The 72,089-nt window shown below is 46.1% G+C and overlaps 1 protein-coding gene across 1 annotated transcript; it reads left to right on the top strand.

The window, feature by feature from the left end:
• The first annotated feature begins 30,161 nt into the window (after positions 1 to 30,161).
• Positions 30,162 to 66,817, top strand: LOC144163304 (CRISP/Allergen/PR-1-like). Its single transcript, XM_077694228.1, has 5 exons — positions 30,162 to 30,283; positions 33,288 to 33,466; positions 52,573 to 52,685; positions 57,746 to 57,842; positions 66,680 to 66,817. Exons 2-5 carry the CDS (start codon positions 33,362 to 33,364, stop codon positions 66,701 to 66,703), a joined length of 339 nt encoding a protein of 112 aa, XP_077550354.1. The 5' UTR covers positions 30,162 to 30,283; positions 33,288 to 33,361; the 3' UTR covers positions 66,704 to 66,817.
• The last annotated feature ends 5,272 nt before the right edge of the window (positions 66,818 to 72,089 follow it).

The following is a 72,089-nucleotide window of genomic DNA, read 5'->3' as shown; positions in this document are numbered from 1 at the left end:
GAGATATGCGTTGGACGACAGAATAAGGACCATTTTATTGTGAGAGCAGCTTTCTGCTTGAATGAGCAGTCACTGGCACCCACAGTCAAACAAGTGATCCGGGTGAGAATCTAGGACGAGATTTCGTTTCATCATGCTACGTGTACTGACGCTGTTGGTCTACCTTTGTTTGTGATCGTGCCAGTTGACTTGATTCTTCGGCGGATTTGCCGACTTATGAGATTTACCTGCACTCTGAGTCATCAGGGATATAAGAACAATTGTATCCATGGTATAAGATGGCTCGCGCCCATACAAAAGGTAAACTGGAGATAATCCGGCCGGGCTTGCGTGCCGGTGTTATACGCATACGTAACAAATAGAAGGATGGTATCTCCATAATATTTATCTGAGGCGACGTACATCGCGAACATATCGCCCAGGGACCAGTTGAAACGTTCGGTGAGAGCATAGGTGTTTTGGTGGTACGCAGCTGTGGAGCGGTGGACACTATGGCAGGCTGTGAAGAGGGCTTCTAAAACGTCAGGTAGAAAAACCCTTAGGCTGTCACTGAAAAGTTCTCAGGGCTCTCCATGACGTAGAATGAAGTGGTAAAGGAGAAAAGAGGCAACTTCCCGTGCAGTTTCAGCCGGCAGCGCTGCAGTTTCGGCATATTGGATCAGGCGGCCGGCAGCGACAACGACCCACACGTTTGCAGTTGCCGTGCATGGGAGATGCCCACAGATTTAGATGCCGACGCGGTTGAATGGTCTTTCTGTACATCCCTATCGAAAAAAAACAATACTGCTAGTGTAAGACCAGTGGACTGCGCGGCACTAGCGACACTCCTAGTGACGATGGGGACGCTGACACTCATTACTTGCAGCACTCGCAACACTGGGAGCGGTGCTGGATGCACTGCGCGCACTGGTTCCAGTGCTGTCGGTAGCACTAGCAACGCCGTCAAAGCACTGGAGAGTACGCGGTCGTGGCAAAGCTCACACTGCGCCCGCGCAGATATATGCGCCACTATCGGATCAGCTCAATTTACGCAACGCTGCCCTCGCAAATGTTCGTATAATTTCAAAGGCTTTCATGCGTTAGCAGACATAATTTTCAGAACAAAAGGGAACAGTTACTGACAAAATGAGGCTTTGCCATCGCATCGGGTTAATGCGTCCTTAATGTCTCGATTTTCGACCATGGTGGCACTGCGACAATTTGGGTAATTTTTATATTTATATTACACAGAAAGGAACCTTTCCCTACCGAATTAGGCTTTGCGGCTATTAATTGTAGTTAGGTTATTTCAGAGCTGTCATCAAACTGCAAACACAAATAGTACCTAGGCTTGCAGATGGTAAAGAGAAGCGCGTAATATTACGATTGCACCGATCCACGCCAGCTGAAGCTGGAAGATGGATTATGGGCCCAATCAATTGATTAATTGATGCATGGTGTCAACGGTGGATAACAAAGTACATATGTCTAAATCGTGCGTGGTGGAACTATAATTCGCGCACACATGCGTTGCGGCCGGCCCCGACTAGTCTGCCGACGGGTCGTCGCTAATCGATCAAGTAGCGAAAACTGCCCCTACAATATTCCGTGCCGTAATGAATGCGGGTCTATTTTGTTAATTTCTAGAGCGTAATAAACTTAGTAGGACCCATGAAGCCCTATCTCCCCATTAGCGCTAATGCGACGTTTTGGCCGTACTCATCGGCGACTGCGCTTCTTCGGAGCTGCAAGCCGCATATGCGTTAGCGACTGGCACGTTTGTAGAAAATATCAGTTCGGGTAAATGCACAAGAAGACATTTTCAACGTAAAGCGTAAAACCAAAGGACGGGAAGCATTATTCCCGTAGTAAGCGGAGTCTCAGCCGGGCACACATTTGCAATCGCTTTATCTACCCGCTGTGCAGCGCAGTTGTTTCCTGTTCAGGTATTGTGGGTGCTTCAAAGAACCTTACTGCGCAAGCGTTACTCAAGAAATGTTCAGTTTAAAAGCCAGGAATCCTTCATAGCAGTTAGTAATGCGATACAAAAACTGCGCATCCGTATAGTATACAAGTTTTTTGAGAAACCGTTGCCGTTCAACCGTAGCTCAGTGGTTTCGAGCGCTGCCTCCGCCATCACAACGTGTGTTGTTCAAATCTAGGCAGAATGTTTCTTTTTTTTTTGGTAGGGGGTTTTAAAGTGGAATGGTTTGCGCAAACCATTCGCAAATTTATGTCTTGATGTTTAGCGGCCGAAACCATGTTAGAGAAAATGTCCTTCGAAACAGCGAGCCGCACAACCACAGCAGTCCTAAGTTCTCAGACATCCCTAAGATTCACTATCGCACAAATAGGCATTATGTAATTTGTGCGAAATGTTATAGATGCAGAAGGGGACATCACTGAAACAGGACGCTGAGTCGCGGCAGTACATGCTGTAGCAGTACATATGTGTTCTGCTATATTTGTTCTGTAAAGCACCACACACAAATTAACCAATTGAAGCTGCTCACAAGTGTATCACGCTGCACCCATCATGGATTATATGCAGCATAGAATGTATATCGTACTGAATTTTGCACGTTACATGATGTCAGAAAAAGCAACCTACCATCCCTTTCGAAAGGAAGTAGAGAGCGGCGCGAAAGCGGCGCTTTTTTACGACGTACGTAAGTAAGCGCATCTACGAACGATCTGTAAATGTATACAAATACGCGATTTATGAGATGTAGAGTATACTATTGTAATCCTTTTTCATGATCGATGGGAGAATTTCTTATATAAAACCGTCTCTTTATCGCGATTTTCAACGTTCCAATTTAACACATGTAGATCCTTCTTGGCGAGTAATTGTTTCTTTTGGGATACTTTTTTATAGCACTAGAGTTAGCGCCGTTTTCTGTAATCAAACTCCCTCCTCTCAAGGCCATGCCTCACTGCAGAACAGGCAAAAATGGGGAAAGCCAGCTTACAAAGACCAAGCTAGCCTCCAAGGGTACACCCAAAAATTCGGCTTCACCTCTAAACACAAATGCATTGCTGGAAAGCCGTATTTCCAAGCAGCAACTTCATCCGTCTTGTATCAAAATATAATGTCCCTATGACTATTTTTTTATTTTTTATGAAAGCTTTTCGGTCGACCAACAAGTCTATGGGGAAATGCATTAATTTTTGACAGCACTCCATCTATCCAACTAAGACAGCTTTCGCTTTACAAATAAACAGAACGTCGAGCAGTACAAGTATACGGTAATGATTTTGCACTTGGAAATGGCAGACTACTGGATTTAGGCTTTCCACAAGTAAACGTTACATATTACTTACTGTTAAAAGGCCTGCCTACACAACATAATTACTCATAATGAATGTTTTGACATCTATAAAACCACGCACACTTACAAAGTGAAGATCACTTTATTATCGACCTTCATTATTGTCAACATATTCAAGATACGTACATCTATAAAACCACGCACACGTACAAAGTGAAGATCACTTTATTATCGACCTTCATGTCATTAATTATTGTCAACATATTCAAGATACGTACAAGGCAGAATAAATAATTATAGCAAAGATTTTGTTTAATGAAGATAATATTAAAGGTACCCAGCTATTGAACTTGTTGCTTTTAATTTTAGCCTATAACACAGGTGTGTGTATGCAGTTGTGACACTCATCTCTTTTCTGGCACCCACCTTCTGCTCCTTAGAAGGTGGTACAAGCTGTTTATGCACCTATGTTGTGGATGCCTACTGTAGGAGAAGTTAACATAACCGTAATTCTAAAGTTTTTCTAGCTGCAATGCAGTACAAAATCTGATACTTTCTGCTTCAATTTGTTCAAACAAAATACAAAATTTTGCTTAGCCGGATATTCTTTCACTGTACCTAAAGGCCAGATTCATTTAGGTAATTCATACATTTTATATTGTCCACACCCCAAAATATCTACTGCTTCACTACCATCAGCTAAGAATTTGTGCCCATATGTTGCTGTACAGTAAAATATTTCAATATAAGCCCTGCACCCCCTCCCAAACAAGCCCCTCATTTCTTAGGCCACTGGTCACCTTTTTGCTCAATAAAGATTTATACATACATAAAGCACGTCAAGGCTTAAAGTAGAACTCTGATAGTCAACGAATGTTCGAAAAAAAGTAAATGTTTACTGTAGACTAACTTTCTTAATTAATTGGTATTCAGATTGGACCATATTCAGAGTTTGGTCATTTTCAAAACACTCATTCTTGACGTGACCGGATTGTTTGAAAATGACCAATCTTGCTATACGGGATGATATCTGTATTTTAAGTAGTTGACACCACTAAGAGGCCAATAAACTAGTTGGGGTCTTTGTATCTCTGCTTCCTGTTTGTTTCTTCTAGTTGAGGTAGAAAATTGTTGAAAAGTTTTATACAAATTCATGCCCAATCATAGTGTGCACTGTTATCTTGTCAAGAGTCATATATATGAGAAATTTTGATGATTCCAACAAACTCTCGAGGTCACTACAAGTTTAAAATAATGACAATACACTCTATGTGCAAAGCACAGTCAACAAGTACACAACGTTCTGTTCATCAACAAAAATTAAAGATACTGAGCAGCCCCACTTGTTAATATTCAATTCTATTTTTGCTTGCTATTCGCAACGAGGACGTGGTATTAAGTTGCAATGTGCAAGTTTCCCGTACCCTTTCCTTTGTTTTTTTTTTTAATGTAGTTCGCTTGTACTTGTTCTTCTGTGGTGTTGGTGTACTTGTCTTGTTGGCAACCGCGTACGATTTGCTTATAAATGGGTCTGTGTAAATCCACCCCCCCTCCGCCTTGGGTATGCCCTCGCTTTTGTTATCCGTGTACTTGGCAGCTGCTCACGGATTGCTTGTAAATGGCACTGTGCAAGCAACTCTCACACACGCACACACACACACACACACACACACACGCACACACACACACACACACACACACACACACACACACACACACACACACACACGCACACACACATGCACGCACGCATGCACACACGCACACACGCGCACACACACACACGCACGCACGCAAGCACGCACGCATGCGCACGCGCACGCGCGCACACACACAACAAAAAAATTAACTCGCAATTCCACCTACCTCGAGAAGGAAGTTGGCCTACCGTTGTAAAGCGGGGTCACTGCAGAGGGTAGAGCTGAGAATGAGGCACCCATACTGATGCGGAAAAAGAAAGGAAGCTGGTGCGCACGGCGGTTGGGGTCAGAAAATTTCATCTGCTTCATCGATGCCAGCTCATTTCTTTGGCATGGGTGAAAACATCTGGATGATATACATTTAGGCATGCGTGCGAGCCTTCCACGCGGTGGTACGGAAATGACAGCATTAGGGGTGTCTGCTGTGCCGCTCTTGCTGGTGGCCTTGTCGTCTCGGTGTGGTTGTTATCTGAAAGTGATTGCTTTAGAAAGGCGAACTGCCTTCATGAAAGTGAATTGACGCAACAAAATGTGGCAAACATGACAATTGTTGGTGTTGGGCCTAAGTGTGTTCCCTTTCAGGTTCGCTGCCTTGAGAGTTTCACTATTTGCAATTTTGACTACCGACATGTCATCCGTTTAAATTAAGTAAACTCTATCATTTGGTTTTTTTGGTCTATTACCGTATTTACTCGAATCTAACGCGCACCTTTTTCCCGGAAAAATAGGTACCAAAAGCGCATGCGCGTTACAATCGAGTTACGAGTGGAAACTACGGCGCCGTCTGGCCGTATCGCCCTCGACGTTTCAAGATGGCCGCTTGACTACTGAACACGTAGCCAGCACTTCGTAGTCGGCGCATCTTTGCCTTTGTTGTCTGGCAGCATAGTTCTTCTTTGCGTACCTCTGTTATTTCCGCCATGTAATTTCCCATTGCGAAGGCACGGCGGGTTCACCACGATGCGCGTTCAAGAAAGTAATCTTGTGCGCGGAAAGCAATTGAAATTGGGCAGCGTCACGTGCGTTCATTGTTTCGGAGATACGCGTGTGGGACTGGCGTAAGCAGAAAGAGAAAATTTTCGCAACCAAGGCGACACGGAATGGGTTCAGCGGACCAAAGATGGGGTGATATCCCCAAATGGAAGACCCACTGGCGGAGCACGTGCAGCAGCAGCGAGCGGCTCAGAGACCCGTAACAACGGAGCTGCTGAAGATTCGAGTGATGCAGTTGGCGTTGCAGTATGGACTAAAGCGGAGGAAGTTCAAGGCCAGCAGGTGCCGGATAACAACTTTCATGTAGAGAACAGGCTTCTCACTTTGCCAGCGAAAAGGTATATGCCAGAAGTTGCCGGCAGAGTTTTAGGAAAAACTGGATGCATTTCACCGGTACGTCATGAATTTGCGCCGCAAGAACAACTACGTGGTTGGGCAAATCGGCAACGCGGATCAAATTCCGCTAAACTTCGATACGCCCGCCACTACAACGATGGAGAAGGACGCCAAGCACGTTTGTGTGCTGTCCTCTGGCCCCGAAAAAACGAGAGGGACGGCAATTCTGCACTGCAGACGCGCACAAACTTCCCCCATAGCTCATATTTAAATGCAAGACGCTCCCAAAAGGAATCATGTTCCCCAGTGGCGTGATTGTGCGCGCAAACGAGAAGGGCTGGATGATGACGGACTTGCTGGCCAATTGGATCGACCATGTGTCGCAGAAGCGACCCGGCGCAAGTTTGTTCCTGCACATGATGCTTGTCCTGTACGCGTTCAGGTGTCACCTCGACGAGCGCATGAAGGAGAAGCTTGCCACTTGCAACACTGACCTTATTGTGATTCCTGGTGGCATGACCTTGCAACTGCAGTTACTGGACGTTTCGCTAAACAAGCCTGCCTGCCTACCTGCTGTTTCTCAGGTGTGAGTGCTGGGCCCGTTGAGTTTTTGAGTACCTGGCGGCAGTGTGCTTGCCCACCAAGGTGCGCGTAGACTCTACATATTAGAGCAAAACTACGGCCTCTTCCGAGAGCCCGTGGAGGTGAACTCGGAACCTCGTGGACCCAGGAAGTGTGGCAGAGGATTTGTGAGGTAGAAGAGGAGGAGTGGCATCGTGTGGGCTCCAAAAGATCATCTCTAGCCTTGTATAGAGCCCACAAAACCGTGGTCGGCGCAACTGTACGAAAATAGCCTTGGTATCATGCTCCTTTTCCAGGTTCGGCCAAAGGCACTTGATACACCGATGCAGCAAAAGAGGTTGGACAACTCACTCTAAAATATGCCGTGTCGTGAGTGCACAAGGATGAAACAGTGGAGAATGAGTCCTTCAGGCAGGATGATCGGTTTGGACTGAGCAACAAAGACACAGGGAGTGAAGCCAACACACCCACTGCATGTTGCTCTAGGGTTCGAGGTGGACGACTCAGGGAACATGCGCAGCGTGGTGCGGACAAAGCACCGTCTTGAACTGTGCAAGAGGGTGACCTTCGGCTAATAGTAGTTGGGGTGCTGGTGTGTGTACTTGTACTGGACAAGCATATGCCATGTGTTGTAGGACTGACACAATGGGTTTCAGTTCTTCGGCCACTGCACATTCACGTGTCTCAAACTCTGTGTGTAGAGCACCTGCCTCCCAAGCAACCGAGGCCGATTGCTAATGATTGGAAACCCCTTTGATCCCCATGGGCTTCTGAGCTATCGGGCACTCATCGGAAACTCGGCTGAAAGATTGAGTGAGCGCCATGGAGGAAAGGTGAGCGCCAAGCAAACGGCGACCGGAAGTAACGTCACACGGAAGGCTCATCGGAAGCCGAGCTTCAGCTGACGGATAAAAGCGCATTTTGGCCTTGAGCTTGCCGAGCCCGTGACGGCGACAGTTAGAGCGGGTGAACAGGCCACAACGCAGCAAAACGTAGTTACCTAAAGAGCCACAGCACCGGGCCATGAAACAAATCGTACTTAAACTAATGTGCAGCGTATTCAAAAGAGCGTGAGAGAGAGAATGCGTCTTTCCCTTTTGTTAGTTTACATCCTGGAATAAAGTTTGCTGTTCCTTCGTGCAGAAGACATTCGTTTTGTTCAGATGAGCGTGACCGTGCATTACATGCCCATTACTTGTGCCGCATCGGAAGGGACCGCGTAACAAGCGCGCGAGCAAACGATGTCCCGAAATTGGTTGCGTGCACCGCCGGTAGACTACCGTCGGCGCACAAACGCGCTCCAGCGCTCCGGGCTTAGAGCGCCCCGCTGTCGCTGCGGGAAACTACTCTCCCGCTCATTGGCAACCGGAAGCACTAAGCCTACGGACAAACCGCTCTCACCCTCACGGTATACCACAATGCCACACCTCGCTTCCACGGGCGTCCACGGGCGGCGCTGAATGTGCCGGCGGCCACGCGCTAGCAGTGTCGCGTTTCAATCCGTGAGCACTGTACTTCCATTTGTGTGACGCCAGTTCTAGCTATCCTTTTTCCGGCTTTGTGTTTTCCGAACAAGCGGCCGTGCTCCCACTGCAGATTCACGACGTTCAGCATGCGTTGAAGCAAGACTCGTGTGCAGTATAAGAGTTGCGGATGTACTAACCGGGCTTAATTAAACTCTAGCAATAAATGAAGCTTTCGTTTCATTATCATTATTTTCTTGAGCAACGTAAAGATATTGTCGAGCGGCAAAGTAATTACACTGCCGCCGGGCTCCTCCGTCGGTTCCGTTCGCATCTGGCGCGTCTGACGAGGCAGAAGTGAGCGACGGCGACAGCAACACCGTAACCAGTTTAATACTTTAATTGTGGCTTTGTTTTGTTACCCCTCAAAATATAATGCATTCAAAGGTCACAAGATTTCTGTTCAACCTCCAAGTTGGCTAGATGTCTTGCAAAAAAACAACTTGAACGTTCGTGCGTTCCGAACCCATTGTGTAGTGCGTTGCCTTGTAGTCTCTGGGTCCCGCGTTGTTAGAAAAAAAAAAACTTGCGCCAATAAAACGTTGACGGCACGACATTGCAGTCGCGATTAAATGTTTATGGGGGTACAGTAGCCACAACAAAATTTCGCGGAACCGCGGACGTGTTGCTTTGTGTATTGGACTTTTTTTAATTACCTTGCGTGACTGCAACAAGAGTGAAGCCCATTTTCGGTGAAATTCCGGACTGTTTTCTCAAGAACGAGCCAAGTAACTGCTACCGTAAAACGCAGTATTGAAAAATGAATTGTGCAGTACGTTTTATGTTTCATGATTAGTGCAGAACGTTTTATGTTTCAAGTCAGTGTTAACAAGCTAGAACTTTAGGCACGGACATGTTTTCACAAGAACGTGTTGTAAGGCTGGTGCTAGGTGCTGTATTTAGTAAGCAGCGTGCATTTAGAATTGTGGTGAACTATTTTTTTTACTTATTACAGGCGCTACGAAGTAAAGGTGTTTCCCGTGGACAAGTGGCGGATGCAGCCGAGACAAGCTTTCCAAGATGGTCTATTCTACAATAGTGCTGTTCAACGACATATCGTGATCTTGGCAGGTCGGCGAATGACCGGGTATAATGGTCCAGTTTTCATTTACCTGAATGCTTCTGTTTTGTAGGCATCGCAAGCAGTTAAACGAAGCATAATCTGTTCACGCTTCATAAGCAGCGCTTTTTAAAATTTTTTCGCGACTATTGTGTGTGTCTTTGCTTTCGTGTTTGTGTTCGTATTGTTGCCACTGTTAAGCCAGTTTTCTGGTAAATTTGATATGCATAATAAAAAAAACTACAGAGAGAGACCCGGCGTGTTGTGTTGCTGAATTGTTTTTGGCAAGTCACGTAATTGCTTCGCAAACTTGATGCAGTGTGTTTATTGTGTCTCGTGGTTCCATTTCTGTTTTATACATGCCATTGTACAAGAAAAATTATTTAACGAATGCGCTATAAATAAATAATGCGCACTCGTTAAATAATTTCCTGTACAATGGCATGTAACTCGGGCCGCGAGGCAACTCATAAAATAGGCATTGGTCTTAAGGGCTGGCCACAAAGCCAAAAATCTGCATGAAAATAGCCTGGGGTCCACCTATAGGCAATACCATGGCAACTTACTTTGCCAAGCGTTGTCCAATATTGGCCTTCCAGAGCTTGGCCAATTGTTGGCTTGTCAACTTTCCCAAGCGCCAGCCAATGATGGCGGCCGAGGTATTGCCAAGCGCGGAAACATTGGCCACTAATGATTTGCCATGATTGGTATTGGCAATTTCTGCTGCTTGGGCTGTTTCTTTTTCGTCGAGGGGGGGGGGGTAATGGTAAAGAAATTTCCCTCGCCCGTTGTGGAGGATATAGCAGCATTCACGTAATCACCGTCACTTCAGAGAGCTCTGTTTGTTTTGTTTATATTCATCCTGGTTGAAACAAAGCGAAAGAAAACGTGTTTCACACGGTTTTGAATGTTTCTTCGACCGCTAACATCTCTAGCCGTAACACAGCGCCCCAGCCAATGCAAACGAGCGAGCGACAGAGATGATATAAATGATATATATATATATATATATATATATATATATATATATAAATGATATATATATATATATAAATGATATATATATATATATATATATATATATCACGCGGCGGACAATCCCCGTGGCGCCATGGCCCACCACCACGGATGGTGACGACGAAGAAGAGCTGTGTGCGCCGCGCTGCCAGGCCGGGCTCCGTTTTGGCATTATGTAAATAGTTCTTTAACCATTATGTAAATACATCGCGTCATCGCTACATGGTCCGTGTCATTTGCCGCCACGTAACATTATATATATATACATATATATATATATATATATATAGATACGGGACGAGGGACTCGGTAAAGATACATATCAAGGTTGCAGTCGTCATTGCCAGTGCTATTCGGCTTTTTTCGAAATATTTAATAGGGCCGAATGACGTGTGCTTGTCACGTTTCTTTGATTCATTGATAAATAAGCGAAAATATAAGTCGAGAAAAACGGCGGATTTTTTCTCGACTTATATTTTCGCTTATTTATCAATGAATCAAAGAAACGTGACAAGCACACGTCATTCGGCCCTATTAAATATTTCGAAAAAAGCCGAATAGCACTGGCAATGACGACTGCAACCTTGATATATATATATATATATATATATAAATATATATATATATATATATATATATATATATATATATATATATATATATATATATATATATATATATATATATATATATATATATATATATATATATATATATATATATATTGGAAAGATTAGCTCAAACCACAAAGTGGAGCTGGCTACTGCAAACATTGAAGCTATGAAAATGTGTAATGGCTGCCTTAATTAGCCAGTTTCATCTGGGCGAAACCCCAATCAAAGCTAGAAATAGTGAGAGTCCGTAACAGTGACAGTGGCTAGCCAGTGAGCGATGGAGGCGATAGAGGAGGAAAAACTTTATTGTGAGCTTGGTGATGTGGGAGTGGATCCTCAGTCCAGGACACCATGGGACGACCTTGCTGTCTCAGCCCTCGACACCAGGAGTTGCTGTGTATCCAAGCCGGTGCTCATAGTCAGGTTCTCCCACAGCTCAGGGAGGGGAAGGGAAGTCGGTAAAGCTGGTAGGGCGGAGTTATGTGCGCACCCCATGATCATGTGTATGTGGGGTACATCCGATGAAGCCAAGTTGGGTGAGGAAAGGTGTTTGCTTGAAGCCTCCAGAATATTACTTCTGCTGTTTTAGTGAGCTGTGGGTGAGGAGGGGGAAAATGTTGTCTTGATGTGCGGTTATGTTAAGTGATGTCTTGAAATGTGAGCAGGGGAAGGAGACTAGGTGTTTCCTCAGAGGCCTGGGAAGAGGGTTTGCTGGCTTGTCTACGGGCAAAGTTATTGCCCGTTAGTGAGGAGTGTCCCGGGGCCCACACAATGTCGATATTCCTGTTGGATCCTCTCACTGGCGTTTTAAATGCAGAGCATTTCAGTAACTCACGATGTCACCCGCGTTTGGCGTCCGTAGTCCGCGTCCACATCGCTCCCCCTACACTATATAAAAAATAATATTTGCCGGCGCCAGGTTTCGATCCTACGACTCTGCGGGCGGAACGCAAGGTGCACGGTACTCTACCAACTGAGCCACAAAGCCGACAGAACGGAAGGTTACGAACGTGCCTTATATCCTTGACTCATTCAACCGTCGGCCAGAGGTGCGCCCTCTCCCCCGCGTCCTCCTCGCCTTCTCTCCGCTCGCAACGCCATCTCTCGCCGCGTTCGGTTCGGGCGCACAACAGGTGGGGACGTGCGCAACACCCTCTCTCGCCGCGTTTGGTTCGCGCGCAAGAACAGGTGGGGCGCTCGCATCGCGCTCTCTCGCCGCGGTCGGTTCGCGCTTAAACCACATATGTCGTTCGCGCGCGCTGCGGTCGCTAACATCTGTGGCGTGATCGTGACGTCAGCATCACGCGTTCGCGTGGTGGCGATTTCGGCGCTATAACACTCTCTCGCGAGGGGCATTGGATTGGATTCGATTGGATTGGCTTGGATTGGCTTGGATTTGGATTGGTTTGGATTAAAGTGGATTGTGTTGGATTGTGTTGCGTCATAGCCGCGCCACGTTGCGTCATAGCCGCGGCAGGGGGTTCACGGCACGTTTCACCATCGACTTCATCGACAATGTCTACGCTGGAAGACAACAATTACAACAACAACAACCAATACGTAATCCATACGACTTGCAGGCGCGCCCCCCGCAGAAATGCTCTGCATTTGATCATGCCCCTCGCGAGGGGGATGTTTCGTTTAGCGGTGTGCTGCCTTTAATAAGTTATGTGTTACCATTTACTTTGGCCGGGTGGCTGAATCGAGTCACAGACAGACAGACGGACAGACAGACAAACCGAAATTTCTGGGTTTAAGTAGCCCAAGAAAGAGTATCGTCTTTAAAACAACCCAACGGGTAATCCCAACTAAATGAACGGTGAGATCGCCGGTTAAGTACATATATTTTTTAGCTATTTTGATGATAACTCAACAGTGTTGGAATCGGGATTATACACGTATGTCTCTTTACCCATGCGCAGCTTGTCAACAGACAAGTTAAATTTCTGTTTTTGTATTTTTGCAAACTCGACCAGTTTGCGCCTTGCTAATCTTGTAGATGGTGAAAAATCCTCGCCAATCGACACGGTTGACCCTTTGTGTTTAAATGCGGATGAAAGAACTTTTTAATATCGCCAATGATCGTTCATGGATAACGACAAATAAGCCATGTTCCCGTTTTCACTTTTATCTGGTTCTGTTTGTTTTCTTTGTATGCTACTTTGACACGTGCGGCGTTGTTTGCCTTCAGTATAAATGTTTGTTGCGGGTTTTCAATAAATTTAGTTCACAGTCAGCTCATGTCCAGTAGTTGATCTTTCTGTCTGTACCGTCTTTCTCGCTGTGATTAAGTATGAACACGTACCAACTCGCCCAACTTGCAATTGTCCAACACATACACCATAAATGATACCCGAATTGAATCAGTACAGTCCTTTAAAATTCGGGGTATTTTTCACAGCCAATCTAAACTGGACCCCTCACATGAAACATATTACTACTAAAGCAATAAAAAAACTTGGCATCCTCAAAAGGCGACTATATCTTCCTAAAAAAGAAACTCCTTTCATACACTTCCCTGATAAGAGCATCGCTCGAATATGCTTCCATAATATGGCATCCCCACACCGAAAATTTAACTAATCTGGTTGAATCGATTCAAAACAAAGTAGCGCGCTTCATAACATCGTCATGGGTGCGTTATGAAAGCGTAACTGCCTTACGAAAATCGCTTAATCTGCCCTTCCTTGCGAGGCGCCGTAAACTTGCACGGCTATCATTTGCCCACTCACTGTTCCACAGCAACTACCCGTTCGCGCGCAATCATATCCTCTCGCCGTCACACGTTTCAGCCCGTGTTTATAATCATAACAAAGTTAATCCCATCTTTCCGATAACAAAAAAAAAACCAAAACTCGCTTTAGGCCTGTCTATAACTGAACGGAATTCCTTGCCAGGTAATATTGCAACTACAACAGACTCTTCATCCTTTCTTAAAGCATTAATAGCGTTCTTAGAACACAAATTCAAATTGATTATGGTAGTTATGCTGTGGGATTACTGATGTTAAATACTTGATTGTTTTTGTGTGTTTTTTGCGCCTATACTTTGTTACCTGGAGGATATTGTATTGTTGTTAACGTACCTGTTCCTGTGCAGCAGTTTATAAGCGTGCTTTCTCCCTTATTGCTTCTTTTGTGAGTAGTTTTCCTGCGTGTTTACATTTTAAGCTTTACATAAAGATGTCTGGCAACATTTGATGTATTGGGCACTGGTCGAATGTCTTCCTGATCCACCCCTATGTAATGCCCTCCCGGGTCCTTAGGGTATATATGTAAATGAGTAAATGAATGAATAAATAAATAAATAAATAAATAAATAAATAAATAAATAAATAAATAAATAAATAAATAAATAAATAAATAAATAAATAAATAAATAAATAAATAAATAAAATAAATAAATAAATAAATAAATAAATAAATAAATAAATAAATAAATAAATAAATTCTCAAACAGGATGATGCACTGAAAAAACCTCCTGCCTCGTGCGCATGTGCAAGAAGCGGTGTAAATTAGTGTCCGTCTTCCCAATAAATATAGTGGCGAGACGGCGCCCTCTTGCCTCTTCGTCGGAGTCCTGACCTTTACGCGCCGGTTTTCTTACTAAAGCTATAGCTTCCCCATTCAAAGAAATTGTGATATATGCAATGCAGATATCATTGCAAAGTCATGAAAATACCTATATAAAGCTCAAAAAAACGAATTATTTCAGGGGCGGGGCTTTGTTCGGCTGTTTAAAGGAGTACTGATGCTTAATGGTCTGGCTAACCCAAAACACCGCTTTAAATACTTCAGCGCGCGATAATTGATTACATTGAACGGCCTTAAAATCGTCTGTTTCAAATTCCCGCGCTTTCATCGCGAAATTCGCACATGACAGAATCCCAGCATGACCTCACCGCTTTGTTCGGACGTCAAAACACTGGGAAGGCCAGTGGTGGCGTTTTTTCGACCGTGCCGCCGCCGGAGATGAACGGCTGAGCTGTCTGAAGGTGCTAGGCCTACCATTGCGGCGGAAATTTGATGACCGCTTTCAATAAAAGTCGTGATGGCGACTTCTATTGCCATTCCGGGCTATATTATCGCTTCATTTCCCGTGGGTGGAACTTTATTTTTGCCGTGTCTTTTTGGGCAGCGGTTATGCCTGTAGCTCTTGCTACGTGCACCCGTTTGGGAAAGCGCAGGCACCCGCTCACCGCTCGCGGGGCTGCGCGCGTGAAGTGACGTCATACGTTTTTGACGAGCGCTGTCGCGTCACTTCTTTTGATGATGTCACACTGATGTCCATTTGCTCGGCGCCGCTCCGCGCACTGCTCCGTCGGTGCGATAAATGAGATCCAGTTAAAGTATGTTCTTCGCGTCGCAGGCCGCTCGTATTTCAGCCAGGGTATTCTGTGAGTAAAGGAAGCGAACTGTGCAATAATATTAACGGCGAAAATTGGTGTCAGTACTCCTAAATGGCGTGCAGTAAAAATGTCTTCAGCCAGCCACAGAAAAAGGTAAATATTCCTGTAGAAGACTACTGCTTTGATTATTGAAGAAGCTTAAGACACTCATACCGATGTTCATAAAACAAGAACTAAAGACAGTAGTAGAAACGGCTAGGGCTACTTCAGTTAAAAGCTACAGCCAACCACAAAAATATTTTCTACAGCTAACCATAGTACATTTCTGCAGGCTGCCAATGCGCACCGTGCATTGATTCGCTTCTGTAAAGACAACTCGCCATCAGGAATCTATAATTAGTGTCGATTTACATTGTGGGTTTGAGTGGTGACTAGAAGGTTTTATTCTCGCTTTCTCCCGTGCATTGCAGCTTTGTCTATATACCAAACGTCGGGTTAACCGGCAAAGGATAAATCCTGATTAAACCACGACAATAGATGTTTCCAATGTAGTGAGCTTAACCTTTTCCTGGCCGTACCCTTGGCAGTAACCATTAAGTACCGTGTTGTGAAATTTGTGTTGAAGTGCTTTGGACGCCAAGCTGTTGCAGGCCGTGACTCGTCCGCCAGCTCCAGATTACGGCCGGATGTCGTTAGATGTTCAGGAGGCGTGTGTTAATTCTCATGTCAGAGTTGTAACATGAGAGAAAAACTCAGCACTTAGCGAAGACTTTCCATGCTAATACTATAGCACCATGCGGCTTAAGCGGAGCGTTTGCTGGTGATTAGGTCTGAATTCCCCTCAGCAAACTATGGGCTTACTTGCGCGCCCACTTGCCCACGAACACAATCACTCGCTCGCATACTAACCCGCTCACTCCCTAAAACAGCGTTTTGAATACTAGGCAGTTGTACATGGTGTTTCGCGGAGGTCGGCGAACTCACTCATGAGTCCACTCACTCAGACTCATTTGGACTCAAACTCACGCGTGAGTTTGAGTTTGAGTGAGCGCGAGGCTAGTGTGGCATGGTGAGTTTGAGCTTGAATGAGTTTGAACCGAGTGATCCCGACTGAGTTTGAGTCCGATTGAGTTTGAGTACGCCTGAGATCTATTGAATTCTGAGTCCATTTTGAGTTCTGAGTACATTTTGAGTTTGAGTCCATTTTGAGTTCTGAGTACACTTTGAGTTTGAGTCCATTTTGAGTTTTGAGTACATTTTGAGTTTGAGTCCATTTTGAGTTTTGAGTCCATATTGAGTTTGAGTACATTTTGAGTTTGAGTCCATTTTGAGTTCTGAGTACATTTTGAGCTTGAGTACGTTTTGAGTTTGAGTACATATTGAGTTTTGAGTACATTTTGAGTTCTGAGTACATATGAGTTTTGAGTCCATTTTGAGTTTGAGTACATATGAGTAGCCTAGCAGGCAGCTATGGTTGGCTGTTAAGTTTCATGCGTCACTGTGGGCTCGGAATTCAGGTTACCTGCGGGTACGGCACCAATCGCGATCTGCATGATCAGTTGGGAGGGAGGGGTGTTTGATTTTTTTTAGTTTCTTGTTCAATTTTCATGGCCATAAGCACTTGCTGTATACCTAATTTTCGCGACTGGACCGTGAGTGATAATTGACTGGTGAGGTCATAAAAAAGGGTTGTCTTAACTTTTCCTCTTGGCGGATCCACTAAGAACGTGGGAAAGGGTGGTGGGAAAGCACACGCCGGCGCTGGCGGGCTGGTTGTTCGCCTGTTACTGTTAACGGATTGATATTGATTGATTGTGGGGTTTAACGCGCCGACGCAACGCAGACGATGAGGCGCGCCGCAGTGGAGGGCTCCGGATTAATTTTGACCACCTGGGGATCTTTAACGTGCGCCGAAATCTCGTACACACGGGCGTTTTTGCTTTTCGCCTCCATCAGAAAAGCGGCCGCCGCGGCTGGGAATCGAACCCGCGACCTCGTGCTCAGCAGCGCAACGCCTTAGCCACTGAGCCACCGCGGCGGGTAACGGCTTGATATACTAGGCGTCACAAAGGAAGAGGTGAGAGCCGAAGGGAAATTGAGGCGGGGGCTGTCCTTTCTGCTGTTTCAAATGAATTAGCTGAACTGACTGGGCAGCGTTCTTAAAACAGCATAATGACCACATTAGATTGGGTGAAAAGTCAAACTGATGAGGCTAAGGCGTGTAAGGTATCAAATGAAAGGTCCGGATTAACGGAATCACGCAGGGTAAATAAAAAAATGCTTCCTGATTGTAGTCATCAGGCAGTCATAATGAGTCATAGATTGGATTAAAATTCAAAATGTCGCTGTGAGGGCATGTGGGGAATCAAATTCAAGGTCTCGATGTGGGGAATCATTCGGGATCAAAATGCGTTATTGATATATCATGACGTAGTCATGGTAAGTCATAGATTCGGTTAAAATTCAAGTTCATAACGCTAGGGCGTGTGGCATATCAAATTAAAGGTCTCGATGAGGGTAACCACGTGCTTCCTGATTATTATCATGACATAGTCAAAATGAATCATAAATAAGGTTAAAATTCACAATGATGCCACTGGGTGTCCAGGGCATCAAATTGAAGGTTCCGACAAGGGAAATCACGTGGGACGAAAATGTGGTAGGGCTATATCATGAGATAGTCATGGTTATTCATTGATTGGTTTAACATTCAAATTCATTCCGCTAGGATGTGATGGGTATCAAATTAATGGTCTGGATGAGCGGAATCACGTGGGAGAAATACAAAAATGCTTCCTGGTTATAACCATGAGATTGTCATGGCGAGTCTTATATTGGGGTGAAATTCGAAGTGACCCCGCTAGGGCGTGTAGGGTGTCAAATTTACGGTCTTGACGAGGGGAATCACGTGGCACAAATAAAAAGGCTTCGTAGTTCGAATCATGAGATAGTCATTATGAGTCATAGATTGGGTTAAATTCAAGGTGAGGCCGCTGAAGCATGTGGGGCGTCAAATTGAAGGTTCCAGTTAGGGGAATCACGTCGGACACTTAAATAATGCGTCCTGGTTACATTCATAAGAATCATGGTTAGTTTGACTGGTATTAATTCCATATGAGCCTGCTAGGGTGTTTGGGGTATCAAATTAAAGGTCTCGTGGAGGGGGATCACGTGGGACAAATATAAAAATGTTTTCTGGTTATAATTATGAGGATATAGCAAAAGGCATCTAGCAAAACGTACAAACTCACACTCTCACTCTCACTCACACTCTCACTCTGAGTCACACTCTCACTCTCACTCTCTCACACTCACACTCACACTCACACACTCACACTCTCACTCCACTCACACTCACACTCTCACTCACACTCACACTCACACTCAACTCACACTCTCACTCTCACTCTCACTCACACTCACACTCTCACTCACACTCTCACACTCATACTCACACTTACACTCTTACTCTCACTCACACTCACACTCTCACTCAAACTCGCACTCTCACTCAACTCACACTCTCACTCAACTCATACTCAACTCACACTCTCACTCACACTCCCACTCAACTCACACTCTCACTCACACTCTCACTCTAACTCATGCTCACACTCTCACGCTCACAGTCTCACTCACGCTCACACTCACACTGTCTCACACTCACACTCACACTCTCACTCACACATACTCACACTCTCATTCAACTCACACTCAACTCACACTCACACTCTCACTCAACTCACACTCAACTCACACTCACACTCATACTCACACTCTCACTCACACTCTCACTCAACTCACACTCTCACTCAACTCACACTCAACTCACACTCTCACTCACACTCAACTCACACTCTCACTCAACTCACACTCACTCACACTCTCACTCTCACTCACAATCTCACTCTAACTCACGCTCACACTCTCACTCTCACACTCTCACTCACACTCACACTCTCACTCTCACTCTCACTCACACTCATACTCACACTCTCATTCAACTCACACTCAACTCACACTCACACTCTCACTCAACTCACACTCAGCTTGCACTCACACTCTCACTCACACTCACACTCAACTCACACTCCCACTCTCACTCACACTCTCACTCACACTCTCACTTTCACCCACACTCTTACTCTCACTCTCACTCACACTCTCACTCTCACTTACACTCACACTCTCACTCTCACACTCTCACTCCCACACTCTCACTCTGACTCTCACACTCATTCTATCACTCTCACTCTCACTCACACTCTCACTCACACTCACACTCTCACTCTCCCTCACACTCTCACTCAAACTTACACTCACACTCACACTCTCACTCACACTCTCACTCACACTCTCACTCACACTCTCACTCTCACTTTCACTCTCACTCACTCACACTCATACTCTCAGTCACACTCACACTCTCAGTCACACTCACACTCACACTCACACTCTTACTCTCACTCTCCCTCACACTCTCACTCAAACTTACACTCACAGTCTCACTCACACTCACACTCTCAGTCACACTCTCACTCACACTCTCACTCTCACTCACACTCTCACATTCACTCTCACTCACTCACACTCTCAGTCACACTCACACTCTCACTCTCACTCTCACTCACTCACACTCACACTCTCAGTCACACTCACACTTTCAGTCTCTCACTCACTCTTTTAATCACTCTCTCACTCTCACTCACACTCTCACTCTCACTCTCAGTCTCTCACTCACTCTCTCACTCTCACTCTCTCTCTCACACCCTTTCTCTCTCACTCTCTCTCTCACTCACTCTCTCACTCACACTCTCTCACTCTCAAAATCTCACTCTCACACTCTCACTCTCCCTCACACTCTCTCACTCTCTCTCACTCACACACTCTCTCACACTCTCTCACTCTCACACTCTCTTACTCTCACCCTCTCACTCTCACTCTCTCTCACTCTCTCTCGCTTACTCTCTCACTCACACACTCTCTCACTCACACACTCTCTCAAACACACACACATACACTCACACACACGAGCATGCTGTAAGTTAACAGCTGGGTATGGTGGCGGTTATTGCTTACAACGACAGCGTGGTGGTTTTCCGAGCTACGAGAGCTCATCCCACCTAGCAAATGCTAATAAAAACTAATACAAGTGCCTCAGCAAACAACGAGGCACTTTTTTGTTTGTCCCACGTGATTTCCTTCCTCGAGACCCTCAATTTGATACCCCACATTCTTTAGCGCCACACCTTTCTGCATTTTTACCCAATCTGAGACGATCTATGACTCCCGTGTTACGCGGTTCGCCATTTTCGATATTTTTCTTATTTCTTTTTTATATTTTCTAACATTTAGTTTTGTCAATTGTCTACATTTACGCTTTTATAATGATTACAGGTTGAACTTCCGTGATATCTGAATTTTTGTGTAAATGCAGGGCGTTACACGATCCTGGTGGGGTTAGGGAGATGGGTGTACTCGGCAAAGAATGCTACGCAATAAAACAGCAAAGGTATATCCATGAACGCCTCGCGCTTCAGAGATTCGCGGGGACAGTTCGCTTTGACACAAGGCGTTTTCTCAAGATGCAGAGCAAGAATGCACGGAACCGTAACCCTAAACAGCTTCGACATAAATGAACGGAGCAGTGAGCGCACGTCCCCTGGCCCATTCTTGCTCGTTTCGACGTGGGGACCCAGCACACCATCGAGCCTGGACCGCCTCTGTCATGAACACGAACACGGAGCCTACTTCAAGAGTTTGGTATCCAATATATACGTACAATTGCTTCCAACCAGCGCTACTCTTCATGAGCAGCAGGTATATATAGCTGCATTAAATCTGCAACGAAAATTGTTTCCGACCTCACAGGAGCTACGGTGTCATGTCGTGGCGAATGCAAGAGTTTGAGCTCACGAATTTGACCCGTAATATTTTTACCACGCGTGAATTTGAAAACACTGACTGCTAATGAAATCAGAATCCATCTGACCCCGAGTAAATTCCTAGCATGAGAGAGTTGTGAGGCCATTTGAGTTCTGAATTCATTTTGAGTTCTCAGCCCATTTTGAGTTCTGAGTTCATTTTGAGTTTTGAGTACATTTTGAGTTTTGAGTCCATTTTGAGTTTGAGTCCATTTTGAGTTCTGAGTACATTTTGAGTTTGAGTCCATTTTGAGTTGTTTGAGTTCATTTGAGTTTGAGTCCATTTTGAGTTCTGAGTACAATTTGAGTTTGAGTCCATTTTGAGTTTTGAGTACATTTTGAGTTTAAATCCATTTTGAGTTCTGAGTACATTTTGAGTTTGAGTTCATTTTGAGTTCTGAGTACATTTTGAGTCTGAGTCCATTTTGAGTTTTGAGTCCATATTAAGTTTGATTACATTTTGAGTTTGAGTACATTTTGAGTTTTGATTACATTTTGAGTTTGAGTACATTTTGAGTTCTGAGTACATTTTGAGTTTTGAGTCCGAGTGAGTTCTGAGTTTTGCGCTCAATGTGAGTTTGAGTTTGAGTGAGCGCAGATGTGCTGCTCAGCATTGAGTCTGAGTTTGAGTGAGTGGTGATTCGAAAAACAAAATTGTGAGTGAGTTTCAGTGAGCCGCGGCAACTTTGCCGAGGTATGTTGTGGCGTAATTTCCCATTTCGTAGAATGTTGTGGTAGGGTTTCTGCCACCTTCACCTTATCGTAGCTATTACGGCTTCAGAGATTGTTTCCCCTATACATTTATGCAATGTTATGAGTTATGGTCCAAATGTAATTATTTTTTCTTCATTACGTTTCATCGAATTGATGCCCTGTGAGGGCAGACTTTGTCGTCAGTAGGAAACTGTTCTTCAAGTTCTTCAACCAACGCTCCTAATGTGCCGCCCGTTTCAAGCAACTGAGCGAAGGACTTCACAACTGAGCACAATGTCGCCATTTTAGAATATACCTAACAGAAGAAACACTGGACACAAGAGTAAACTTGCAAGTCTGATTGGGGAAGCCAAACGCGAGTGAACACATGCATTTTCTTTTTTTACAAGCGGAAATCTAGAGCCATTCTTTACCTGCAGTGGTTAAAAGAAGCGTAAATGTTCCATCCGTACCGGCCGCCTTACGAACCACGTGTGCAGCAACTTCGCAATTTTTGAAGAGTGGTTTAAGACAATCGCGGAATTCATATTCCCCTAATTTTCTTGACGCTTCATACGTAGTTTGTCAAGGTTAAACATGCTCGATATTTTTTTCAATTGTTCCTGCGGACTTGCGGGACTTGCGAGCATGTCATTATTGCCGACGCCAGCGCAACGGCAGGTTACTGCAAATGAAACGGCAATTTTGAACGGTTTTTGTTGATGAACTTTTGTACCTGAATTGGCCAAGTAAACTCATAATGTGACCCACAAAATCTAGCCTTTAAATTGATAAGCTCATTAAACAACGTTTACCCCTCACTTCCATGTCTTTTAACGAACAACTCCTCCACTGGCTGCAGCTGCTAAGACGTGTGTACAGCCGATAGGCAACCCCTTCAGCAAACTTGGGACTCATTACCCGCATGCAGTGCATAAAAAATAACCTTATCATTTGTCAAACTCGTCAGAAATAGCACTCCTTCAACCCAAGGGAAGGTCATGGCTGTTAGTTGCTACTGACATTAAGACCCGCACTTCAACGAGGATACAGTGAGGTGGCAGGACACCAAGCCCTTCTCTTGTCCTTTCCGGCAGCCAGTGCGCTGTGCACAAATGCCGTTTCCCACTACGGCTCCTAATGGTCTCGATGCTCTCTAAGCCAGCGACGACCTTTTCGCGGGCTGCAGCCCTCGCAGTGGTAAAAGCGACCTCGAGTAAGATGACCCTCGTGGAGGCTAATGGACGCTCGCAAACGGTGTTGCTCCGCGCCTTCCGCATGGGATCTTATGGAAAGGGTACTTCATACGCAAAGCGGCGGGCAGTTTTGTTTAAAAGCGCTTTTTAAAAGATGTCCGCGTGGAGTGAAGTAGCTTCCGAACTCAGAGCGGCCGATCCGGGAATGTAAGTTCAACTTATGGCTCCTTATGCAGCATTTTCTTTGTTGTCGGTCTCTATACAGTCTCTATACCAAGTACGGCCTCTTTTTGGACCGTATTTGACCGTATTTGGATGCGCCGAACAAAGGGTCCGACGTTGTGCTGTTGGGCACGAGACCCCTTGATCAATCCCTGCCCCGCCGCCGTTTTTCGATTGAAGCAAAAAATTAAAACGCCCGTGTGTCGAGCCTTTTTCGGCGTTCACGATTCCCAGGTGATCGAAATTATTCCTTGTTCGTCCTCTAAGTTGCGCCTTATAGCCAAGGTGTAACTTCGGTGCGCTAAACCCCAAGTTTGAACATTTTTTCCAAGATCTAAAACAGCCCTTGGGTTTTATATAGGCGGTTAGAACTGAGTTTCCATACAAAAAATGTGCCTCAGAAATATCACAATGTTTCTGCTATCTGTTGTTAGAAGGCCCACCACCATAATTTCTAAACATCCCTTGCAAAACTATAATATGTAAAAGTCACGGTAGTCCGCAGTTATTTCTACCGCGCCTAAGCATTTTTTTCTGCAACGATAACGAGCTAAATGAGGATGACGCCACCTTTACTTCGTTGCACTCCCTACGGCACGAACACGAATGCATATCGTTAAATCAAATGTGCTTGTTTTAGGGTGGTTAGAAAGAGATCTTTTAGAAACACATCAGGACAATCTGCTCGATGTAATTTCCGTCCACCACTCAATAAGAAATGGAGGCACATGAATGAGAAGAGGCTGGGAGACCATACCGGCCCTTCCTTATAATGTCGCCTGCATTGACTCTACCTCAGAAGGAATATATTTATCGCCAGTGTTGTCGACGATTGCCTTTTTTCAGTTTTAGGTATGCCCCATTGCCTGTGAAGGGTTCAGTTTGTCTTATAATGGCTTTTTTGCCTCTTTATTTTAGCATCAAGCGGGACATCGTCCGTCTCGGTTTTGCTGTGGAGAACATGAGAGGGGCCCAGGAGTACACCTGCTTCATCTCTGTGCTGCTCGCTTTATTGTCGCACCTCCAATCTTGCGCTAACGCGGAATGCCGACCTGAGTACCGAGAATTATCCAAGGGCGTAACACACACCGGTTGCAAACCACCAAATCCACGGTGCCGCATAATGGAGCGTGGTCTGGCCCACGGCGAAGCTGAAGCCATTCTGCGACTGCACAACGACTATCGAAGCAAGATGGCTCTCGGGAAGGTGCCAGGATTCAAGCCAGCTGCAAACATGCACGAACTGGTGAGAAGCATTGTATGTACTTTTACCACTGACAAAGCTTGCGCAGAAAAAATCGGCGAAGAACTCGCTAAGCCAGAGTACGACTTGGTTTATCCTGATCGTCTCTGCAATCATGAGAATAGGAGGAGGATGCAAATGGCGTCAGGCTTAGCTTCTGAGGTCGATTGGAAGTTCTGCTTTTACCCGCAGCTTGAACCAACTAGGACAGTGGTTCTCAGCCATCACTCCCCCGAGGGCCCTGTTGGGCTTGCGAAAGGTTTGGGGGACCCCACGATGGAGCAAAGGTTTATGGGTGTCATAACGTCAAACAATTTGCACTTGGAGCTTACACCGCCCACGCACTTATCCAATGCCCGCCTTTTCTGCTTGACGTTAATGACTATGCGCGTCATAATGTTAAACAATTTGCTCTTGAATCTAAAGGAAGGAAGGAAGGAACAGTATAGGAAAGGCAGGGAGGTTAACCAGGATACTGTCCGGTTGGCTACCCTACTCAGGGGGGAGGGGATACGGGAGAAGAAAGGGAAAGAAAGAACAGCGGTATATAATAAAGGATAAAATGAGAGGAAGAAAATTAGGAAACACATAAGGCGTGATCAGGCAAATACAAAGCCGGTACAAAGGACGCACACAAAACCAGAAAATGCACAAAACTGAGGTGGTACACTGATAAAATTTACGAACTAAGGGCACGGCACTGTAGTAATGTCCCTGCTACCGTTAAGACAGGCCCGTGTCCTTCAGAAAGCAAAGTAACGCTTTTGTAGCCTTTCAACTTTCTTAACACCCTAATGCCGCCTTTTCTGTGTTCGTTTTTTTTTCTTTCTCATAGCTGGAATGTTGTGCAAAAAACAAATGTTAAAATATCTATTACGCGAAGCAACTAAACGTACGTGTAATGCGGCGAAGCCACCGTTTTGCATTGAAAGCAAGTGATGGCAAAACCGAGAAAAGAATGGCGGCGGGAAAAGTTTTGAGGGACGCTTCGCAGACCCGTAAAATGTTCTCGTACACTCCCTGGGGTCCGCGGACGCCCATTGGAGAACCACTGAACTAGGAGATCGGTAGCGACAAATAACCCTAACGCATAACATGCGGCGAGAGAGAGCTGAAGGAACAAGGTACCGTTCCAGGACACACATAACAAAAGGGAAGCCTTGCCTGCAAAGGAAGCGACACGATAAGCTTAGATGGGGCTGCCTCGGGGTGTCGGCAGTAAGGAAGGAATCCGTAGTGCCCCAGTTAATCAGTGGGTCACATACAAGGTCTTCCATCGATAAATGAGCGTCTTTAAAAAATCACCTGAGCAATCCGCGGCTCGGTTAGCGTTTAACTTTTACAGGAAGGTCGCATTTCGTGTTCTATTAGTCTTAACATCATGAACAAGGACGGCACTTGCATGCTTATAAGAAAATAATTGGAAACTATTATCCTCTATAAAAAAATAGGCGCCACCTTGGACGTTCATGCCCAACTTGTAACCGCAGTACCACCTGGAGTATGCAGAACGAAACGCCCCATACCGGGGACAAATGCGGAGGAAAATCAAAAACTTGTCTTCGTCAATAGATTACAATCATCACAAATAGTTACATAGAAGCTGATGCCAGTCACAGTAATTCCCGCGGTTCATCGTTGGATTCTTTTGCATCGGCTTTCAGATCATCTGTCGTCTGCTGTGCAAGCATTACCCAGCTTTCGGAAATCAGGCTCACAATTTCTTGATCACGTTTGTTGGTTTGTTCTCATTTTTCTTTTACTATATTGTGCGTGCGTGGATGTGCTTGTGAAGTGCCGTTATGAGACCATTTGCTCCAGACGAACAGGGTGCCTTTTCGTCTGCAGTGAAAGAGCTCATATGGCACGTCACAAGCGCATACACGGACGTACAGAATAAATTTACAACGAGAACAAGCTACGAAGAAGGAGTCGCATGTTTGATTTCCGAAACCTGGGTTAATTGCCTTGCACAGCAGATGAGAGACGATCCGAAAGCGTATGAAAAAGATCGTTTCTTGGTATCGGAAACGATGAACCATACAAATATTTTATTGAGATTCTTATGAAGTCCTATGTAACATCTTGACAACACCACGAAAAAGACGGGGTTTATGTCAACGTGTCTGTTTTGTGCGAATACCATGAATAAAATAGATGAGTCAGGGCTCGTCCCATCTGCTTCCTTAGCCCCGTCTTTTTCTCGCTGTTGTTAAGATGGCACCATGCTAACGTCCCCGGCCAGCTCCCCACTCTGTAACTCTTAAGTAACTCTCTCTGACCACGATAACCTAGCGACGAAAGAGGTTTTCTGATCTTCTGCCGCCTCATTTGGCTGCTTCCTACCGGGAACCCTCATCGCACGTTGCGTTCTGCATGGGGCAGGTGGCGCAGCCATTCTAAGGTGGCCATAAGTGTTTATGACGGCCGCTGCTCTCCCATAGGTGGACATTGTTTCTATTAAAGTGATAAGCGGCTGTCAGCTGTTTCAGGGAAATTAAACAGTACCCCACGCACGCCCAAGTAAATCACAGGCGTCTGAATCAATACGCAAATATACAGCGCGTTTCGACGATAATTGCAACACTTTAAAGTTTTCTTCCTGACCGAACCGCTGCTCCGTTAGAGCTGCAATTTCACACGAAGGTCGCATTTTTGGTCTATTTTGTTTGACATCGGAAACAGCGACCGGGCTTATCTTTTTATTCTGAAAATAAAAAAATATTTTAGCTGTGGAAAATGGCGGCTGATTTGAACGTGCCAGCCCGAGCAATTTGGTCTTGGAACGACAGCTCCACGTGGTGTATGCAGAGTAAAACGGACTATGGGGATTCATGCCCCTTCCACGGCAGAAAGGAGCCAAATGAGATAGCAGGCGATCAGGAAATGTGAAACCAGGTGAGGAAACAAATCCAACATTTATTCGCCACAATGAACCGTGGGAATAGTTTTTTATCATGTGTATCAGCTGTTCTGCAGCTATTTCTGATCAACATAACTCGGGACGAAGGAGATTTTCTGATCGTCTGCTACCTCACGTGGCTCGTTCATACCAGGAATCCGCATCGTACTACATTTCGCTCTGCATACCCCAGGGGGCACCTTCGTTCCAAGATAACTTGCACTGGCTCACACGTCCAAATCGGCCGCCATTTTCGCGTAGGCGAAAACCGTTTTTATTTATTTTCAGAATCAACAGGCACGTAGCGTCGTTGATCTCGGTGTCAAACAAAGTAGACTACAAAATGCGACCTCCGTGTGAAATTTGAGCACGAACCCAGCAGTGGTTCGCTGAGGAAAAAAAGTTTAAAGTGTTGCAATTATCACCCTGTATAAATAAACGGCACAACGTACCCATCAGAAAGCTCACGTGCACGGATTAAGATAAAGAGCAGCGCTGACTGTGGCCCAGGAAAGATCATTTGCGAGGGACGATAATACCTCCGCGCCACCGGGCGCCCAGCTTTCACTTTGCTCTCTTCCTCTTCCGTGCCCCTCTCGTTGTTGTGCCTTTGTACGTTGCTCTCCCCTTGCTCGCTTTCCGCAGCGGCTTGTTGTTTCCCTTCGCCGACCGAGACATCTGTCTTCTAACATGTCAAACTATGCGCGCATCTGAGACGCGCGCGGAAACTAAATCACGGTGCGCGGCCGCAATGAGCGGCGGGGTAATCGCACACCACCACATATGTGACGACTGCTTATTCTCTAACAGGGAACGTTTAGTCTGGAATAATCAAGGCAGACTGAAGAATATTTATATAACCCAGGAGACCTAAGATGAAATCGTACGACGACGATTTCAGAAAAACCACACAAGAAATAAGCCAGAGTAATATCGCACAATGCAACATACAGTCTAGGCTGATTCGGCTTACTGCAAATCGGTACAGCGCTAAAATCGCTCTTGGTCGCCCGCTACCCTGCCGCACGCTTAACGATTTGTGCTTCTTCTGCATACGCGCAACGTTTACGTCCGCTGTCGACACAGCCGTGCGAGAACGATGCATAAAGTTCCACACAAGAAATTTACGTCTGCCGCCTGGCCATGAATATGGAAAGGCGCTGTCAGCGTCACTACGCGAGCAAAGAATTTCGAACGCTATCTTTGCTTCAACCGCATCGTAACTGATGGCCCGATGTTCACTGTCACTGTTCGGTCGTGTAATCTGGTCGATGCCGCCAGCGCATACCGCCAGATGGATTCCTGAGAAATGTGTTCTGATGACCTGGTTTGTGCAAATGAATTTGTTCTAGAATAAAGAGCGAAGCTGGATAATATGACCTATATTGTGTCATGAGAGGTGCTTGCGTGTTTCCGAAAATTACATTTAATTTGAAATAATTTGAATTCAATTAAATTGAATTTGTAACATGTGCTGAATCTATACCTCTCTTATAATCTTATCTTATTAATGGCGCTATCGACGGAAGTTTGCCCCCTGCATGTCATATCTACGTGTCGTAATTAACAGCTGCACAACCAGTTGAGGTGTCGCGAGTACTCAGAAATTAGAGAGTGAGGGGGAGAAGGCAAGTGGTGTGTCGAAAAAGCATGGACCATATTGGTACTAAGTGGAGTTGTGATACGGAACCATTTCTGGAAGCGTCCCCTGCGTGCCCCCACCGTGGTTGTTTTGGCACTACTCACAACTAGCCTAAATTAATGAAAGAAGCAGCTGTTCATGCAACTTAAATCGTTAAGTTGATTTGAAACTCAGTGTTGCCTTCAAAAGCACATAGCCCCAATAATCATTTTTAAAGCAACACTCCGCGTTTTACGTGCGCTCTGTACCAAGGAGCAAGCTGCTTTCGACTGTGTGAATGTAGTTCTCTGGAGCGGCGTGCGCTATACAGTAGCGTGGTATGCAGTACTAGCAGTACGCACAATGCAATGAGTGCTGTCGTATGCAGTTCCAAAGGAGAAGAAAAAAGCTCGAGGCTACACCCCCGCGTGATACGAGCAGTGATACTGAAACAATTGGGCATGTGAGGTCACTGCTTAGCATTCGTTCCGATTTTGAGCCAGCAAGTTTACTTTACAAGTGGCGAGAAGGTGGAGGGCACTTTTAAAATCGCATTTTGCTAGAACTAGTAGGCGTGTGTCGGCTTTTGTAATTCATGTAGCACACAACAGAATTCGAATTCGCCAATTTACAGAACGTAGTGCCATTCGTGGCCCAAAGTGCGGAAAAGGAAGCGTTTCTCTAGCGGGAAGGCGTCTGATTGTCGACGCTTCATTTTGTATTCCTGTTCTGCAAACAAATACTTAACGTGTCTTCGCCGTACGACAACTTAATTCCGTCGGGTACGGGTTACCCAGGAGTTGCTGCCGAACCAGTTAATCAGGCCCGCAACGGGCGCGAAGCTGCACAAAATGAACCACCTCCGAAGCAGACGAAAACTTCAGCCGGAATACGCCTCGCCGTTGCGCCCCGCGAACTGCTCCGTGGTCGCGTGGCTGGGCTCTATAATTTACGCAGGTGTGGGACGATGAGTTGGCCTCAGTCGCGCAAGCTCATGCTGACCAGTGCGCCGAGAACCGAATCGCCGAGCACGACAAGAAACAGGCCAGGGCAACCGGTGAGTGACTGTGGCTGCTCACGCTTTTCTTGTTCTTTTCTGCACGCCGCCTAGGCTTTCCTTTCTAGGCATGGAATGGCCTTAGCCGGTCGCAACCCATTCTCACTGTTGAAAGTATACGTGCATGTCTGCCTGAACGCGTTTACCCCTCCTTTGAAGAAAAAAAGACACGTCTATTAGTGGATTTCTAGGAATTCGTGAGCGTCTTATCCCTATCCCTCTTCTAGGCGAAATTTAAGCTCGGAACGCTCCGCACGCCTTACTCCGGCTTTAGAAGAGCCCAAATTTGAATTTCTTGAGTGCCCTCCCCCCCGTTCCAACCCCGTTCCTCGTTCCAAGCGCCGCAGTGGTAACGTTTTCTCGCTTTTGCAGTGGCAGCGGCTGCTTGTCGTTTCCTTTATTGGCCACAAGCAACGGCGTTTCGTCGCGTCATTCCCATTCACCCTCACGTGCTGCCTGCAGCACTTGAATAGCAGCACAGCCCATTTGATAACGCCAATTAGCGGTGATGGATGCGTCGAGACGCTGTGCGATGGGTGCGCCCCTTACTGCTGCGACCTGACGTGCCCATAGCAACGAGGTCGCGTACTCGGCGTCACCGCAATTCTGCATTTGGCTCCATTTACGTCACCTGTCACGTTACGGGCTCTGTCGTTTTCGGTCTTTCCTTCGCTCTGCGTCCGCAAATCGACGAATTTTTTGCCAACGTTCCCTATTTATTGCTCACGCCATAATCAAAGTTACAAATTGCCAGTTCGGGGCTTCGCAAATCTAGAGCTATCGGTAATAATAGTTGGAAGGGGGGAGTTTTACATACAAGTTTTATGGGATGTATTAGAGAACTCAAGATGAAGGCAAAGCCGAAACGAAAAACATTTGACGCCGGTATCTTGTCGGACCGAAGGAGTGTTCCCACTTAACGTGGCACGAGCGGCAAACACGACTAATGCTACAGCAGCGAACACCACGGTGGTGCTGGCACTTGTTGGTGACATGAGCGGCGAGGCGACATTTATTTAAAGATGTTAGTGTTTTTCCGCGTACCGGACGCGAAATGTGTTTTCGGCTTGTCTATCTGTCCGTCTATTCAACCACCGGGTGAAAAAACATGTGAAAGATTGCTCCTGCGGCGAGGCAATAGCATAGGCAATACCTTTCCAAACTCCTAACTGCTGCAATGGGTAGTAAAGTCTTTGTCAAAATTTTGTAGTCTACGGCAACCGTGGCCATTCAAGCTGTTGTAAACCACGACACATGGTGATGGGGGAGGGCATGAAATGTTCCTTGTTGACTCGGCGGGCTGGTCGCTTGCACTCGGCTTCTCTGGCGGCAAATGCTGGGTTCTGACGCATGCGCTCGGCGTCTTGGACGAGAACTGCGGGGTCCTGCCTAGCCTGACGCATGCGCTAGCCCTCGAATGAAGTCCCCCCTCCGTCACCTTTCGAGAGCAGCTTCCCACCTAATCTTTACCTAAACACATAGGGGGCGGGTTCGCTTGTTCACCGGTGCCTCATCATCCATCAAGTGGTTTCGATGCCTGTTTTCTGATTTTTCTTTATACGAATACTAAGCTCTGTGCTGCAGGCCTGATTAGCCTGACGCATGCGTTTGGCGTTTTGGGCGACAACTGCTCGGTCCTGCCTAGATTTTTGGTTTACGACAAGTAATTTTCCGACAAACGAGATGCTGACAGCTTCGCTGTAAAACTCGGGAGATTGCATGAATTCCTCACAAAATAAAAGTGATTACCGAATGTTGTGATCGAAAATTACTGAACAGAATTAGGTTTACTGCATGTGGGAGCAACACGAATTCCGAAAAAGATGGAAAACGAGGATAAAAATACGAAAGAAAATTAGTGCGTTTTTTTTTTCTTTTCTTGACTGCCTGATTTTTGGCCTCAACAATTACCTCCCATTCACACACCCAAACCACCCTCAGTGCCGTAAAGTGTTTCGTATAAAATTAGGAAAATAACAATGACGAGTCACGAAACCGATACAATGGGCATGTTGAAGTAGCAAGATGCACTGAAAAACTAAAGTGCAAAGGTGAGAAAGAAGCCGCTTGCCGGTAAATTAAAATCACTGCAAAGAAAAGCATGGACTGCCACTTGCAACAGCCTTGTCCACTTCATGTATTTTCTTTCCCCGGCATATTTGTCGCAAGGAGGCGCGTTAACCACCGAGCCAAGCAGATTGAACGACGGGCCTTTCAGGGTAGAGACAGTCTTGCGACATCCGTTCGTACAATCAATTCATCGAATGCATCCTATGCCCTTCTTCGTATCCTTGACGCTCCAGATTTGCATGTGTGTTTATAATGACCCAGAACAGCCTTATGAGAACGCGCGCTCTTCAGTTTTTATCTGGCTCTATTCCCCTGACATCTGTTTTACATCTTAAACTTGACTCAACGAGTCCGTGCTTGCAAACCATGCAACACCACGATTTTCCATTCGACCCGCCGCGGTGGCTCAGTGGCTAAGGCGTTGCGCTGCTGAGCACGAGGTCGCGGGTTCGATTCCCGGCCGCGGCGGCCGCTTTTCTGATGGAGGCGAAAAGCAAAAACGCCCGTGTGTACGAGATTTCGGCGCACGTGAAAGATCCCCAGGTGGTCAAAATTAATCCGGAGCCCTCCACTACGGCGCGCCTCATCGCCTGCGTTGCGTCGGCGCGTTAAACCCTACAATCAATCAATCAGATTTTCCATTCGCTTTTCCCCACCGCCTACGCCCCGGGTGACGCGTAAATTCTAGTTTACTCGTCGTATTGCAATCGTGGAGAGCCCGTAGCCATATGCGATGGAAGTTTATGAAAAGGTGCGAGTCCGTCCCCATATTGCGTTCATTAAGTGCTCGTAGCGGTTCGAAATAGAAGTGCATAAAACGGATCGTCAGTTTTGTTCTTGCGTTCACTTTTCCGTGTTCTCTGTACAGCTATATATGGATCTGTACAGCTACTTGTTTATCGCACAAGCCGCTATTTCTCTCCCACCTTTGCAGTGAGGTTTCGCAGAGTCGGCCAGAATGTGGGCTGGAGAGGTGAGAGCCAGAAGAAGAGCAGCGCAACTTGGAGTATGCGCGTAAAGAACTGGTTTGACGAGCACGCGTACTACCCGCCGGAGAATATCGCCAGTTTCAAAGTCATCAAAGGGCCTTCCAGGACAGGCCATTTCACGCAAGTATGCTAACGTATCTTTGTAATACAGAAGTATTTATTCAACAGCAACTCCCAATTTCTGTGTGCCGTGTGTCCCGTCCTCGTAACTCTTATAATAACGTCTCTAGCACTGCTCCCATTCAGCCAACGCGTAGTGCGCAACCTTCTCCCGCGTTGACCGTTCGCGAAAATTGGGAGAAGAGTGAGCGGAGGAGATTCATGTTTTCAGCTAGCAGCGCATTTCAAGCCCGCTATCTTGCCTTCTCTTACACACGCGTGCTTTGATTTCCGTACGTACTATTATGAGCAATATGAAAGGGAACACAGGAACGCGTGGCAAACAGCCTCGAAACAGACTCGGAGCGATACGCGGATGGCGCTGTGAAAACCAAAGGGGGAAAGGAGGGCGCTTTTCCACTAACTGTTGGCACTCCCAGCACGCTGGCATTTCTACAAAGCAGCAGCTTACGTCAGTTCGCCGATAAATGGTATCATCCGACAGCCGATAAGACGAACGGCGGGAATGGGAACAGTTGTTAGAACAGCGTCCCCCTTTCCACTTTGTTTCCGACGGCGGCCGCTGCGTATCACTCACAGCTGGGTCCGAGGGTGTTTTCTGCGCGTTCCTGTGTTCCCTTTCATATTGCTCGTAATAGTACGTACCGTCATGGACAAATCAAATACGAACCGCGGAACGCATGGCCGAAGATACCGGTGCCGTCACCTGGCGGCGGCCGTGGAAAACGCACAAACATGCGCAGTTGAGATGTTTGGGAGCGAGGGTGTGGTGATGTTACCCAGTACGATGTGTTGCCCTCTCCTTGTTGCATGCTTGCCTTTTCGCAATGCCGCAAGAGCGCTGCAAGCACTGCAAGTACTACTGCCGCCACAGCTGAGGCCATTCGTCATGCTGAGAGCAATGCGGCGCGCAATTATTTGCAGCTGCGGCCAGTGCTTGCGTAGCCAACGCGTGCACGTTCCCAGAGGTATACTGCGGAGTTCATCATGCTTTCTTGAAGAAAACCAGCGCACAGAAATGAAGACGAAAGTAAAAGCCTGCCACCTAATTTCTGATGGCACTCCGTTGTTTTGATTGATTGATTGTGGGGTTTAACGCGCCGACGCAACGCAGGCGATGATGCGCGCCGTAGTGGAGGGCTCCGGATTAATTTAGACCACCTGGGGATCTTTAACGTGCGCCGAAATCTCGTACACACGGGCGTTTTTGCTTTTCGCCTCCATCAGAAAAGCGGCCGCCGCGGCCGGGAATCGAACCCGCGACCTCGTGCTCAGCAGCGCAACGCCTTAGCCACTGAGCCACCGCGGCAGGTCCACTCCGTTGTTTTGCTTTTGGGGTCCAGTGGATCGGGGATTGAACAATGAGCTGGCCGCCAAGAACACACTTTTGTTTGACGCAGTTATAGATAAATCACTTCGCGGATTCGGTGCTTGGAGTAAAAATTAAATCTACCACCAGAATTCGTCAGCATGGTGGGGGTTGGGATAATTACTGGCGGAATTCTATTATTGAGAAAAATTAAGAAGTTCGGCATCTCCAACCATTCTATCGGTCAGTTTTCCTTGCACAACAACGTTGGCGGCTCTTTTTTTCGTTTTCTCGCAGACTCGTCACTGCGTGTGGAAATCTCCCGAGTGGGGCTAAACATGATTTTGTGCATAATTTAGGTGTCTATCGCTATTTGCTCAAGTTACTGCACCACAAGTGCAAAGCAATGCGGCAGACTGACACCGGAAGTGAACCCGCTGCGGTGGCTCAGTGGCTAAGGCGTTGCGTTTCTGAGCCCGAGGTCGCGGGTTTGATTCCCGGCCGTGGCGGCCGCTTTTCTGGTGGAGGCGAAAAGCAAAAACGCCCGTGTGTACGAGATTTCGGCGCACGTTAAAGATCTCCAGGTGGTCAAAATTAATCCCGAGCCCTCCAATACGGCGCGCCTCATCGTCTGCGTTGCGTCGGCGCGTTAAACCCTACCATCAAGTCAACCGGCAGTGACAGGGAGCGCGTGCTCGTGTGCGCCGAGCACGCAGTGCCCGCACTTATCATTTCGCTCAGGATCGGGAACAGTTGTTTTCAGCGTTCTTGGGGTATGGCGACAAGGGCACCATTCGAGCGAGGAGAGAGCATCAAGTCGCACTGGGACCCGCAGCCTCGCTCCTAACATCTCAACCACGCATGTCCGTGTGTTTTCCTTGGCCGCTTCCACGCGACGGCCCCGGTGTGTTCGGCCATGCATTTTAGGACGCAGCCCTTTGGCGGCCGTCTGCGCGCTGAGCCGCGTCGTCGTCGTTACCAAGTTAATGATGGCAAGACCGAATAGTGAAAGAAAGCAAAGGAAGAGACTGTCGCGAAATTGTGAGGGGGGAGCGGTATGCCGTGGCGGCGCAAGCGCTCTCCGAAAGTGTGTGGTGAACGAGGGGGGGAGGGCAGGGGCCAGAATGCTGTGTCCGCACGACACGCGCCTCTGCGAGACGCTGGCGAAAACGTGGAGGGGGTGTGGGCGTGACAATGGTGTGCGTTCTCTGCCTACGAGACGGGTCACGGTCCCTTCCTGAGACGCACTTCGCGCCGCCGACGCAGCAGACTCATCATCGCTGCCGTCGAGAGAACCCACGAATGAGTTCTCGTCGCACTGCTACTGCGCCCAAATATCGCGTTAGGGAGTGTGGTAATCGCCAGCCAATTTTTTTAGGGGGTTTAACTCGGCGACGCTACACAGGTGATGAGGCGCGCCGTAGTGGGGGCCTCCGTATTAATTTTGAGAACCTGGGGATATTTAACATGTGCCGAAATCTCGAACACACGGGCGTTTTCGCTTTTAGCCTCCATCAGAAAAGCGGCCGCCGCAGCCGGGAAGCGAAACCGCGTCCTTGGGCTCAGCAGCGTCATGGTACAGTCACTGAGCCACCACGGCGGGTTCGGCCATGCGCTCCGCGGTTCCTATTTGATTCGTCCATGACTGTACATACCTACATACGTACGGACATGCATACATACATACATACACACACACATACATACACACACACACATACATACATACATACATACATACATACATACATACATACATACATACATACATACATACATACATACATACATACATACATACATACATACATACATACATGCATGCATGCATGCATGCTTGCATACATACATACATACATACATACATACATACATACATACATACATACATACATACATACATACAAACAAACATTATTACGCGGAGTACTGAGAAAACGCAAATACTGATACAACGGTTAACATATTGTCTGTACCATTTAAAAACGCCAATAAAGAATGTCCTTTGTGAATCGAACTCCGCCATCAAGATGTGTCTGTGAAAACAAAAAATATTAGTTTGTGTTATTGTGTTGTAGACACGTTACAAGGCATTGCTTTTGGTAACATTTGTCAGATTTAATGTTTTATTCCATTTATACCAATACTCAAGGTAAAAAAAACTGAGTAGCGATTTGTTTTTACTTTGCATGCAAAATTGGTCGAAAAATTAAAGTTGCTCTAGAAAGCCCCGAACTTAAAGCCTAAAAAATCCAGGTTTTAGGCGCCTATATTGGGCATTAAAAAGTGCCATTGAGGCATTTATAGGCACACAGTACTATCGTTTAGGGACACATACTCTCAATTCGAATGTGTTTCAGCAGCATATTCGACGACCCATTTATGAATCGCAGTATAAACACCAAACGAGACTTGTGCTGTACGAAAGTAGTTTTATTTTTTTAGTGAAAATTAGCACCACAAGAGTTGCTATTTTATCAAGACTACGTGGAATGCAAGGTAATTTGAAAACAAATAAGAAGCTTAAAATTCATGATACCTTGACCCATCTGAATGCTTTGCAGCTTGACGTTGTACCTCATTTCGGTCAATAATTGTGTGCCAAAAAACAACACTCCATGTTCCCTGACGTTGGTGGAGCGTGCTTGTACTATAGGGGCGCTCCATGATCTGATTTCATCTGGAATATTAGAATGTTTTGTCGGGAGTACCTACGGAAGTTATTTTACCCCTGGGAATCCGGGAATTCTGGGTCAGACAGAATGGCAGATTGTCAGACATGACTGGCTTTATCACCAACCGGCCCTTTGGGGATGGCGGCGGGTATGTCATGGACCTTTAAAATCAGTTGAGCATTCGTAGTCAGAGTGGCCACAATCTATCAGCTGCGGAAATGCTTTCTGCTAGGAGTGTGAAATAAGTACACGAATGTGCCAAGTAACGTTCCAGTGTAGCGTGGTGTAAATAATTTCGGCTGCGATGCATTCGCCGTCTGCAATGCTGTTAGTACCACCGGTGAGTAGATTTGTACTAACGGTCCGCCCTTAGCCCAGTTTTTAAGGGGTAAGAACGGGCTCTGGGGGAAGAGGGAGAATTGGTTACTGCTGCTTGAAGACACAACGGCGGACCATCTAAAGATCTTAACTACCAATATCTATTCGTTGACAGCGCAAAATAACGACATCCTCAGCTCTTTACAGCACTGATTAATCCCATAGATGGTACAGGGAAGTACAGTAATTCGGTACAAATAACTAAGCTATTCTTTTTTGCAGAAGCAGATGACTAGGCCATCTGCTGGGATAACATTATTCAGGAACTATGCACTACATCGCCATTATCCCTATTAGACAGCACGCAACATTCTTTTCTAGTAATTCCCTTATTGTTAGGTTTCCACATGCCCTTCAAGGTTACCCGCCACGACAAATGATACAACTAGAGCACTTCAGAAGTGCCGAGATGATCATTCCCGCAAGCTCCGTTTTTCTTTCATTCTTCGCCCTACACGTGCTGCATCTTGCCGTTAGGCGATCTCCCCGTGATCGGCAGATGGCTGTGCATGTGCTCGTGGTGTCACATTAAAATTTGGTGTGTCGGATTCGCACGTGGCTTTCCCCGTAGGACGCATCTTTTGACTCTCTGTGGCATGTTCGCGGATGTGTCACGTTCATTTTCTTTATTCTTTGCTTTTTATTGCGTTAGCGATGGATAGGGCACATGGGCAAAAGTTTTCGCCACTGGTCCGTGGACACAGCGTGTGAGAAGGACATAGAACAAAATAGCTTGTGTGGACAAGGGTCACGTCGGTGAAACTGGCTGCGGTGTGGCCGCGTACGGGCCTCTAGTGGCTCGGCCGATTTGGCGAGGCGGAGGTGACTGTGGCTCATGCATGGTATGCTGTTCTAGCTTGTTTGGCACTGCGCCCGGATTTTTCTTGCAAACTGGGTGCGACAAACACGGCGTTGCGTGCTTCTGAACCGGGAACAGTCCTTACAATCTATTGACGCCAAAAAAAGCATATACAACACAAAAAGGCGTTTTTATGTGCCGAGAAGCCCATTTATAAGGCCAATATAGTCGAAATAGGCACTAAAACGCCCTTATAGTAAAACAGGCATTATAGGCACAATAAACTATTGCTTAAAATGCTCTCCTTCTCTTATTTTATGCTTATATGTTAAATAGGCTTAATACGGATTCAAGAAAAAAATAGGCATATTGCCTAAAGTTCCAGTCTCGATTGATCAGTATCCCTTCTAAACAAACAAAACGAAACCAACGTGCGATGTGCATCGATCAAACAGGGCCATGCGAAGACAGGAAAAAAAAAACACAGGAGAAAACTGGGGTGTACGAAAGGGAGTGGGAGGCAGGGAAAGAGTTGTGGAAAATAGAGGATTTTAATTTCAAGGCGGCCTTTAAAACTTTGCATTAATCAATGTAAGCTCAGATCTCATCGCTTGGTTTACGTGAGCGTTTTTTCCGTGTTTTTTGTCTGATTCATTTTCTATCCTAATTGTTTCATCACATCATCTCAAATTAAAGCCAAGACATTTCCGCACCACTCATTGGTGGCGACCGGTTCATAGTAAACTTCAATATGCCTTCTGTAGCCGAGGTGTTTCTCCGTACATCCGCATCCAATCTTTCGAATCATCTAGAGTTCATGACAAAACCCCAGAGGTCGGCCAACTCACTCATCAGTCCACTCAATCAGACTCATTTGGACTCAAACTCACGCATGAGTTTGAGTTGGAGTGAGCGCGAGGCTAGTGTGGCATGGTGAGTTTAAGCTTGAGTGAGTTTGAGCCGTGTGAGCCCGACTGAGTTTGAGTCCGATTGAGTTTGAGTACTATACGCCTCGAGCATCGCGATCGCTGCACCGCCTGCCGCCGCTTCTCCGCGGCGTTGACGGGATTTGCGCTCCGTGGCTGATAGGGGTTCGTGCAGTGTTTTGGTTCTGTTTCGCTTTTTTTCGCCTTTCCGCGCCCTAAAAAAACTTGTTATGGTGACGCCCATAGGCAAAGAGTACGTTTAGGTCACTTAAAAACAGGGTGTCGAACCGGAACCGGAACCGAACCGAAAACCGGAACCGAACCCGAATTTTTGCCCGGAACCGGAACTGAACCGGAACCGTATTTTTTTCGTCATTTTGGAACTGAACCCGAACCGGAACGAATTGAAGGAACCGTTCCGAACCGGTTCCGGGGCCTCAAAACTGTGATTTCTAGTTTTCCATCCCGGTACCCTGCCTTGCATCCGAAGATATTTTTACCATTCGCCAGCCGGCACCACGCAATATTTTGCATAGTCTGCAGTTCCCAAGGCCCATAAGGTTCTCATCTTATTATTACCCTAAATTTAATGTAAAGTCCTTATACATTATTAGTTTGCTTTAGGTATTGCCCATCTCCCCAAATTATCTTTTTGCATTTACAATAACTTAAGTTAGAACGCATATTCCGTGGCAACATATCATGGGGTATTCTTTATGGTTTCTATCTGCAGTGTGTTTAAAATCATGTGAAGTTTTCATGTTGTTAATTCGAATGCATCCGTGTCCGGTTGCGAAGGCCTTCAGGGACACCATCAACAATAAACCCGTATCTTCCACTTATTTTAGTTTCAGTGGGCACTTATAAAAACAGCGCTGAGACACAAACATTCACAGTTCTCTACGTCACCATCACTTTTTCTTGTACAGTGCCGTTGTGTCCTTTGGTTACTGCCCTAGGAGAACATGAGAATTGAAAAAAAAATCGGGGCCTTCTCATTTTCACTTTTAAATAAATGCGATGCATGGATTTAAGTCGATTAACGCGGATTAGCGGGTAGACTAGGGTGGTTTAGTGAGATGAGTGAATGAACTAATGTGAATTAGTGGGACTGCGGTGTCGATTAATATGGATTAGAGGAATTAGCGAGTCAGTTAAGGCGGATTAGATGGTTGGACCAAACATGATAGATTTGGGGTCCTTGACATTTGTAAATTTTGCAGCGTTCTCTTTCTCGACCAATCAGGAAATTTAGTTACACACAAAATAGCCGGAAAGTTATGTGTCGGCCACCTGAATGCTATAAAAGGCCTTTTTTATGCACGTATTACGCTCTTATGTTATTTGTCGCGTAAGATTTACATCTCGCACTGAAGTTAAATGCCTTATATTCACCAAAAGGTTCTCAAAATGTGTATATATATGAGGTAAGACTAGGGAGCAACTAAACTGAAAGAAAAAAAAAGGAACGATCAACTGGTTTGATGCGAAAGACACCCGATAGCATTCTCTGATACCTTCTCTTTCTTCGTGCTACCGTTCTTCAGCCTTCCACAGGTGTAGCATCTCAACCCCCGAATACAGCCCCTTCCAAACTGAGCAAGAGGCGCTAGCACGTGCGCTTAGCCAAAGGGCCGCCAAAAGTCTCATAACAGACTCTTATCAGGCGTGGCGAAACTTTGCCAACAGTCCATTGCATATTAGAACACTTCGAATGAACAAGCAGATACCACCAACGAGACCAGCCAGGATTGTATGGGCACCAGCTCATACTGGCATTGCCGGCAGACAAGATCACCAACCTCGTGGCTGGACATTTGACCCGCTTAGCCAGCGCTGATGAAGCCGAGCCCGAGCGCATGCATCCTGTATACATACCAGGAAATTAATGAGCACTATAGGCTCTCCCGTAGAACGTATTCCTTCCCTCACAAATCGCTAGCGAATAACCAGGAAAGAATATTCCGTGCACTGCGGATTAACACCTTCCCACACATCACCAGTCTTCACCTCTTTGACGGGACACAATTCTCTCCATTTTGTCGCTTCTGTGGGGAGCCTGGGAACCTCATACACACAGTAGGTGGCTGCGACAAGTCCACCCTAGATCCACCCAACCTACACGTTTCCATAGAGACTTGGGAGAAAGCCTTGGCCAGCTCCGGCCTGGAAGATCAGTTTCTCTTGATGGAAACGACTGTCGACTCTACCCCTTGAATGAGGACGCCTCTCTGAAACTTTTCCCCGATTAGTTTAAAGTTCATTTTCCCTCTCTCTACGAAGGATAAATACTGCTGCTTGTGACTTCACTCAGCTATTATCTTTCGTAGAGCCGAACCGCTCTCACCTGTCGCTTAAGTGCCATTTAGCAAGTTCCTATCTCCGGTGGTTCCCTATCCAATGCCGTCCTGTACAAGGCGTCCAATGAGTCATTAAAGCCGTTCTTTTTTTCTAACTGGTACGTTAGCCTATGAAAGATGAGCAGAAGGAAATCGCTTTAAACGCCACCAGCCACGCTTGACAGTCGGAGGTTGACGCCGACACGGGACTGTTTTCGACTTCTAGCAGTGCTAATGATTTCGTGTTAAAGCTAAAGCGCCGTTGAAACAAGAGTACATGAAAAGCGTAGCAGACCAATCAATTTATTTAAATGCATAATTATTTGCCCTATTGTGCGAAAACAGGGGTGCATGCGCGCGTGCGTGCCTAGACATTTGGTTGAACCAAAAAATATGTTGGGCGCTTAGGCTCTCCTGCCCGCCAAAAAGACTGCCCGCTCGCCAGTAAACTACCTGCCTGCCTGGCTGCCTGCCAGGCAGGCGATTCCTGCGAGGATGCGTGATTTCGGGACGAGGGACGGCCCGCCACGAGACGCCCGGGCGGAGGGGGGAGGCGGCGGAGACGCAAAGTACTCTACCATAGCGACACTACAGGGTACTAAAACATTTCTGCAGAAATTCAAACAATTATCTACTAATGCGTAGCATTCTTATGCCGCTTGTCCTCAGTGTGAGTTTCTACAGCCAATTTTTTTGGTTTTTATAAATCCTGTCCGACCAATTGTATCAATTGACGCTGCTATAATTACAAATGGAATATTCGCGAAATCTTCATTATTGTGGAAATGCAGTCAGTTATACGGTTTCCCATTTTCCTTAATTGCTTAACATTTTCTTATTTAATAGTTTTTCAAAATTTCGTTCGACCAATTATTTCTATTTGCGCTATTATAACGATTACATTTTTAACTCGCGAAATCTGCCTTATTGTGGAAATGCAGGGTGTTACACGGTTCGCCAGTTTCCGCAATTATTTTACATGTTTTTTATTTCTTACATTTATAAATTTTGTTCGACTAATTATCTCCATTTACCCTATATAACGATTGCAGGTGGAAATTTCCCGAAATCCTCATTATTGTGGAAATGCAGGGGTGTCACACGGTTTGCCAGTTTCGGTGATTAATTTTTTTATTTTTTAGTTTTTCAGAAATTTTGTGCGACCAGTTATCTTCATTTGCGCTATTATAGCGATTGCAGGTGGAACTCCCGCGAAATCGGTATTTTTGTGGAAATGAAGGGGGTTACACGGTCCTGGCTGTGGGCAAAGAATGGTACGCATGTGGAAAAACGAGTGGTCCGCTTAGTAGGACGGGGCAATAGGCAGTCTGCAGGGAGGCTGCCCATAATCGGAAGATTCTGGCGAAGATGCACCGAGGGGGAGGCGTGGGAGGCACCCGTGTGCTGCCCACTGGTCAGGAGGCTACCTGTTTGCCGTCCAGAAGACTGTGGCGAGAACGCATTATTTGAAGACGATGTGCAACCGGTCACTTGTCGGCGAAGGGAGTGGATCACATGGCTGCACAGCGGCTACGTAAAGCCATGCGTTAAAACGCAGCCCTTAGGCACCCGCTCCTGTGGTTTCGCGTAGTCCCTCAGCGTCGGACTCGTTGTAACCGAGAGAACCAAGACGCCACCGAAGATAGAGATAGCAGGAAAACGGAGGTTGCAAGTATGACGAAAGTGTAAGGGGGAGGGCGTAATTCCGTGACCGTGCGAGACGTGCTTCACAGTGGCGACCCCTTACGAGATAACGACAGAGTATGCCGCGCGCCGTCGTGCATTAGCTGATGACGCGATCACTGCCTGAGGCACAGCATCTATGCTCCGTCGCCGAGAAGACTACAGTTCACGCTGCACTCAAATTTCGCATTAGCGAGTGTCATAATCGTCCGTCATTTTCTTCCTCAAGAAAACAACTGCGGGGTATGAAACTCCAGTGTTATGATCCAAGAAGAAATTAAATTAAATTGTAAAAATGAAAGAAACTAAATCAATAAAAATAAACTTGCGGCCATAAAAAGCAGGGATTTCAAATTCATACAAATACGCAGTCTTATGTGTCCGAGCGAATTTTTCATTTCGCTTCAGTTAATGTTGTAATCGTAGACGTACTATAGAAAACATTTTGCAGTACATTTTACAGTAAAGGAACTCTTCAACACTTTAGATCAACGCTCTCGCCCTTATGTTCGCATCTGGAAGCACTGCAAAAGTTATAGCTATTGCCAGCACAGAGGAGCAGTGCGGGATTTGCTCGCCCCAGCAGATACGCCTTCCGTTTCTGCTTCGCTTTTGTGGTTTCATTTTAATGTCGCAACTTAAGGAAAGCCGGCAAATAGCCGCTACATCGCTGTAATGACGTCATTCCAGCGGTAAAAGAACGCCAAGACTGGGGAAGAGAGAAAAATATTTCAAGCAAGTTTGAAAGGTATCTGATGGGGACAGAGCAGTACTTTTTGTTTGAGGGACTTTCCGACTCCCTGATCTAAGTTCTGGATGTGTTGGTTGACTACTTTCTGCAAGGATTCAAGATTTTGAACAAAGTTGAAAAAAGTGTTGCAGGGTTGCTTATTTTTGGCCAAAACAAAACATCTGCACAGGTAAACCTACATTATGGCTTCGTTTTTCACAAGGAAACCTGACAAGAAAACAAAAACCGAACACAAAAAAGACAGTAACCATACAGTTCGTACTTCTGCTTTCACGTTCAGCGTGTAGAGGCAAAAAACATTCATTGCACACCGAAACAACAAAAATTGAAAGAGGGAAGATGGAGGACAATCTAGTGCGACTGCCCGTTCCTCCCGCGAGAGTGGCGTGCGTGGTCGGCCGACGGCCGCCACGGACGAACGGCGTTCCCCCGACAGCGGGCACTCAAACATCCCCCTCGCGAGGGGCACGATCAAATGCAGAGCATTTCCGCGGGGGGCGCGCCTGCAAGTCGTATGGATTACGTATTGGTTGTTGTTGTAATTATTGTCTTCCAGCGTAGACATTGTCGATGAAGTCGCTGGTGAAACGTGAAACGTGCCGTGAACCCCCTGCCGCGGCTATGACGCAACGTGGAGTGGCTATGACGCAACGTGGCGTGGCTATGACGCAACACAATCCAAAATAATCCACTTTAATCCAATCCAAATCCAAACCAATCCAAGCCAAGCCAATCCAATCCAATCGATTCCAATCCAATCTAATGCCCCTCGCGAGAGAGTGTTATAGCGCCAAAATCGCGCCACCACACGAACGCGTGATGTTGACGTCACGATCACGCCACAGACGTTAGCGACCGGAGCACGCGCGAACGACATATGTGGTTTAAGCGCGAACCGACCGCGGCGAGAGAGCGCGATGCGGGCGCCCCCACCTGTTCTTGCGCGCGAACCGACTGTTGATCAGCGCGAACCCAACGCGGCGAGAGAGGGTGTTGCGCACGTCCCCACCTGTTGTGCGCCCGACCCGAACGCGGCGAGAGAGGGCGTTGCGAGCGGAGAGAAGGCGAGGAGGACACGGGGGAGAGGGCGCACCTGTGGCCGACGGTTGAATGAGTCAAGGATATAAGGCGTGTTCGTAACTTTCCATTCTGCGTCGGCTTTGTGGTGCAGTGGGTAGAGTACCGTGTACCTTGTGTTACGCCCGCAGAGTCGTTGGTTCGAAACCTGGCGCCGGTAAGTATTATTTTTTTATATAGTGTAGGGGGAGCGATGCGGACTACGGACGCCAACGCGGGTGACATCGTGAGTTACTCAAATGCTCTGCATTTAAAATTAATAGAAAAAGAAAATTCCCCCGCATTTCCCCGAGGGGGAGAATGTGAAAGTGCGAATGCACGGTTGTCGGCCCGCTTGCGGCGCTTGCGCTCGGCCCCCGCAGCCCACCGCCTCGCCGCCTTCTCTTCCATCTCTTCCATCGGGTTTGTAGTATCACGTGTACACCACGCAGTTATCAAGCCGCTATAACGCCGCTGAGTCGCCAACGCACGCCGCTGACGACGTAGTTTGAATGCGTTAAACATATAAGGCGCGTTACTAACACTGATATCAGCGTCGCGTCCGTGGCTTAGTCGGTAGAGCGTCGCGCTGCGGCCGCAAAGTTCTCGGATCGAAACCTGGCGCCGAATGCTGTTTTTTTTATATAGAGAGGAGGACTGCGGACGCCGCCACCGCCGCCGACGCCGCCGCCGCCGCCGCCGGCGGTGGAAGGTTTGGGGTCGCTTATCAAGTGCATTCGCACTTAAAAAACGCCTGCTTTTTTTTTCTCCGAACCCGTTCGAACCCGTTTGAACCGGTTCGAACCGGTTCGAACCGGAACGGAATGGTGCGCCGGAACTGAACCCGAACCGAACCCGAAAGGCTTGAACCCGAACCCGAACCGAACCCGAAAAAATTCCGGTTCGACAGCCTGCTTAAAAAGCAGCTGCGTCTTCGTAGAGTACGCGATCGCCTGCAAGAGCTACCCGGGGACGCGGATTATATTCTAAGCCCGTCTCCGCGCTGCTCGCAGAGGATATATGTAGCAGATGGATGCTTGCGGGCGCTCACCTCATGAGCACGACAAGACGACTCTGTCGTGTGCTGATCCCCGAGTATAATTATGCATTGTGCATCGTACTTTTGTTGAATATTCCAGAAATTAACACAGACTGGCTTGTAAATGGTGGTGATCAATATCTGAGGTATAATATTGGCAAACGTAACTGGCGTGCTGTCAGGTATGAGTGCTCCGCTGATTATGTAAGCGCACAAAACCGATTTAAATCGTAGTGTATAGCCGTAGCATGAACATCTGAGGAACCGGTGGTTACGGAGACATGGCTAGTAAATTTAGGTCAGTTTAACTACAATCGGCTTCATCATACGCTGGTTCCGCGACGCTGGCCTGTGGCACACACCTCGCGCTTATACAGACCGAATATACCACACTACGACCGCGTCAGAAACATTTATACTGTCGTAAACACACCCCATTTGCGAACAGAGTGACTGCTCCACACAAACATGGATTTCAAACGCCCGCAAACGGTAAATCTCAGTCGTGAACGTGCCGCAAAAGCAGCGGCGGCACTTCGGAGCGGGGCGCGGACTCCCGCGGCTGCTTTCGAAACGGGCAGCTAGGGGGATTTCAGTGGCGCCCCTACAGGCCGCCCTCGGGCCGTATATTGATCACACTTAGGGTGAACACGGTCGCGCGCTTCATTCTGTGCGCGGGAGCCGCCTGTAGACGTTCCGGGTATCTTTGCACGCGCATAACATAGCCTCGTTGCAAACGAACTGTGCAAGTGTGCGAAGTTTCCCGGAATGCCGACAGCCGGCTCCCGCGGACGGAATGTAGCGCGCGGCCGTGTTCCCCCTCAGTGTGATTAAGATATCAGACCTAGTGAATTCTGAGTTCATTTTGAGTTCGAGTCCATTGTGAGTTTGAGTACATTTTGAGTTTGAGTACATATTGAGTTTTGGGTACATTTTGAGTTCTGAGTACATATGAGTTTTGAGTCCATTTTGAGTTTGAGTACATATGAGTAGCCTAGCAGGCAGCTATGGTTGGCTGTAAGTTTCCTGCGTCGCTGTCGGTTCGGAATTCAGGTTACCTGCGGGTACGGCACCAGTCGCTATCCGCGTGATCGGTTGGGAGTGAAGGGGTGTCTGATTTTTTTTAGTTTCTTGTTCAATTTTCATGGCCATAAGCACTTGCTGTATACCTAATTTTCGCGACTGGACCGTGAGTGATAATGGACTGGTGAGGTCATAAAAAAGGGTTGTCTTAACTTTTCCACCTGATGGATACATTAAGAAGGTGGGAAAGGGTGGTGGGAAAGCACACTGCGGCGCTTGCTTGCATGTTGTTCGCCTGCTACTGTTAACGGCTTGATACACTAGGGGTCACAAAGGAAGAGGTGAGAGCCGGGGGGAAAAGGGGGCGGGGGCTGTCCCTTCTGCTGTTTCAAATGAATTAGCTGAATTGACTGGGCGACGCCCCTTCAGACAGAATAATGACCGCATTAGATTGGGTGAAATGTCAAACTGATGACTCTAAGGCGTGTAACGTATCAAATGGAAGGTCCCGATTAACGGAATCACGCGGGGTAAATAAAAAAATGCTTCCTGATTGTAGTCATCAGGCAGTCATAATGAGTGATAGATTAGATTAAAATCCAAAGTGACGCTGCGAGGGCATCTGGGGAATCAACATCAAGGTCTCGATGTGGGGAATCATTCGGGAAAAAATGAGTTATGGTTATATGATGACGTGGCCATGGTTAGTCATAGATTCGGTTAAAATTTAAGTTCATTGCGCTAGGGCGTGTGGCGTATCAAATGAAAGGTCTCGATGAGGGTATTCGCGTGCTTCCTGATTATAATCATTACGTACTCAAGGTGGGTCATAAATTAGGTTTATATTCACAATGACACCACTGGGTGTGCGGGGCATCAAATTGAAGGTTCCGATGTGGGAAATCACGTGGGACGAAAATGCGGTATGGCTATATCATGAGATAGTCATGGTTAGTCATTGATTGGTTTAGCATTCAAATTGATTCCGGTAGAATGTGATGGGTATCAAATTAATGGTCTTGATGAGCGGAATTACCTCGGAGAAATACAAAAATGCTTCCTGGTTATAACCATAAGATAGTCATGGCGAGTCTTATATTGGGTAAAAATTTGAAGTGACCCCTAGGACGTGTAGGGTATCAAATGTACGGTCTTGACGAGGGGAATCACGTGCTACAAATAAAAAGGCTTCGTTATTCTAATCATGAGATAGTCATTATGAGTCACAGATTGGGTTAAATTCAAGGTTAGGCCGCTAAGCATGTGGGATATCAAATTGAAAGTTGCTGTTAGGGGAATCACGTCGGACATTTAAATAATGCGTCCTGGTTACAGTCATGAGAGTCATGGTTAGTTTGACTGGTATGAATTCTATATGATCCTGCTAGGGTCTGTGGGGTATCAAATTAAAGGTCTCGTCGAGGGAGACCCGGTGGGACAAATATAAAAATGCTTTCTGATTATAGTTATGAGGATATAGCAAATGGTATCTTTCTTTAATTCCTGCTTAACCGAAATTCCCTGCCAACCCGTAAGGCAATTGTCCTATATACATGCGAGGGCTTGTTCAGAGATGTCCATCAATGCGGTATATAATAATAAAAATATTCGCGTCTAATAGCTGAATCATCGAGGCAGGATGGCATTGGGTAAGTACAAAAGCCATGCCAAGATCTCGAACTGAAATCACAAGACTCGAAAACTCTCTCCTAATAGCTACCATTCAAACGTTACTTCCTCCATTTCCCCGTGTCCCAGCAAACAAGCAAATCCTTCGACACATATGGTTTTGTGGAAATTGTGGACGACCATAGGTAATGGGACATCAGAGCTCATTAGAAAGGCGAATTTCACATTTGTTTATGATTAAGCCTTGCGGCCGCGTTTCCTGTCCGTAATTTCCTTCCCACAGTGTACCAACGTGCACTCGAATCCCGAATTGGCCATTTACATGTGAGACATTAAATCCTTGCTACAGTGTAGGAGATTGAGAGGCAGCAGAGCCATCAAGACATAAACAGACATTGCGACAGAAGGAAAACACTTCAGAAAAATAAGCACGCGCAGTTTGTGTGTGCGTTCGAACTGATTTTATTACAATGAGAAACCAGCGAACATATCAAAACTAGCACATGATGACAATGTAAAGGAAAATAATTAACTCGGGCTCTGCAGTTCTCCAACGACTACATCTCAAACACAATGAAAGAACAGATGACAGACGCAACACACACACACACACACACACACACACACACACACACACGCACGCACACGCACACACACATGCACACGCACACACACATGCACACGCACACGCAGACGCACACGCACACGCACCCGCACACGCACACACACACACGCAAACGCACGCGCACTCGCACTCGCACACGCGTGCATGCTGGAAATTAACAGCTGGGAACGGTGGCGGTAATTGCTTACAACGATAGCCTGGTGCTGAGCCGAGCTACGAGGGCTCATCCCACCTAGCAAATGCTAATAAAAACTAATACAAGTGCCTCAGCAAACAACGAGGCACTTTTCTGTTTGTCCCACGTGATTTCCCTCCCAGAGACCCTAAATTCGATACCCCACATTCTTTAGCACCACATCTCTCTGAATTTTAACCCAATCTGAGACTATCTATTACTCCCGTGTTACGGTTCGCCATTTTCGGTATTTTTTGTTCTTATTATTTATTTAGTTTTTAACATTTAGTTGATCAATTCTCTATTTACGCTGTTATAATTATTAGACGTTGAACTTCCGTGATATCTGCATTTTTGTGTAAATGCAGGGCGTTACACGATCCTGGTGGGGTTAGGGAGATGGGGGTACTCGGCAAAGAATGCTACGCATTAAAAAAGCGAAGGCATATCCATGAACGCCTCGCACTTCAGAGATTCGCGGGGACAGTTCGCTTTGACGCAAGGCGTTTTTTCTGGATGCAGAGCAAGAATGCACGGAACCGTAACCCTAAACAGCTTCGACATAAATGAACGGAGTAGTGAGCGCACATCCCCTCACCCAATCTTGCTTGTTTCGACCTGGGGACCAGCACACCATCGAGTCTGGACCGCCTCTGTCATAAACACGAACACGGAGCCTACATCAACAGTTTGGTATCCAATATATATGTACAATTGCTTACAACCACCGCTAGTCACCATGGGCAGCAGGTATAGCTGTATTAATTCTGCAACGAAAATTGTTTCCCACCTCACAGGAGCTACAGTGTCATGTCGTGGCAAATGCAAGATTTTGAGCTCACGAATATGCACCCGTAATATTTTTACCAAGGGTGAATTTGACAACATTGAATGCTAATGAAATCAGAGTCCATCTGAGCCACAGTAAATTCCTAGCACGAGAGAGTTGTGAGGCCATTTGAGTCCTGAATTCATTTTGAGTTCTCAGCCCATTTGGAGTTCTGAGTTGATTTTTAGCTTTGAGTACATTTTAAGTTTTGGGTCTATTTTGAGTTTGAGTACATTTTGAGTCTGAGTACATTTTGAGATTGAGTCCATTTTGAGTTCTGAATACATTTTGAGTTTGAGTCCATTTAGAGCTCTGAGTACATTTTGAGTTTGAATCCATTTTGAGTTCTCAGTACATTTTGAGTTTGAGTGCATTTTGAGTTCTGAATATATTTTGAATTTGAGTCCATCTTGAGTTCTGAGTACATTTTGAGTTTGAGTACATTTTGAGTGTGAGTACATATTGAGTTTTGACTACATTTTGAGTTTTGAGTACATTTTGAGTTCTGAGTCCATTTTGAGTTCTCAGAACATTTTGAGTTTGATTCCATTTTGAGTTCTGAGTATATTTTGAGTTTGAGTACATATTGAGTTTTGAGTACATTTTGAGTTCTGAGTACATATGAGTTTTAGGTCCATTTTGAGTTTGAGTACATTTTGAGTTCTGGGTACATTTTGAGTTTTGAGTCCGAGTGAGTTCTGAGTTTTGCACTCAATGTGAGTTTGAGTTTAGTGAGCGCAGATGTGCTGCTCAGCATTGAGTGTGAGTTTGAGTGAGTGGTGATTCGAAAAAAAAATTGTGAGTGAGTTTAAGTGAGCCGCGCCAACTTTGCCGAGGTATGCAAAACCCTTCCATATAAGCTGGTAAACATACAGGGCCACATGGGGGGCCATATTATGATTTCGAAACCTTTGTAAAGATTTCTTATGTTCGTTAAGATCATACCTTTACGTTGGTCAAGATTCTGCAGCAGGCTTCACCAATGCAGTTTGTCTGCCATGCCCGCGACCCTGTTCGCGTAGAAACTATTCACATAGGTTACACTGTAGTTCTTCAGACGAAAGTTTTTTGTTACAGTGCCTAAACGATATACTAGCTATAGGTCCGCCGGGACAACAGAAGCGTTATCACAATAAATGTATCCTGGGGATACCCTTCAACATTCGCTGCTGAAAACATCGAGCAGTAAAGAGTTTAAGGCAAGCAATACGGGGGTACCCTTGTCTTTAGTACACTCAGCGTGGCTGTATACTACGGCTACGATCTCTTGAGAACGATTTTTTTTTTGAGGAATGTACCAGCCCTTTGCCACTACTTGCAACTCTTTGAGTGCTACTGAGCCACCCAACAATCTTTTTCTGATAGTAAATTTAGTTTGAAGTGTAGATGGAGGCGAAAAGCAAAAACGCCCGTGTGTACGACATTTCGGCGCACGTTAAATATCCCCAGGTGGTCAAAATTAATCCGGAGCCCTCCACTAATGCGCGCCTCATCGCCTCCGTTGCGTCGGCGCGTTAAACCCTACAATCAATCAGTTTGAAGTGTACGGAAGGACTGCTGCGGCGATACTCTCAGAGATGTTCTCTTTCCTACCGTATTCTACCTTTTAGAAGGCGTATTTCTCTCATACAAACATTTGTAATATCTATTCATTGATTGTTTGTCCGGTTTGATGTTCGTGTTATTCAGAAGTACCCTAAATGTATGACACTTGTGAATTCCAAAACCGAATGGGCAAATAACTAGTGAAATTTTAGTGGAGATTGAATATCGAAATGAATATCAAAATCCCGCAAGTGGCAGCGCATTAAAATCCGCTGCACCATCACTGGGGCGGGGGGTAACACTTGATTTTGATTTTTGATATATTGCAGCTCATGTGGGGGAACTCCCGCTATGTCGGCTGCGGCTACACCTTCTACACTCTAGAAAACGACAACAGCACCAATCGGTACCAGACAACCCAGGCCTGCAACTATGGACCCCGGTGAGCAGGGTAATTTCAAACAAAAGCACTGGGTCGTTGTGTAGACTGCGTGGTTATGTTATTAAATTGAACTAAATAAAGTAGTCTCTGCATTGCGAGGTTCACCGTAGCTCTATCATGGTTTTGTTATCCTGTCGTCATTTCGGGTTGTACAACTTAAACAAAATTTTATGCTTCACGTGCAACGTGCGTCTTCATAGAGCCTCAGCAAAGTGTTACGCGGGGCATTTCCCCTCCGGTGCACATTTATACGTGTCAACAAATATTTTTATGAATGTGTAAAATGGTGGCATCAGGAGTATAAGAAACGTTAAATTATTCCAACACCTCCCTCTTTACACGAGCATTTGCGCGTAGAAAAAGCAGGTTCACATCAGAACATCCAAAACCCTGAGGGAAATTTTCACGATATGCAAACCTAATTGTGAAAACCAACTTAACTATACAAGCCACTCAACCCTGCGCCTTGTTCGATGACTGGGTGTTGTCGGATGTAACTTCACTGGCATTAAGTGAGCGTCCTACACAGTGATTATATTCTTGAAAAAAAAATCTGGGGATTCTCTTCATCAAAATGACTAAGCTTTCTTTAGGTTTTGCAACGGTTCCTGATAAAGGAGTGCACAGGGGCCTAATGAGGACTTTTTCTTGCACACCCGGTAACAATGAGTCTAAAAATCTCGCAACACTTCATCACACGCCAACGCACAACGTGTACATGCGATGCCTATTTTAGTCATTGCACGCGGGCGTTTAAATTGGCAAAATATTCACCCTGGTAGCTCGGCGGTTGTTACCCAATCTCGAAGCGTGGGGATGCCAAACCATTGTACTCCAGAAACAAAAACTGGCCGCATGTCTGCTTGCTTCGCTGCAACTGTCGTAGAAATACTATAGTTTTCTGTCGGCCCTGCTCCATAAGAGTCGGAACACGGGCGCTTATCCGCCGGAATGTCTTCCTCAGTATTTTCCTTGCGTTTTCTGGGAATTTACTCGTGGCTAGACTTGGCACTTTATGAGCACAGCAATGGTCGCTGAACGCTGAAAAACGGCGTGCTCTGGCGCCGTTTTTTTCAGAGCTTGTGCACTCCGCACACAATGTATGGACTGATTCATGACTGAGTACAATTTCGTCGCCGCGTAAGTCACGGAGAAAGCAAATACGAAGAGCGGAGCGCATAGCCGAAGGTACTCGTGGCGACCCTGGTGGCGTCAATGGGCAGGGGCTCGGGGCAACACACGGACTTCCGCACCAAGGGTCACCGTCAGGTGGTGCCACCACAATCCTCGGCGGTGCGCTCCGCGGTTCGTATTTAGGACGATAGTCATTTTGGGCTACTTAAAGGCAAAACATTTTGGTCTGCCTGTCTGTCTGTCTGTCTGTGTGTGACCCAATTCCGCCACCCGGCCAAAGTGAAATAACATATAATGGTAATCTTTCTTGGGCTACTTAAACGCAGAAAATTTTCTCCGTCTGTCTCTCTCTCTGTCTGTCTGTGTGTCTCTGAGTCTGTGACTCGATTCAGCCACCTGGCCAAAGTGAAATAAAATCTGCGCAATAGTCTTATACACTCACAGCCAAATCTAAACGTCTAAATCCAATGTCAGCGCTCATACTTGTCAACATTGTTGAACAAGTAAAAGAAATTACGCAAATATAAGGCAGAAACTAAATACACAAGAGATATTTGCAGTGTTCCCTCATTAGAAAATTCATGGATGCTTGGTTTTTGCGATAACAATTGAAATACTACATCAACGGCAAAAAACCGTCGCCTGCTGTTGACACTGCTACCTCCTGGCGGCATTTAGGAATCAAATGGCAATAGAAACGAAAGGTTCCACTAGATGAGATCCACGTTCCCCTTGGAATGCTCGTGCAGTAGGGCATCGTGGTTCTGTAAATGTTGTAGTAAAGTGCCTCAATTCACTCGCGTCTCCACCGTACGGCAGCGCTGGCATTGAGACACCCCACTTGGAGCAGTACAACTCGGTAAATTTAAATTAACTTGAACATGCCTCTAGCGCATTACCTTGGAAGGAATGAGACGGGGAAGGAACAGCATGAGAGGTGAACAGGAAAGAGAAGGGGGGCTTTGCTTGGCAGAAGCGCCAGTGGACTATCGTCTTTCGGCGACATTTACAACGAAAGGAGCAGATACGTGGCCATTTTTCTACAGTAGCTAGTATTTCGTTTGCTGTCGGCAAAATCAAGCATCCATGTTTTTTAAAGATGATAGTCTCTCTTGGGCTACTAAACCCAGACATTTTGGTCTGTCTGTCCGTCTGTGTGTCTGTGACTCCATTCAGCCACCCGGCCAAAGTAAAATGCTTACTGCGCAATAGTCTTATATACTCACAGCCAAATGTAAACATCTAAGCCCGGTTTATATGTTCATATCTGTCAACTTTGTTGACCAAAAACAAGACATTACGCAAATATAAGACAGGAAATTAGTACACAAGGGATATTTCCAGTGTTCCTTTATTTAAAAAATCCTGCATGCTTGGTGTTTCGATAGCAAATGATATTCTACATCTACTGCAGAGCAACGCGTACCGCCTGCTGTTGCCCGCGCCACCTCCGGGCGGCATATCAGAAATCACGCGGCAACAGCAAAGAAAGGTTCCACTAGCTAGGTTTCCCGTTCTGCTTGGAACGCACGTGGAGCACGACAACGCGGTTCTATAAACCTTGAAGTCGGCCGCCTCGATTCCCGCGCGTCTCCGCCGTACTGCAGCGCTGGCAGCGAGGAACCCCGCCTGTAGCAGAGGAACGAAGTAAAATCTAATCGCCTTGAGCAAATCTTTAGTGTGTTTACCTTGGGATGAACGCGACGGAAGAGGAACAGCATAAGAGGTGAGCTGGAAAGCGAAGGGGGGCATTTCCTTGGCAAATGTCTACAAAGACTATCGTCTTTTGACGACATTTGCAACGAAAGGCGCAGATACGCGGCCAACTTTTATAGTCAGGGAACACTGCAAATATGACTTATGTATTGATGTTTTGAATGAGATATGCGTAATGGTTTATTTTTCTTCAACTACGTTGACCAGTTGAACATTACCCCCAGATTTAAATGTTTAGAATTGCTTTGCCTATATAAACTTCTCATTCAGCAACTGCCTGCACTTTCGCCGGGCGGCTGTATCGAGTGGCAGACCTATTAACAGACCAAAATTTCCGCGTTAAAGTATCTCAAGAAAGACTATCATTTTTAAGAAAGACCTATCAGCCCACGCACATTGATGCCTCCGGCTTGTTACCCTTTTGCGGAACCAGCGAGAGAAGTGCGTATATGGGAACTGACACGGATGAGGACAAAATGCGGAAAGGCGCGTATGGAATGGCTTCCTGGGAACATCTTTAGGTTCACAGGAACCGCGGCATAATTAGCATGATTCCTCAAGGTTTCTCTGTGCCATGGACACCATTGTTTTTCTTTTACCTAATCAGCAGGCAGGAGAGAGGGCTTCCTGTTAGGATAGGCCCCCCGCTTTCGCTGTGGAGGTTTACCCAGCTCCGCCTAAGAGGGAAAATGCTTTCCCATTATGTAACTCACCAGCTCTTTCCAAATTCACACGCATGTGAGGTTTCCCTGTTCCGGTCAAGTGCGCTCTTCTTATCATGCCTTGGTGATGCTAGGCGTGATATCGTTTACAACGTACTATTCATAGACGTCATTGGTTTTAAGCCGCATGCGACAAGCGGCAGCATGGTTCAGCTATGACAGGATGCTTCATCCGGAGGACTTATAGCACCATGAGCCACAACGTCACAGTGCTGTGGGATCCAACATGTTCTTCCTCCTTTACCGTATCACAATTTTTGTCTCCGTGACAATCAAATTGTTTGTGAATAAAGCTTTCAGGAGTACACATATCAAAATTATGCGCAAACAGATCCTACGTACGGCGTTGCATGAATTAGTCGCGCACGCCAAAACACCTAACTTTTTATAAGCGCCAACACGGGTCGTAATTTAACGCTTACCCCACATTCGCACAAAATTTTGCGATGAGTTAGCGCAGTATTCTGGGACGGACGATGATGACCCCGTGATACCTATTTCGCCTTATCGAGCGACAGCAGTGTAGAGTCAAGCCTAGAGCAAATCCTTATGTGTGGATTCTGCGGGACAGCAAACTAAGTGGCAGCCCTTTGTGTTGACAAGGTACACATGGCAAATATGCAAGCGAAGTGCAAAAAAAAAACCCTGTGTTGGAACTTTTGGAACACATCAAACACACATAAGCACTCTACAACAATTCATCGTAGCACATAAGCGTCCTCACGTGGCTTGAAAGCGAAAGCATCGTGACTACATTTTCAATAATTATGAAATATTGGTGCACTACGACATCGCTTTCGCGTATGGGACCCCAATACCCTTGGAGGAAAACCAGTTGCTGGGGTTTCCATCTTTTCACCACCTTGTACGCTTCCCAAGATCCGGCATCATTTGTATACCTATGTTGTGGAACGCAATTTGCCGCCGCGAAACCTGGCGGTGCACCCTGCAGGCGTCGAATCCCTTTAAGTCACCAAAAACCGCACGAGTAACTCAGACGAACACCAGACAGTCTGCTGACTGCCCCTCGCGCTTTATGGAGCCACGATGAAGGCATTCTCGTTTTGAGTCTCATTTTTACTGAGGTGAAGGCGTGGCACGTGGATTAATCCAACCATAGCATGAGCAATGCCGTCGGATTTTTCGTCTCATGGCCCACACAATTATAGCCCTTCAAAACAGTGCCCCTATAACTTAGGTGTCGAGCCGCCGTGCTAACGGTGTCTTAACAGAGCGTTCGTTTGTTTGCTGGACGAGATGACTATAAGTAGATTTACTGGTACCGGTCGTCCTTCTGGACAATTTACGCGTGTACAGTGGCATTTGTTCTCCGGTGCGTTCACAAATAAAGAACGCCTCCTGGAAACAGGCGATGAAGATGGGAAGAATTGCACGTTTGAACCCGTACTGATGCCTGGAAAATTGGAAATGCAAACTGGCGATCTTTGTAATGGGTTTTGTGTACTTTGTTTCCTTCCGATTCACCAGAGGCAACATCCTGACCGAGCCTGTCTACATAGAAGGAGAAACATGCAGTGCTTGTCCAACAGGGAGCTATTGCAACAAACCGACCGGACTGTGCAGAGTACGTATGCCAACCTCGTGTAAAAAGTAACTGATCGTACCCCACGTAGCCCTAATAGCGACAAAAATATAAACAAAAAACCCGTTGCCTAGTGCTCATTCGGTGGGGTTTCGAAACCCCGAAGAAATTTATATATACCCGCGCGGGAGATGGCCAAGGTTGCTCATATTTTATAGTGGAAACTAGGGAGACCTTATTTAACAGAGGCAGTAACAACAAGATGGCAGACATGGTCAGGATTTAAAAAACACTAGCATGATAAATAAGCTTATACAAGGATGTGGGCAGGTCACTTCACTGAAATAGTAGGCATGATTCTATTGGGCATGGGCGCGGATTATTTTTTCACCTATTCCCACTTTCTACAACTGTACAACTACAGTAAGGGGCTTTCTACTGCTGCAAGAAATTGAATTCAGCCCAAGTAATTTACATCGCATTTTGCTATTTGATTGATTGTAGGATTTAACGCGCCCACGCAACGCAGGCGATGAGGCACGCCGTAGTGGAGGGCTCCGGCTCCGGATCTTTAACGTGCGCCGAAATCTCGTACACACGGGCGGTTTTGCTTTTCGCCTCCATCAGACACATTTTGCTATTAAGTTATCAGGCAAATCGTCACCATCGTTTCTACTAGTGTTTTACATCGTGAGGGATTTCAAGTAGAAGAAAAGATGTATAAATTCCATGAAGGTGACAGGAATAGAAAGAAAACTTTGCACACTGGTAATTATTATTGTTTATACAGCACAGCTTGAGCAGTTCACTTGACCAATGTCTTCTAATCAAATTGACAACAGTCGCCTGGGACTACGGTGCACGGCCTAGCCGAAAACATGATCTGTGCTGCGCCATTACTGAACGGAAGCACTCAGTTTGCTAATTGGTGAAGCCACAGTGTTGTATACGTTTTTTGCGAAAATCCTATTCTAGGTATCGTAACGTTTTTAGGTGTGTGTGCCTTTTTAAGACCAAGACAACTCACAGATAGCGTGTCGAAGGAGATTCACGGAAGTTTGTATCAGTGTGATTTTATAGCGAATAAGCGCGTCATTTACCGCTGAACCCGATGGTGTTTAAAGGAGCCATGCAGAAAAATTGCAAGTTTGGTTCATTCAAATGATTACTTTGCTAGAATCATGCTGGCACCACCTTTGACGTAAACTTCGCTCAAATAAGCTCTATAATTAGGAAAAAGCGAATGGCCCTGTGACCCACAAGCTCATTTCCCGCAACAGAACCTATGAGATCATTGCAGCCAGCTTTGCCATTGGCCGAGGCCGGGAAAAGCGAATGCAAATTAGGCATAACTTATAAGCTTGCTGAACGGGCTATTTGTGCTTAAATTTAGGGCACATTCTTTTTATATCAGTAAGAACGCTGGGATAAACAGTGGAAGTTAGAAAGCACACATAGGCATAGAAGTACCGATGCGTACTGCTGCCGGTACTGCGCGCACATTTCGCGCACTACGCTTCGTTTAGATGCACAGCACTGCGGTGCTCGTGGTTCTCTCGGACGACACTGGCCGATTGACGCAAGCAACGGTGTCTTACGTGACCATATTTGTGGAGGGAGAACCATGTTTCACAAAACGATTATTTTCTCCATGAGCAAAAAGAATCCAGGTTTAAATACGGTCACTAACAATCCAAAGCCAGGAAACAGCTTGCCGTGGTGTGGTGGCGCCATCTAGGCTGACTAACAGTAAGCAAGCCTCGGCTCCACACCAAGTTTAACTCACAGACCTGCTCTTATGATGTCATTGCCAACGTCATTCAAACACACGTTTTGGCGCGAGAATCAAAATTTTAGCTTACGTTGATTTATTTTGCAGTGGATAAAGCATCGTTTGCTTCTGCACAAGCTATTTTGATTGGTACTATAGAACACGAAACCTTCCCAATAAAACAAACTTGTATTTTGTCTTCATGGCCCAAAATACAAGTTTGCTTTATTCGAAAGACTTCGTGTTTTATAGGGCCCCTAGCGCTTATCCGGCAGCAAACGATGCCGTATTCACTGAAAAATTAACCAATTGAAAAAAAAATTTTGATTCTCCCGCCAGATGGCGCAGCCATACTGAGCAGCAGACCGTTGTCCATCGTTGCTTTGTTTTTGGCCGTATTTGCACCTGGCTTGTTTTTGTTACGGTAGAAAGTAATCGTTTCGTGAAACATGGGGTACGCTGCACAAGTATGGATGTCCGTAAGACAACGTCGCTTAGGCCAATCAGCCAGTGTCGTGCAAGACAACTCCAAAGCGCCGGACTGCTGTGCAGCTAAATCAAGCATAGTGCGGCCATTACCAACTGCAGGGCGCATCGCTACTTGTATGTTTACGTGTATTTTCGTAACTTGCATCATTTACCCCACTACTCGTACTGCTCTAAAATGAATATTTATTACATTTAAGAGCAAATACCTCATTCGGCAAGCTTATAAGCCCTGCCTAATTTGAGTCTGATTTTGCCGGCCTCAGCCAATCGCACAGTTCAGCGATAGGTTGTGTTGCGGAAAATGGGCTAGTGGGTCGCATGGCCATTCCCCTTTTACGTAATTAGATGGCTTGTTTGAGAGAAGTGTGCGTTTAAAATGGTAGCAGTGGGATTCTAACAAGGTAATCTTTCGACTGAACCAAACTTGTGTTTTGTCTGCATGGCCCCTTTAAAAGCTGCCGGTGAGGCTATAGATATTTTCTTTAAATTCTGTTTTGAATTCAAACTTTTTCGAAAACCGAGCTGTAACATTAATGGCGACCATGGATTGGCAGTGAACTAAGCGCCTGAATACGTGCGCTCAACTTGTTGGTGCTCTAATTTGCAATACGGGCCTTCCAGTACTAACCACGTGGAGCGGTAAGTGGAGCCCAAAAATAGACGGAGACAACGAGACAAGAAGAGAAATGGAGTTTATTTTCATCTTGTACTTCTATCGTCCCTGTGTGTTATTACGATCAATTTTACAAAGTGTGGAATGTAAACTATGTCAATCTATTACGTACTTGCAACCGTCTAGCTGGTGCTTCTTGCGCTGATGGCAACTTCTTTATGTGCGTCTGTTTTTTTCGCTCTCTCTTCTTTGTAGCATTCATCATGTATGGTGTTTCATCAAGTTTATGCATGGGCCATTTTGTACAGTACTCCTCGTACAGTGTTCGACGCAGCACTCGATGAGAATTAGCTAATCATATTGTCACGAAGCCAAAGACGACGCAGTTGTCTTCCAGGAAAACAAGTTTATTGTAGCGAACCTAGCAACTCAAAGAATACAGGCGGCCAAGCAGAAGTCAACAAAGTGACGTGTGAAGGCGAGCGCAAACGAATCGAATGCCGCAGCATCTGCTATGCGGGAATTTATCACTCGGCACGATGGTTTCTCGAATAGTCGAATTGTATCCAGAACACTGTAGATAAACGAAGATTATTCTTCGCTGTTTACGGTAGTTCGGAATGCTCTCCCTATCAGAAGAGATAACACATGCGGCACAACACAAGATAACACAAGAGATAACACAGTCGGGTAGGTCGTGCTCCATCTTCGGTGATAATTCGGTGCTTTGCTAGGGGTGTCTGACATAATTTTGAGTTTGACGAGAAACACTCGCTGTAGCGACGCAGCAAATCCAACAACTTGTCCCTGTTTTTGCGGCAGCGCTGAGTTCACGTCTAAAGAATGCGGTAGCCTGAAAGCGTCTGCGCGGGCGCGTTGAAAGTCAGCAACCGCGATCACTGGACTTGTTTCTTGCGTTTTTTAGAGAAACGCAATTGCAGCGGCCTTGTTGAGATGCAGGAATTCCTCCGTAAAATTAGTGACAAAAACGTGCGATTTGTATTGCTTTCAGCGCGCAATGCCTCTTGCGACGGAGACACCGCGGTCGAGAAGCAAACTTTGGTCACTCTTTACGATGGCGTCGATGCCAGGAGCAGCATCCTCACAGTAGAAGGTGATCATTAGCTTGCGCGTGGTGGCAGTGTGACGTGATCGTCGGCGATCCTTACAGCAACACGGTGTTCGGAGTTGGGTACCAGCGTCGTGGGACAGCGTCGTGGAGTGATCAGAGGCAAAGGTTATCGACCTTGTTTGCAGATCATTTATTGCACCGTTGTCCATCAAAAAGTCCATTCCAAGAATTACATCGCGGGAGCAGTAAGGAAAAATGACGAACGCTGCAGATTGCGTGGTGCCGTCAATGGCGACGCGCGATGTGCACGTTCCACTTGGTGTTACGAGATGGACTCCTGCTGTGCGTTTGTGCGGACCATCCCATCTTGTCGTAACTTGTAACTTGGACGCGAATGACCCGCTTATTACTGAGTAGTCGGCTCCCGTGTCGATAAGAGAAACTACGTCAAAGCCGTCGATGGACAACTAGACGTCGGACGCCGCTTTTCTCTAGTTTGTGTGTCGGGGCGTCGTATCTCGGCTTGTGCGTGTTGACGGTCGGGCACCATGCGTCGTCATTGTCGCCGTCTTCTCAGCGGCAGGCTCTGTCATTTCGGGTATGCGTCGGTTTGTGTCGTCGTTGTGTTCGGTTGTCCCGTCCGGGTTGGATCGGGTCGTCGGGTTGAGGGCATGTCGTGAATGATGGTCTTCGCCGAGTCGTAGCGTCGTTGGAGTTTTTTAGATTCGGAGCATTTCTTAGGCTCGCGATGTCACTCGTCGATGTTGTCGGCGCCGTCCACACGCTCACTGCGCATGCGCGTCGCTTCGAAGCGCAGGTGCGCGTCTCTCCCCCGTACCCTCCTCGCTCTCAACAACAGGTGCGGCGGTGCGGGAGGAGCGCGTGTACCCCAAGCACTCCGTCGCTGTCAACAACAGCTGCGGTGGTGCGGGGGGAGCGCGTTTGTGCGCGCATGCGTCGTAGCTACCCGTGCGCTGCGTCGCCCTCAACAGTAACGGCGGCAGGGCGTGTACTATTATGAGCAATATGAAAGGGAACACAGGAACGCGTGGCAAACACCCTCAGACCCAGCTATCAGTGATACGCAGCGGCCGCCGTCGGAAACAATGTGGAAAGGGGGACGCTGTTCTAACAACTGTTTCCATTCCCGCCGTGCGTCTTATCGGCTTTCGGACGATACCATATCATCGCCGAAATTACTTAAGCTGTTGCTTTGTCGAAACGCCAGCGCGGTGGGAGTGCCAACAGTTAGTGGAAGAGCGCCCTCCTTTCCCCCTTCGTTTTTTACAGCGCCATCCGCGCATCGCTCCGAGTCTGTTTCGAGGCTGTTTGCCACGCGTTCCTGTGTTCCCTTTCATATTGCTCATAATAGTACATGGGATAACGGCGTGGTGGGTGCGTGGAAAGTTCGAGCGCTTGTGTACGGAAGTGTGCGCATGCGCGTCTCTCCCCCGTACTCCACTCCCTCGTACGCGGGCAGTGTGTATATAAGCGGCGGAGCTCGCGTTCGGAATTCAGTCAAGGGCGTCTTTGCTTGGCTTTCGCTTGATTTGGCGCTTTGCTTGACGGCATTAAGCAATAAAGACAGACTTTAACTTTACACTCCTTGCCTTCGCTTCTCCTTCATTCAATAAATAAGAATAATAAAGACGAAATAACAATTAAGCATTCCCAAACCATATCCAATTACGCAACATTCACGCGATACCCCCACCACTCTGCGACGCATTTACTCGAGTTCCCCCCGTGGGAAGATGCGGGCGGGTTTTTTTTTCATTTTTCCACTGTCGTACAACTTTACCTCCAGAAGTTGCTGCTTTTAGTTTCCCCTACGTAGGCTTGGGGAACTCCCACGCGTGAAGTCTGCATAGCTTCGACGGCTTGGCGATCGGTATGGGTAGGGTTACGGCGAACGGTTGAAACGCGCTGGGCTACGGCTGGTTTGAGATAGGTACGCGCCAATCTCACGTGGTCCTTTGGCAGGGAGAGGGCGAGATGCATCGAAGGAGAAACCACGCAGTCCGAGTTTCTTGTACGGGCAGCGACGATAGATATGATCGGCCTCTCCTCAGTGGTAGCAATCAGGAGTAACTCAACCTGCCACGAAAATTCCAAGCACCAAATTCGGTGGTCATTGCTCTGATTATTTCCGCCTAGGTTAAAAATATCCCAAATACACAGGCAACCTAAGTTCAAGCAAAAGCACAGAATTCCCGTAGATTTTGTTCACCGCGAAGCAAAATGCGGCCTACTGCTTCGCTTGAAGTATTTTCCTCTTGGAACAAACTCTAATCGTGCTCGTTCAAGTGAAGCTGTAATTAAAAATCTCAAGGCTCTTCCCTCTGAATCTAGTGCAAGGTCGTGGGCTGGGAGAGAAATGCCATCACGGAGTAAACCATTCCGCAATGTCCCAAACCCAGGATGCCGAAGGCGACTGAATATATTACGGCCCTTATAAACGGACTAGAGTGAAGACGAAATGGCAGTGTTAGAGTTCTACATTCAAGCTGCTCAGTCGCTAAGAGGCCAACATCTGGCGTACTCGTTGATCTTGCGCTCTGGACACCTTGGCGCACGGCGTGACGAGGCTTCGCTGTTATCGCCACCGGAATTCCAAGATTTCTAACTTGTGCTGCAGTGGTGTACCGGTATTATGTATATGCCAACGCTCATGGGAAGAAAATTTACCGAAATTTCATTTACTATAATGTAATATTAATGAGGCGGTTTTGTGTCTTTCGTTCGCAGTTGCCGCCCTGCTTCTTATTTAGCTGTTTCAGTGGTTAAGGGTAGGGTTAGATTACACGCCCGTTACCGTCGCTTATTTGCACAGACGTTCTAAGCATGTTCAATCTACGTGCTACGCAATTGCCAGACAGAGGGTAATTTTATTCTTGACCGTCGTAACCAGGTGCGTCTTTACATTGGTTCGTACACCTTGACTTTGGGTTTCCGGAAGCTGTCCACAATTTCGCCAAAAAAGGAATGTTTCGATAAACATTACGAGCTGGCCACCCTAAATGCTGAGAGACTGCAGCCAAATGACCATTTTGATTTACAGTAAAATCTTGTTGATTCGTTATTTACGGTAACCGGAAAATAAAACTTCTTATGCGAAAATAGTATTATCCAAACTGGTTGAAAAAGGAGGAAAATGCGCGTACTCTGATTGCAATTCCCTTTCATTCAGCAACATTGAAGAAGCTGGTCAAACTGTGCTTCACTTACTGCTCCTCAACGTCCAGGAGTGAGATCCCTGACAACAAAAACAAAAAGCTGCCGTTTTTTTTTCAATTCGCCGCGCACCGTTTTGTACGACAATCCGTTTCGTGCCTTAAGTCAGTAAATCCAGCCGCTGAACGCTTGGAAGAATTTAATGTCCTAGAAGAGCGTGATGTGCCAACTTTTTAACGTTAGACTGACACATTGACGTTTACTCCTCCCGCTGCAATTTTTTTGAACCGTCGGTTCCCGGCCGCGGCGGCCGCTCTTCTGATGGAAGCGGAAAGCAGAAACGCCTATGTGTACGACATTTCGCCGCCGGTTAAAGAGTCCCAGGTGGTCCAAATTAACCCGGAAACATCCACTGCGGCGCGCCTCATCGCCTGCGTTGCGTCGGCACGCTAAACCCTGCAATCAATCAATCAATCAATCAATCAATCAATCAATCAATCAATCAATCAATCAATCAATCAATCAATCAATCAATCAATCAATCAATCAATCAATCAATCAATCAATCAATCAATCAATCAATCAATCAATCAATCAATCAATCAATCAATCAATCAATCAATCAATCAATCAATCAATCAATCAATCAATCAATCAATCAATCAATCAATCAATCAATCAATCAATCAATCAATCAATCAATCAATCAATCAATCAATCAATCAATCAATCAATCAATCAATCAATCAATCAATCAATCAATCAATCAATCAATCAATCAATCAATCAATCAATCAATCAATCAATCAATCAATCAATCAATCAATCAATCAATCAATCAATCAATCAATCAATCAATCAATCAATCAATCAATCAATCAATCAATCAATCAATCAATCAATCAATCAATCAATCAATCAATCAATCAATCAATCAATCAATCAATCAATCAATCAATCAATCAATCAATCAATCAATCAATCAATCAATCTTCTTGAACCATTTAAGCTAAATGTCTTCCACTTGCTCAGCTTCGCACCTCACGCTTGCTTCACACTGTTGCCGAAACCTTGCAGCGTCTTGAGAAGATTTTTTTTTTGACCGACAATAGTGTTGAGCGTTGGCACTTCTTTTTCTAGGTCTCTTCGAATTTGCGTACAATTTCTAAGTTTCCTTTTAAACAGAGCGCCTTGCACTTCCTCGACATTGTCATAAGTAGAACCATCACTAAAAGCAACAAGGCAGCCAGATAGAGAACAAAAAATAGCCCGAGAACCATAGCAGAACCACCGAACGAAGCAGCAAGACAGAAAAAGAACAAAGAACAGCGGCGAAATCACGGAGCATGGCGAGGAGTCGGAAAAAGAAGTCGCCGCCTTCCGAAAGCACTCCGCAGCTTTCTTGTTTGTTGTACATTTTGCTAGAGGGCGCAGTGCATCGCCTCTTCGCGGTCGTATTATCCAATTTGCGGCAAAAATATGATCGTAATCAACCCACGAAAATCTATTAGTTCTAAGGAATGCCGGCCGGGAATGAAAAAAACGTATTAGGCCAGCAAACGCATTATGCCGTATCGTATCAACGAGCTCCCCTGTAGTTATTTTTGCGGCGAACAGACAGCGCTTAGATTTTGTATGAAAATCTAGTTTTTACGCCCAAACGACCTTGCAGATACTTTACAATGCTCTCAATGCCTATTCAATATAACTGACGGTTAACTACATACGCGCTTTGTAGTTATAATTTTTTTTCGACGCAGGGCCATTCTCAAAGGACCAAATAAGAAGTGTGACTTGCAGGAGAACATCCCTATGACGATGTGTGATCTGGTTCAAGCTGTGAGAAGACAAGGAAGGAAGAATAGCGACCATGCCAAATAAAATATATTTCATCTCGCTGTAACATTTGTTTCAAGCCAAATAATGCTTAGTAACGAGAAATAGCCGACCAACTAACGGCGTTATTGTATCCCACTCTGTCAATGAAGTCTTTCTTCCTCTACTGAATCGGGCAGTAAAACAAAAGCGTTCACTCACGTTCCTGTTCTACACCTCAAACTTTTCTTAAAAAAAACACAAAAAACAAAACCAAACCGATACAGTATGCTTGCTTTTGCGTGCGAGTTCTGTCAAGAGAACTGTTAATTTTTTTTGCAAAGCACACTGGAAGAATCACTCCATTTAGAATTTTCCCAAAGAACACAATAAGGATCACCCCATTTGGCTGAAAGCACGCTGACTTGAAATTCTCCCGATGTATTCGGATTCTTAGGACCGAAAGTGACCGTAGGTAGATGATAATTATGGTGATGATTGCTATGGGCTTCCCCTTTGTAGCGGGGGGACGGCATGTCATCTTACCAAAAAGGACTTGTATACCTATGTTTTATACTCTTGGTTTACTACTAGCGCTACTTAGGGCAGGCACAAAAAGCTTATTAGGCACAAAATACCTTTTTTCCTGTTACAGGTGGTAACTGTCCTAGGCAATATTCCCCTCTCTGCTTTTCGTCCACCAGCATTCTAATCTTCTTTTCGTCCCCTCGACAGCCTTGAAGTTACCTTTCTCTGTGCTACCCTTAAATCCTAGGGCTTCTGGAAGCCGAATATTTCCCTTATATAGATTTGGATGGATACCCTCACATTCTAACACAATGTGCCGCATAGTTTCTGTTTCATATTCGCAGACCACGCATACCCCATCATTTTGTGAATACTTCGCCACAAAGCCCTTAGTTCGCAAGCAACTTGCTCTAGCCTCAAAAAGCAAAGCACTGCCCTGGGAATTATCATAGAACTTTTCCTTCCTGATGTTGAATTTCTCAGCCCTGTACATCTCTAACGACGTTTTAGCTTCCATTTTTTCTCTCCATTTATTCCTTTCAATCTGCCTTGCCTTTTTTTTGGTTAGCTTGGCTGTTTTGGATTCTCCAATGTTCTTTCCGTATTTCATCGTTAGCCTTCTAGTCTTCCTTAAACACTGCGTGTCCACGCTTTTCAAGTATAGGTATCTATAAACCTTAGCTGCCCACCTTCGTTGATCCATTTCTCTCAACCTCATATGAAAACATATTTTACTCTGTGCTTCTCTAACTTCACACGACGCCCAGCCCATATCGCCCTGTACTGCTTCGTTAGTTATTTTTTCATGCGCGCCTCAGGCCGAACGTCCTACCGTTCTCTGCTTCTCTTCAAGGCCTGATAGAACGTCTGCTTTTAAGCAAAGTACAGCATTCGGAAATGTGAGACCCAGAACCATTACTCCTTTTCATATTCCTGTAACTACTTCATATTTGGTATTCCCCCACAGAGCTCTATGCTTCATTATAGCTGCGTTTCGCTTTCCCTGAACCTTCAGTTGCTCCTCGTGAGTTCTTTAGTTATCCCCTTCGTTTATCCACACTTCCAAATATTTATATTCCTATTTAACTCCCCCCCCCCCCGTTTAACCCCTCGCCACCTCCCCGGCTCCCCGGGGGGCGATGCTCGTACTATGTTAATGTTCACCTTCACCCTTCACCCCGTATTACGTTAACTATAACATAATGCTTTTTAAAAATGCCACTTATTAGCCCACCTTGAATTTTGCTTATTGTCGGAAATTTGCTACAGCTTCACGGGTACCGTTGCTTACGCCAGGCGATACAGAGAACACAATGGCGCTGTGCGTGAGGTAGTGGGTACAACTGCCGGCTACGGTATGACTCAGCACGAACAATTGTCCGCTGTCAGCGTGTTAGAGGAGTGTTAATTAAAAAGCATATGACAGGTTAGGCTATTGTGGCTGTGCACTAAAAATACCGCAACGTCATGTGACCAGGCACTGACAGCACACTACGCCTTGTACTGCTACCCTCTTCCTCACAGCTAGGAAACGCCGAAGCGGCTGCACCAGGCCTCGTGTGAAACATGAACGCCCTGCCTATTCTGTTGAGCAGACCACATAACAATTTTTAGCTTTATGCTGTGGACCATACAAAAGAAAAATCTTCGTTTGAGCTGCTGACTAAAGGACCTCGCCCGCCATCCTCTTTGGCGCTGAAGTAGAGTCTAGGGTTTTGGCGCTATCGGCCTGTGTTCGAGCCCCAGTAGCTCTAGCGTTTGTCTACAAATTGTAATTTTTTATTGCAAAATGATCTCTGAAGTAACAGTTCTGCATTATTTTTGTAAATAACGGTGCTTTATTATATTTTAGATGGGCTTATATTGAAGGCTCAACCATAGCATGGTACGTGGTATGGTCCCCAGAATAAAAGTGAACATTACCCTGTCGCCTAATCCACAGAATAATACCTCACATTTTCGTGTGGTCTGGTCCGCAGAATAGACACTGCTAAGCATGAGCCCATTCGATCAGAACAGCATGGTGCGTGAGCAAGCTGCAGTGCGGCCAGTGCAAGTGCATGGCATTCACACATCACTATACTGTATTTTGCTCCCTGCCAAGAATTTTAATCCCCGTCAAACAAAACTCTACCCAGGAGAGACCTTAGTGCTATCTCCACTACACGTCGCTTACGCTAAAACACTGCGGCAGCCATATATACATTGGGATGTAGACAGCATCTCACGATACGTATAGCGCACATGATTAAGACAGCCTGCAGAGGGCGCACCAACAGCTCAGAAAGACGGAACTTAGCCTCCTAGCTGTGTACACCCGCATTCCGCTTCCCCCTTTGGCCGGTATAGAAATGAATGAATGCACATTTAGGGTTCCGTCCCACCATACTGCGGCAAAGACTCTAGCAATGCCCAATCGATGTAGCCGCAAGGAATAGCATGCAGCAGGATGCGTGCGCACAAGGGTGCGCTCGAATTTTCTCCTCAATCAAATTGTGGCCTTCCGCATTGCGTTCAGCATCGTTTCCGGCAGTGCTGAAGTTAATTATTCATGTTATATTAGTTATAAAAATGCCCGTGTGCCCCATTTTCAGCCGCACAGTGAAAAGACGTGGTTATTTAATTCAAAACGACCCTACTACTATTGCGTCACTAATTGCCTAGTTAGAAATTTAGCTGGAAAATAGTATACATTTTTTATGAAGAAAGCTTGAAGCGGCGCCATGAAATACTGCTCATTTAGGCTCGTCGTAGCACATGAGAAGAAGTATTCATCTTCTGGAAATTCCGTTTGCGCTGAAACTACCATGACAGGAACAACATTGACAACTACAACGGAGGAGCATGACTCCTTCCGAAGCCTAAATATTTTTGAAGCACGTCTCAGCGAAATGTCTTGGGACATCGGAGGCGTGCACCGATAAGCCACATCATTTATCAGCACTCCAATTATATCAGTCTAGTGGTAATACCTGCCCTTGATAACCCACATCAGCACTGTTAGGACATTGCGACATCGAGACGCTGTACTTCCAAAAGGGAGTGTACCGTATAGACTTGCGCCCGTATAGACTTGTACCGTATAGACTTTACCGTATTGCAAAGATCACCCCCAAAAGTGCATATACTTAACATGTGCCTATGTGGCGCAATGGGAATGAAATCGGCGTCGTGAAGCGAGGGACCCAGGTTCTATCCCGACCAGAGGAAGCGGCGATCTTTTCAAATTCTCTCTTTTGGTGCATGATGCCGCGTTACGGACGCTGCGCTACATCGGTGGCTCGATTCCGTGCCTACCGGACCAGCTACGACAGCAAGACGGTCCCTAAAGTGCTCCGGGCGTTAGTCTGACCACAAACAGTCTCTCTCTCTCTCTCTCTCTCTCTCTCTCTCTCTCTCTCTCTCTCTCTCTCTCTCTCTCTCTCTCTCTCTCTCTCTCTCTCTCCGCACTTAAAGCTTAGAATACACTGAAGACTACTTGCGCTGGAAAACATCCGAAACACTTCCGGAAATTTTTTCTGCAAGTGAATTGATAAGCGCGTAGAACATGGCAACATAAGATAATGATTACTACACCTGCAAGCCCACATTATACTTGTTAATGTATGTATGTATGTATGTATGTATGTATGTATGTATGTATGTATGTATGTATGTATGTATGTATGTATGTATGTATGTATGTATGTATGTATGTATGTGTGTATGTATGTATGTATATACTAAAATGTCTTATAGGGCCCAAAAGGGCATTAAGTTACGTGGTTACAAACGTTAAAGTGCCAGCTAACAATGATAGCGAATTGCAGGAATAATCAACAACCAAGAAATAAAATGACAATGGGTAGTAAATTTCTATCAAGATGAAAATTAAGTAAAAACAAAACAAAACAGGCGCTATATCTTTCGCAAAGAAAGAACAGCTGACAGGAATTTTTCCTAATGAGTAAAGTTCAATTGACGCTTCCACTGAACAAATATGTACATACAAAACAATCCACATAAAACAGCAGCAGTGGTTCCGTGAAACTAAAAAAGGTGGAACCCAGTTCCACCCATTGTAATATTTGCTGAAAGAGCGGAGCTCTGGTTTTCTTGTGTCGGCTGGAATGTCGACGATCCCTCTCCCGAATCAGCAGCCCCGTCACCGCGCAAGTTCTACGGTTCGCGAAAAGGAATAGGCAGCTTAAGATTAGTGGCGGGAGCTCGCTCCTTTAGTGGGAGGGAGAGAAAGCCGAGCCTGCGAGAGCACCGCGCCCTCTATCGGTAGCTATAGGAACTGGTTTTCGGGCAGCAGCCGGCGGAGAGACCACTTCGCCCTGTATCGGTGTGTCTGCGACGCGGTTTCTGCGAGGGCTGTGGCCGCCAGACGATTCGTTCCGCTATCGGTGGGTCTAGGAACTTCCTACTACCCCTGCGTGACGCGCGACCTGCAGCAGACGGACGCAAAAGACTGGACCTACAACAGCTGCGCTCTTACAAGCAAGCATAAAGAAGTTCATGGAATGTGTCGTGACCGGATTCAGAGGCCATGGTATTATGAAGATTATTCGAACAGCTGATGGCCAGTTCCATTCAAAATAAGTTAAAAGCACCGAGTTTCCTATACATACTGAGCGGAAAGATACATTGAGTATTTACACTGCGTGGCGTGTTAGGAAGAACTGCAGTGCATTGTGAAAGCATTTGTGAAATAACCATAAAACAGCAATGTTGTGTCGACAATTTGATGGCTGGACTAAAAGGTTGAATTATTTGTTCATGACATCTCACAGAATATAAAGAGCATTGCGCGAGCAGGGAAACAAAGTAGCACAAAGAACTCCC

The sequence above is a fragment of the Haemaphysalis longicornis genome, unplaced genomic scaffold (assembly GCF_048455015.1).
Source record: "Haemaphysalis longicornis isolate Haplotype H1 unplaced genomic scaffold, Haemaphysalis longicornis Haplotype H1 scaffold_1, whole genome shotgun sequence".
NCBI lineage: Eukaryota > Metazoa > Arthropoda > Arachnida > Ixodida > Ixodidae > Haemaphysalis > Haemaphysalis longicornis.
Note: the sequence above shows the minus strand (reverse complement) of the source record. Positions and strands in the feature narration are given on the sequence as shown.

Excerpts from the sequence above, each read along its gene's own strand:
- LOC144163304 (XM_077694228.1), top strand. The coding sequence starts at position 33,362 with ATGCGCGTAAAGAACTGGTTTGACGAGCACGCGTACTACCCGCCGGAG. Across the intron at positions 33,467-52,572 it reads GGACAGGCCATTTCACGCAA|CTCATGTGGGGGAACTCCCG; the intron begins GTATGCTAACGT and ends GATATATTGCAG. Across the intron at positions 57,843-66,679 it reads AACCGACCGGACTGTGCAGA|GGCCATTCTCAAAGGACCAA; the intron begins GTACGTATGCCA and ends TTTTCGACGCAG.